General features: G+C 32.7%; 10 protein-coding genes, 3 long non-coding RNA genes and 1 pseudogene across 17 annotated transcripts; 6 read left to right on the forward strand and 8 right to left on the reverse strand.

Moving 5' to 3' along the window:
* Positions 1–6214: 6214 nt before the first annotated feature.
* LOC107960739 (glycine-rich protein 5) lies at positions 6215–6634 on the forward strand. The gene has a single exon (XM_016897026.1). The coding sequence runs from the start codon at positions 6215–6217 to the stop codon at positions 6632–6634; it is 420 nt and encodes a 139-aa protein (XP_016752515.1).
* Positions 6635–9400: 2766 nt separating this feature from the next.
* On the forward strand, positions 9401–12373 carry LOC107958281 (U3 small nucleolar RNA-associated protein 6 homolog). Its single transcript, XM_016893995.2, has 6 exons — positions 9401–9924; positions 10051–10707; positions 10796–11245; positions 11515–11687; positions 11887–12070; positions 12163–12373. Exons 1-6 carry the CDS (start codon positions 9514–9516, stop codon positions 12256–12258), a joined length of 1971 nt encoding a protein of 656 aa, XP_016749484.1. The 5' UTR covers positions 9401–9513; the 3' UTR covers positions 12259–12373.
* A 108-nt stretch (positions 12374–12481) lies between these two features.
* Positions 12482–15917, reverse strand: LOC107958283 (aminomethyltransferase, mitochondrial). Of its 4 annotated transcripts, none has more exons than XM_016893996.2 (4): positions 15189–15917; positions 13852–14442; positions 13306–13424; positions 12482–13182 (listed from the first exon to the last, which is right to left on the reverse strand). In XM_016893996.2, the coding sequence occupies exons 2-4, from the start codon at positions 14407–14409 to the stop codon at positions 12636–12638; spliced, it is 1224 nt and encodes a 407-aa protein (XP_016749485.1). In that variant the 5' UTR covers positions 14410–14442; positions 15189–15917; the 3' UTR covers positions 12482–12635. The 4 variants fall into 4 exon arrangements, with proteins under 4 accessions (XP_016749485.1, XP_016749488.1, XP_016749486.1 ...); XM_016893999.2 differs by having other exon boundaries at positions 13852–14427; positions 15196–15900; XM_016893997.2 differs by having other exon boundaries at positions 13852–14427; positions 15189–15900.
* A 357-nt stretch (positions 15918–16274) lies between these two features.
* LOC107958282 (probable F-box protein At4g22030) lies at positions 16275–18082 on the reverse strand (annotated as a pseudogene).
* A 1869-nt stretch (positions 18083–19951) lies between these two features.
* Positions 19952–21515, reverse strand: LOC121229415 (probable F-box protein At4g22030). The gene has a single exon (XM_041113662.1). The coding sequence runs from the start codon at positions 21424–21426 to the stop codon at positions 20149–20151; it is 1278 nt and encodes a 425-aa protein (XP_040969596.1). The 5' UTR covers positions 21427–21515; the 3' UTR covers positions 19952–20148.
* Positions 21516–24808: 3293 nt separating this feature from the next.
* Positions 24809–26741, forward strand: LOC107958285 (peroxisomal membrane protein PMP22). The gene is made up of 7 exons (XM_016894001.2): positions 24809–24967; positions 25051–25149; positions 25548–25649; positions 25811–25886; positions 26145–26215; positions 26337–26422; positions 26523–26741. Exons 1-7 carry the CDS (start codon positions 24896–24898, stop codon positions 26590–26592), a joined length of 576 nt encoding a protein of 191 aa, XP_016749490.1. The 5' UTR covers positions 24809–24895; the 3' UTR covers positions 26593–26741.
* Positions 26742–29413: 2672 nt separating this feature from the next.
* On the reverse strand, positions 29414–31266 carry LOC107958286 (mitogen-activated protein kinase kinase kinase 18). Its single transcript, XM_016894002.2, has one exon. The coding sequence runs from the start codon at positions 30807–30809 to the stop codon at positions 29454–29456; it is 1356 nt and encodes a 451-aa protein (XP_016749491.1). The 5' UTR covers positions 30810–31266; the 3' UTR covers positions 29414–29453.
* A 10518-nt stretch (positions 31267–41784) lies between these two features.
* On the forward strand, positions 41785–44243 carry LOC107958287 (probable WRKY transcription factor 31). Its single transcript, NM_001327672.2, has 6 exons — positions 41785–42267; positions 42380–42451; positions 42583–42747; positions 42868–43239; positions 43330–43443; positions 43545–44243. Exons 1-6 carry the CDS (start codon positions 41923–41925, stop codon positions 44160–44162), a joined length of 1686 nt encoding a protein of 561 aa, NP_001314601.2. The 5' UTR covers positions 41785–41922; the 3' UTR covers positions 44163–44243.
* Positions 44244–47752: 3509 nt separating this feature from the next.
* On the forward strand, positions 47753–51587 carry LOC107958288 (uncharacterized). 2 transcript variants are annotated; one of them, XR_005927156.1, is made up of 8 exons: positions 47753–47919; positions 48043–48239; positions 48893–49101; positions 49193–49265; positions 50072–50153; positions 50874–50971; positions 51074–51197; positions 51541–51587. It is a non-coding gene; the product is annotated as an uncharacterized lncRNA (long non-coding RNA). The 2 variants fall into 2 exon arrangements; XR_005927155.1 differs by having other exon boundaries at positions 47753–48239.
* Positions 51588–57776: 6189 nt separating this feature from the next.
* LOC107961308 (uncharacterized) lies at positions 57777–58561 on the reverse strand. Its single transcript, XR_001701252.2, has 2 exons — positions 58409–58561; positions 57777–58094 (listed from the first exon to the last, which is right to left on the reverse strand). It is a non-coding gene; the product is annotated as an uncharacterized lncRNA (long non-coding RNA).
* On the forward strand, positions 58101–62225 carry LOC121229416 (uncharacterized). Its single transcript, XR_005927157.1, has 2 exons — positions 58101–58284; positions 61523–62225. It is a non-coding gene; the product is annotated as an uncharacterized lncRNA (long non-coding RNA).
* A 1682-nt stretch (positions 62226–63907) lies between these two features.
* On the reverse strand, positions 63908–64306 carry LOC107961309 (stigma-specific STIG1-like protein 1). The gene has a single exon (XM_016897476.2). The coding sequence runs from the start codon at positions 64304–64306 to the stop codon at positions 63908–63910; it is 399 nt and encodes a 132-aa protein (XP_016752965.1).
* Positions 64307–65419: 1113 nt separating this feature from the next.
* Positions 65420–66751, reverse strand: LOC121229417 (stigma-specific STIG1-like protein 1). The gene is made up of 2 exons (XM_041113663.1): positions 66555–66751; positions 65420–66011 (listed from the first exon to the last, which is right to left on the reverse strand). Exons 1-2 carry the CDS (start codon positions 66700–66702, stop codon positions 65716–65718), a joined length of 444 nt encoding a protein of 147 aa, XP_040969597.1. The 5' UTR covers positions 66703–66751; the 3' UTR covers positions 65420–65715.
* A 2265-nt stretch (positions 66752–69016) lies between these two features.
* On the reverse strand, positions 69017–69757 carry LOC107961310 (stigma-specific STIG1-like protein 1). The gene has a single exon (XM_016897477.2). It carries the CDS (start codon positions 69715–69717, stop codon positions 69274–69276), a length of 444 nt encoding a protein of 147 aa, XP_016752966.1. The 5' UTR covers positions 69718–69757; the 3' UTR covers positions 69017–69273.
* Positions 69758–69934: the final 177 nt, after the last annotated feature.

Consider the following 69934-nt stretch of genomic DNA (forward strand, 5'->3'; position numbering starts at 1 on the left):
AACATATATGGAAATGATGGAGCATGAAATATTGATATAATGAAATGAATGATATATACTTATGAAGAAACGGTAAGAGCATGATATGTTTCATGACATGTACATAAATGATTATATTTGATATGTTGATACAAGGAAATTATGTAAGTTGAGACTATTATTAAACTCAAGTGCGATATGTCGAGAAAATAGATATATCAATGTTGAATTTATATGAGATATGTTCAAGCATACTAACAATGTTGCTGTTTGATGCTTATACAAGTGTCAAACTGTTGATTGAATGGTAATATATTTATTTATATGATGCATTGAATCGGTAAGTATTTAAAATTTTTTTAGTGATCTGTAAATAGTAGTAATGCTCCGAAACCTTGTTCTGGCAGCGGATACGGGTTAGGGGTGTTACAAAAACTGGGTTGTTAGAGAACTAGAAACTGATGTTTGGGTAGTGGGAAAGTTCTGCATTGGTTGAGGGACAAGCCTTACAAGTTCAGGAAAATTTAACTTGGCCCTGCTTCCCCTGAATTTCAAAGCAGCTTCATCATAGGCTCTTGCGGCAGCTTCCGCATTATCAAAGGTGCCTAGCCAAACTCTTGCTGCTTTGTGAGGATCACGTATTTTGGCTGCCCATTCCCCCATGGCCTTTGCATAAAGCCCCTATATCTTCTTATTTGCTCGCACGATTTCTTCATAGGCTGCTGCTACTGTTTCTACTACTGGTGCAAAATTAAGTCTTTTCTAGATTATGTTATCTTATGTAATCATATGCAAGGAAAGGAAAACAGTAGTGGAATCCCCTAGATTTTCACTGAAAGTGAAAAGAGAAAGAAAAGAAAGAGTTTAGGAAGAAGAAAAAAATGGAGGAAAAGAGGTATTTATTGATAGGAATATATATACATAACAGAAGTTGCAGCAGATGACGAATCGGCATGAGAGCCTCTAAAATCAGCAAAACTTCTTTGAACCCTTGGTGCAGCAGACTCAACCAATTGAGCACTAATCTCATCTCCTTCCATTTTCTCTTAGTTCTTCTTCTCCTCCTCTTCTTTTTCTTCTCTATTTCTTCTCTTATTCTTTTTTTTATCTTATTCTTCTATTGCCCAGGGGTGTTTAGGGTTAAAAATGACTGTTAAAATGACAACTAACCACCGTTAAATGCCATGTCATCTTTCCGTCACGTCTGTAACGAAAAATGGTTAAAATGACTGTTTTGTAACTTTTCAAAAGTTGAGTGACTGAAATGAAACATAGGTGTCTGTTTTGTCACCTATCCTAAAGTTGAGTGACTGTTGGTGTAATTTACCCCAAAAAAAAGGTGTGTTCCAACATCAATTTCATCCATTGGTCTCGAAATTCAATATTTATTATATTAAAAATTTTGTTTATATGAAATATTAAAAAGTATGTTTGAAAATTAGAGAGCAATTAAGTGAAATTTGTAATTATTGTTCTCTTTCTTGTAATTTCAGTGAATTATATTATTTAAAAATGTTAGATTAATAAAATATAATTATTTTATTAAATAATTATCTATATCATATTTAGTAATGTAGAATGTAATTACATAGCCACATAATTTAAAATTTTAAAAATAAAATAAAATTTAAATTTTTTAATAATATAGAGATTTAAGGTATATTTTATAAAAGAAAAGGACAAGTCCTATTACATTGGCTATCAAAAATATTTAACAAATATGATTGGAAGTCACAACAAAATATAAAATATAAAATTATTACTGCAAACAATGCATTAATTCTAAATTGACCGTCATCAATGCTTGGAGCAATATTCCTTCTACGAATTCAACGTTGACCCTTTGTATACATAAAAGAAAAAGAACCGTTGGTCCTATAATTTTAAAAATGAATTTAAAATTTTAATATTACTTCCAATAAGAAAAGGAAAAATGTATTTACATAAAACAGTAACATTCATATTTATTTGACTTAAATCAAATTTTTTATGCAAGTAAACGATTATATTATAATAAAATAAAGAATTACAAATATAAAGATGGAATCTTAATTTTCATGCATAATATGATTAGCAAATCGAAATTCTACCTTGGGGAAAGAAACTTGTGGAAGTCCCAACTTGGCTGAAAGTAATCTTTATTAAAAGTTGAATCACGTGTGGACCTGGCGGCTGGTGATGCATCGAAAGGACATTTAAATGCACTAGTTGTGGTTGGCGGTCCATAGGTTGTGAAGTTATATAGTATATATATACTTTTGTTTGTATGCCAGAATCATATTAAAGATAAGTTAATATTATACTTATCACCATTCCTTTTGATTAAGTAATGGTAAATGATGATTACTGTAATATTGTTCTATGATGCACCGATTTCTTTAATCTTTGAGGAATCTTATGTTGTCATGGCAACTAAAACCATATGACCTTTGGGGTTAGTAAAAGGATGCATGCATTTTTCACACATCACTATCAATTAATTAGAGCCATAGCATTAGCTTAACTATGTTTTTATTTGACGTGACCTAATTCAGTACAATAATTTCTTACTCGTTTTAATTTTAATTGTAGAGTCAGACTATTAGATAGATTTGATCATGAGTTAAATCACTTGTTAAATGTTTACTTGAGAAATTTGAAATTTTGAATAAAAATATAAAACTATTTTTATATAAAAATAATATAAACAAATTAATATGAGCGATTTAAGCGTAATATTTTTAATTCAGATTGAATTAAAATAAAATTTTAAATTCATTTTTTTAGACTAAATCAAACCCGAACTTAAAATTTTACATCAATCTAATTAATGATCAAATTTAATATTAAAATCGATGTTATTTTCCACATAATTAAATGTTCTCTTCTCACCCTACCCACATTTATTTATTAACACTGCATCGTCTTTCTATAAACAGGTGCAATTCCAACAAATTTTGAGCGTAATGCAAAAATAATAGCAAACAATAAATAACATAATATATTTAAACGTACAAAATCATAAATACTTTTAATAGACGTACTACATTTTATTTATAGAATTATCTTAAAAATACATGAGATACAATATACGGATGGGCAGGTCCATGGTACTCGATACTCGCCTTTTATTTGGTTTTTAATTTATTATATTATTGGTGAAAACATTTCTTTCTTATTCTCAATTTAGATATTAAATAAATTAGTCTCTTTAAATAAATTACAATAATTTAATATTATCAAATTAAAAAATAAATAATCAAGAACAAATAATCATGATATTAATATTTTCATCAATTATACATATTTTTTGTTGGTATAATAACAAATTTAATATTTAAAGTTTAGACATTTTATCAATTTATTTATTTAATAAATTTATCCTTAATATTTATACACACAATTAACATTTATATATAGCATATAAATATTAAGTGTTAAATTTGATATTACACCAATTAAAATGATGTAAATTAATAAAAAATATTAATATTATAATTAATTATCTACTTTTAAAATTAATAAAAATTAAATTATTTAAATTTTTGTAAGAGATGGAATTTGAAAATAATCGAAAAGTTATTTTGTGCTAAATCTGCTGTATTGATCATTTTGGATATGGAGGCCGGGAAAAAGTTACTCTTTTCAAAATTAACGGAAAAAAAACAGAATTATGCTATTATAGTGATGCACTTTTTAAATATTAGTCTTTCTAAACACTGAAAAACAGGACGCTGCAATAATGGAGTGGACAACATTGACTATACAGCATTGACGCACCATGGAACCCCTTTTTCATTTTTGCTTCTTTTAAAAACTTTTTTATTCATTTCGCAACCTACACCGATTATGATTATATTCTTTTTTATAGAATGTCTAATATAATAAGGTATAGCGAGTACGACGTTAGTATAAGACACTTAGTTTTACTATATTATTATTTATTTTGACATGCCACAATATACGTAGTCTTCTATTTGAAATTACTGTAATTGGAACAATATCAGCAGTAATTTTATGAAATAACAGATGTTGTTTGAGGTAAAAACTTGGATTTTGATTAATATAATTATAAACCTATGTATATATACAGGCTAGAAGTACTTTTTAAGATATAAAATTATGAAACTAAAATCTATTATCTCCTCTACCAGCTTAAAATTCTACAAGAATATTGTTTTATTTTGAATCATTTTGTTGACTTTTAACACTTTGATTTTGTGCTGATTTTCCCAAATTCTTTACATAGTTGAGTTGATTCAGATGCTGGGAATTGGTTCTTTCTTTTAGTTTGAGAGTGAATGTAACATGTATGAGGTGTTATCTTATTTATATATATTAATCCGTATGGTGGTTGAAACATGCACCCAACATTAATCCATTTATGCAAACTCATGTTTTGGTTGAAACAATTGAAAGTTCGTGAAGCATTTCCATATTGCTGTTTCTAATTTGTAAAATAATGTGTAGTGAAACAAATCAACCATCTCTCATTGCACATATCAAAGAGTCATGCTTGAAATTACTAGAACCCGGAATCAGCCCATTATGGTAAAGCAAGGCCCTAAATACTGAATAGAGAATCCAAAAAGGCCTGCCTATTTGTCCAAATTAAAAGTTGCAAAATTGTGACTTCTCCACTGCCGAAAGTGCCCACAAATTGACCCTTCGTCTGAAGATTTTTTTACTTTTTATTCTTTAACAATGCCCGTAAAGTCTGCGTCCAAATGACATCTTCAAGCCTTGAATTGTTGTTTTGATTATTATCTTTGAACCTATATGGTATATGCTTTCAGCTCTAAATAGGAGGGGCATTTTAAGTGGATGGTTTTAATTATCGATTTATTACACACAAGGATAGCAATGGTGCTGCAGGTTGGCTTAGCTGATCCATCAGGAAGCGGCAGACGCAATATATCTGATTTTTCAATGCGTCTATCTCTGAATCAAAAGTTTCCCAGCCCGTGTTTACGCTGAGGAAAGCTAAGACCCCGTATATGAATTTTTCTTTTTTTGGGGTCTGATGCTCTGGTGTCCAATAGTTATATCAACTCCTGACATCGAGCCAAATCAGATCCCTAAAGGAGAGATAGTGTTGTTTTCTCTATCCACAAAACTAGAATCTGATAGCTTTACTTAAGAGGACATTAAATTCCATATTACTCGACTCAACAGGCATAAGTGAACTCTATTACACTTGCCTAAAGCTATGCAAATAAACGGACGTCGTAGCAAGTATATCAATTGTCTTTTTGGTTTCCTTTATTGGTTCCCGAAGTATATATACATGTTAACCATCCAACGAGACAGACAGTTAATCCTTAACAGTTAACACCTGCCGCTACCTCCAATTATGACGAACGGTGACCAAAAGCACCATTCCAAAGGCTGAAAACCAGGCTTGATTCACGTGTGCCAAAGGAACCTTTTTTCTATCCTCTTTTCTGGCCTGGATACCAGAGAAGGGGATCATCCGAACTTTTCTTTTTTCTGGTCTCATGATGCGAAGAGTCGGCAGCCAACATATAAGTGCTGATGATACACCAGATTTTGGGTACTTCTTCATTTCTGTTTCGTGAAGATGAATTTTAATTTTGAACCAACAAATTCATTTAATTCAGTGGAAAAATTTTAGTGTAACCACCGAAATGTTTGATACAAAAGAGAAAAGGGAGGGCAAGAAGGGATTGGAGTTTAATGTTAAGGGCCAGGTTGATTTTAATGGAACAGTACAATTTAACTGTTTTCTGGCCGTTTGTTTTTGGTCGGCGTTGTTAATTAGCTTAATCCAAAGAATGTAACCATATGGTTGGTTCTTTGTAATGCTTGGGACGTAGAAGATAATCGTCATGGTGACAACTGTTGGGACCTCAAAGTGAGGCCAATTAAATTTGATAAGATTGCCAATGAGAAAGTTAGATGATGGAAGGTCTTCAACGTTGAATTAAAATAAGAGCAATAGCCAGTTATTTCATTCAATTATTTCATTCAATGATCCAAAGACCAAAATCAACGCTTCGAGTGGTGGGTCTCTTTTTCCCTACGCGCAGCTGGCTATATTAACTTCCATGTCTCAGCACGGATTATTGATGATTGGAGGCATTTTACTATTTACCTTTTTAAGTACCCTAACCTTGCAGGCAATTTTTTTTATACTCAGTTTTACTTCTCGGACATCTATATAAATGTTCTATCATTCTGAGTACTTTTCTCATTGCACGTTGTGAAATATTTATAACAATTCTTAGTATAAACGATGGCTGTCTGCAGGGTTTCTGTCTTCGTGCTTGTTGGTGTTCTTTTTCTTTGCGGTTGCATTGATGGTAGGAAGCTAGTGAGTGAAAAGGAAGTGCATGCGGTTGGTGAGAGTAAATCGTTCTTCCCCTATATCCCTGGTTTTGGTGGTGGATTCGGTTGGCCTGGTGCTGGTGGCGGCTTAGGTGGTGGGGGAGGTGGTGGTGGCGGTGGCGGTGGCGGTGGAGGTGGGGGTGGCAAAGGCGGTGCTGGATATGGTTTTGGGGGTGGAGTTGGAGGTGGGTTTGGGTCTGGAAACGGAGGGCTTGGTGGCGGAGGAGGAGGTGGAGGCGGTGGTGGTGGGGGAGGTGCTGGTTCCAATGGCGGTGGGTTTGGCGGAGGATATGGAGGAGGATTTGGAGGCGGAAGCGGAATACCGTGAGTTTAATACCTGTGAAGCTAAGTACCGATACTGTTGCTTGGCATTGCAGTAGCTTTGTCCTATCCTGTTTTCTTGTTATTATAAATTTGTGCGTGCATTACTTGTACTACTTGGCTGCCATTATATGTGTAATTGTAACATGAAAAGCCTAAAAGTGAAAAACTTGGAACAATATTACAAATGTAATAAAGTTTACTAATTTATATCAGTGGCTTTTTAAATTAACTTGTATTTATTCATTTTCCGAACAACACTACATTTTAATAAAATAATTTTTTTTAAATCCTACCAACAAACAAAAAGAAATAATTAGTAGTTAATAACCTGTGTTAACATTTGAAGTTTCCCCTATCCTTTTCTTTTAAGACTTGCTATTATTGTCGCCTCTCTCGACGCAAATAGGGTGTCACGTTATTCTTTGAAGGATAATCTGATTATTTCAAAACCTCAATACAAGAAGAAAAGAATGAGTTAAATGGTAAGAAAGTATCATGTAAAAATGTTAACAAATTTATTTCACCCTTCTTCAAATTTATAAAAAATGTTATTTTAGTTATTCATTAATTTCTTTTTCCTTTTTTAATTTTTAAATTTATATTTTTTTGTCAAATTACCCAATTGAATGAAAATTGTATCATACATGTGAATTGCCATGTGTATAACAAGTTAATATTTAATTAATTTTTTTAAAATTTAAAAATATTTAAAAATTATATCTTTTATATTTTTAATAATTTTGATTATTTTAAATTTACAAAAATATTTTTTTCAAAATTTAAAAATTTAAAAAAATTAATTAAATCTTTATATTTCATCTAAGTGACGATCCACATATATGTCACGTAAATAAAATAAAAAAATTAATTTCCATCCATTTGAGAAGTATTTGATAAATTAAATAAAATTTAAATGTTAAAAAAATAAAGTTGAATGCGAAACCAATGTTAAAGGAATCAACATATTGTTCTGTTTTTTTCTAAATATATTTTTGTCATTAATTTTCTTTGGCATTTAAGTAATTGATCAACATGGACACAAATAATGTGGTTGGATTTTAAGAGAAAATATTGTATGAAATAGTAATATTATTTATTTTCAATAATTTAATATTATATTAATAATTTCATCCTGAATTTTAGGATTTTTATTTAGATTTAATTTTTTTAAGATGAAAATATTAATGTGACATTAAACTATTAAAAAAATAATAAAGACGACGTGCTGTCACTATTTCATACCAATAAATTTTAATGAGTTAATTTCGACAAAAAGAAAAGAAATTGGTTGACAATGATGAGATTGAACCTTTTTTCCACATTAAATTGATTGACAATGACGAGATTGAACTTTTTTCCACATTTAAAATTATTTTCACATTATAGATTACCCAGGTAAGAATGATATAATTTGAATACAAACTTTATTCTCCAGGTTTGATATTTTTGTGAAGAAAATACTATTATTAATATCAATTGTGAACAATATTATATAGATATGACAGATAATATACACAATAAATAATTTTTTTTATAAATTAAGGTGCAAATTTCATATTTATAGAATATTAAAAAAAAGAAGTAAAAATTAATTTGACAATAACTACAATATCGAAAAAATTCAGAAACAAATTAGAGATGCATCCACATAATCAAATTGCTAAAATTTGCATCATAGCATTGTCATCATCAAATCAACATGTTGATAAACACTGATGAACCAAGAAAAAATTGTAAAAAAATCCCCAGAGATCTACTATATCAGTAATGCACAAAAAAATCAAATCTTAGATAATTTATCATTCTCTTTATCATTTCGAATCTATCACCATCACTACAAATTAACATTATAAAACTCTTTAAAAGGGTATAATAACAATATTATATTAACAAGTATCACATATACATAAAATGATAATAAATAAGGATCCATTATTGCCGGTTGGTTGATAATTTCAGCTTTTAATTAGCAAGGCAGTTTTGCATTTTGGATTTTGGGTTTTTTACGAAAACCTGTGTCAAGTCAATGGACTAATGAAATTTTCAAATAATATTAGTGATTTGGATTAAAATGTAGTATTAATATATGATGATGACATTTATATATGCTCTTTATTTTTTTTAGTTAAAATTGACTCTCAACACATTAAAAAAGAGATAAATTTAATCAGCAATCTTCTAAGAAGAGTTAAATTAATGATTTAATGAAAATATTGATTAAATCATTAATTTGTTAAACATGATAGCTTACATAGTAATTTACGTGTACTTGATTTTTTTTAACTTTTATAAATTATTTATAATTTTCTTGAATATCAATTTTTTGCTGAATGTTTTATAATTTTTTATTTTTTGTTAACATGACATAAAAAACAAATAGTGTCATGCCAATATGAGTACATGTGAACTACCACATATGTTACCACATTAATATTGTTAAAATAAAAATGTTCTAGCATTTTCATTAGAAAAAAAATGATTCATTTGACTATGGTTAATGATTAAATTTAGCTAAAAAATTTAAGAGTTAAATGAAAAAAATGTAAAACTGATAACTAAAAAGTTCATTATTCCTACTAAAAATATAAGGATCAAATCCCTAAATTAAATATAGTATAAGAACCAAAATAATAATTTAATCTAAAAATATTTTACTAATGAAATTTGAAATTCACGGAGTGGGCATAAATTGAAAGCCCAAATTCATCTTGATATGATTCAAACATAAGCCCAGTCCACTTGCATAAAAGCTAACCATCATTTCGAATCCCAACAAAACAAAAACCCCGAACCAGACCCATTCCTTTCCTTCCCCCCTAGGACTATAATCTTTTCTTAAACCCTAAACACGCGCCCACTCTCTCAGCTCAGCACGAAGCAACAATGGCGGACGTAGTTCAATACCGTCTCGAGCGCATGGTGGACGAGCTCGATGACCTCGAAAGTCGAGGTATCTTCACTCGTCGCGAGATCGCCGAGATAGTTAAGCAACGTCGCAAGTTCGAATACCGACTCAAGCGGCCTTCTCCCCTCAAGCAAGATTTCATTGCCTATATCGACTACGAGACTCAGCTCGACGCTCTCCGCCGGCTCCGTAAAAAAGCTGCAACTCGTGAACTCCTGCGCCAAGGAAAGAAGAAGACCAAGACGAGAAAATCGGTTTCCGATTTCGCCCCCGTCTCGAGAATCATGGAGATATATAGACTTGCCGTTATGAGGTATAAAGGAGATGTTGAGCTTTGGTTTCGGTACCTTGAGTTTTGTAGGCAGAGAAAGAATGGGAGAATGAAAAAGGTACGTTTTTTTGTTTCTTATTTTCTGTTTGGATATGGAAAAGAAGATTTTTTTTGGTGGGGGTGAAATTTGGGTTTTAAAGGTGAATGATCGTTTAAATTTGTTGATTTTTAAAAACTATTGTAGGTTTTGGCCCAAGTGATTAGGTTCCATCCTAAGCTGCCAGGAGTTTGGATATATGCAGCAGCTTGGGAATTTGATCATAATTTGAATGTAGCAGCTGCTCGTGCTTTAATGCAAAGTGGTTTGAGAATGTGTCCTAATTCAGAAGACCTTTGGGTAGAGTATCTTAGGATGGAACTTACTTACCTTAACAAGCTAAAAGCTCGAAAGGTTGCTCTTGGGGAGGATAAAGGAACCTTAGTTCGTGATAAAAAGGATGCCGATGAAAAGCAATGGAAGGAGGAAAACAAAGATTTGTTTATGTCCCTTGATGATGAAGACAAAGAAAACAATGATCATGTGTCAGATGAAGAGTCTGAGAAGAAATTGGATTTGTTTTCAGAGCATGCATCGGGGCTTCTTAAAACGGTATATAGTGGGGCAATTCAAGCACTTCCTTCTAGTTTTAGCCTCAGGAAACAATTTCTTGAGATACTGGAATCAATAGAGGTGGCAGATTCAGAGGAGCTTCGTAGTGAGATACTGAGGGATATGAAGAGAGACTTTTCAGCTGATCCTGAATATTGGGATTGGTTAGCAAGACTTGAAATGTCTGATGCCTCAATTACGGGGGAGAAGAATGAAGATGCCATGCATTCTCGGTTGCAAATGGCAGTTCAGGTTTGAAGCTATTAACTATATATTACCTAGTAAAATTCTAGCGAGCATATTTATGAAATCATATACATTATTTCTCTGCCATGTACAGGTTTATGAAGAGGCAATAGAAGCAGTGCCTTCAGCCACGATGTTTAAATTGTACATAAATTTTTTGCTGGATGCCATTGCTTCTGAAAGAGGAGAAGTAGAGGCCTTTAGCTTATCCGATCATGCCTCCAGCTATATTTCAGATATCTTGAAGGTTTATGAGAAGGCTGAAACAACAGGGTGTCTTACTGAAGAACTTGCTTGCCAATGTATTTCATTTTACACACAACTGGGGAGATTGGAGGAAGCCAAGAAAGTAGCAGAGAATCTTTGCAGTGGAAAACTTTTAGATTCAGTACAACTATGGCTTTTAAGGGTTTCAGTAGAAATTAGATGTATCACAAAGGATTCTCTTTCTTCTAGCAAGGCTGATGCATTATCCATCTTTGAACTTTTTAGAACTGTTCTAACAAAAATGTCAATATCAGAAGCTGAGAGCTTGTGGATAATGGTATGTCTCAGCATTAATTTCCATCTTTGCTTTTCTGTTCTATTCAATGCTCTAGTTGTTTATTTATTGATCATTCCCTTGCTGAATGAACCTTGGATTCCCTGAAGTCATGATTTGCCTAAAATATTGGATTGCGCTTTATCATCTGTGCATTGTTTGTGTATGAAAAGTTAGTGTACTTTTATTTCTTCACCTACTACATCAGAAACAAGAAGGCAATAAAGTTGATGAGTATGAAAGTCCTGGTGTAATGCTATCTCATTCTGCAGGCTCTCAAATTCTTTGCAAATCAGAAAAAATCTTTTGAGAAGCTGATTGAACTTTCTCTCAAGGCAGTCGCTAAATATGGTGGCAGTGAGAATGGGTTCTCTCTTTCTTCAGCTGTAGTTAATTTCATCCTTCAAAAGGATGGACTTAAACATGCAAGAGAGGTTTATAAGCGGTATGTTCTCATCTCTTGAGTCAATGTTTCTTATTACTTCTATTTTGTCCTCGATTGTATCCCCAGAGGAATTTAAAGTTTTTGCTTGCTGCTGTGCTTTTGCATCTATATGTTAACTACCAGACAAGGATCGATTTGTCTAGAAAAGCTCTCCGTCAATGTTAGAAGTTTCTAACTTTTTGTCCTCTGCAAATTGTAGATTCCTGGCTCTACCTCATCCAGGTCTTGCATTATACAAAAATTGCATTGAATTAGAGTCAAATCTCGCTTCTCTTGGCAACGAGGATTCTCTAGTAAATACCCGAAAGTTGTACGAAGCTGCGCTTGCAACTTATGACCAAGACACTAGCTTATGGAAAGATTACCATTCCGTGGAAACTAAGGTGCGGATTATGTGATTTCTTTCAAACCATTGGCTCGGATTCTAACTTATATATCATGTCCTCACTCACCGTCTCCCAACCCATTTTTACAGTTGGGAACATCAGAAACTGCTGCTGCTATCTATTGGCGGGCTCGGAAATCCTTAAAGGACTCTGCTGTAGATTTTACTTCCCCTGATCAGTTATAATTCTGCATATTTTTGACAGTTTCTGCAATTTCGATGTCCATTATCTTTATTTATTTTAAATATTTGATGTTTTGAAGGGAAAACAGAGGAAATCCAGTAATCTTAAGTTCCAAAAGGGAATTTTGAGTAAATTTTAAACCATAACTGCAATAGACAAAGTAATGTTAGATATGATTATACTACATGAACACGAGGAAAATAATTAAATTTAACACACGACAAATTAACAAACTATAGCATGCCCTGTCAGTTAATAGAAAAACCAGACCCATTAGCATTACTTGCAGGGGCTTAAAAGTTTACAGGAAACAAGGAAACTCGATAACTGGAACCAACGAGAAATATGTTGGAGCTGAGCCTGAAATGTAAAATTGATCTTAGGATGGTTTGTAATATTTTGTAGGTACAAATGGCATTTTCGTGACAACCCCATCATAGGCCTTTCCTCTTACCAAAATCTTAGCTTTGGTGCCTGCCTTGTGTAACCCAGATTTCACGTATCCCATTGCTATATTCTTCTTAAGGCAAGGACTAAATCCTCCGCTGGTGATTTCACCAATGTTGTTCCCTTTCTCGTCCTGAATCTCACTGTGGGATCGAGGAGGTGGACCATTGGAGGTGAAGCCAACTCGCCTGATTGACGGCCCCTCTTCCAGTTGTTTAAGGATTACCTCAGCTCCTAGGAATCCACCTTCTGCTCTCCTCCTCTTCCCTATGGCCCAGGTCAGTCCAGCCTCCACTGGTGTTATATGTTGCTCCATGTCATTACCATATAAACACAGCCCAGCTTCAAGTCGGAGACTGTCTCGAGCTCCAAGTCCTGTCAACCTAACCTTCCCTTCAGATTTCTCCAAGATTGCTTTAGCAAGATCCACGGCATTTTCAGAGGGAACTGAGATTTCAAATCCATCTTCACCAGTGTACCTACGATAGATTAAAGAGACAACTCATCAGCTGTCCTCCCACAGCATCCCAACAAGGGATAACATCACCATGCCAATCAAATTACTCTTTGAATAGCAAGAAGAAATACAAATGGAAGCTTACCCCGTTCGAGTGAGAAAGCATAATGCACCATTGATATACATTATACGGAATTCCCCAAAATATAGCTTGCTCAGATCTTCCTTTGTAAGATGTTGAAGAACTGGTGCAGCGAGAGGACCCTGCAAGACAAAAGACGGGGATGTTTCAACTTTCTAAGATGACATCCATTTATCTTCAAATTCAATTAAATTGCATATTCTAAAAACCGTCTCCACCATCATTGACAACACGAGACTAATTTTTTCTACATATAGTGAGATGACAAAGCTACAAACAGAGTAATAACAGCTAAACCCGAACAGGTTCAATTGCCACAGGCAATTCATTCTCTCAAAACCTGCAAACTGTAAGCGCATCAAACCATTCAAGAGCAAAAGGAAAACATTTGAAAGGAGAAACATTTGCATGGAATGAACCCAAGAAAAAAGCAGAAGTATGCATTTCTTATTCAAAACAATCACCAGCAAGTTGCAAGGAAGCAAAATAATGAATCTATAAAGAGAATCAGAGCTGGAGACATGCAACTAGAAGAGTATAGAGATTAACCTGGAGAGCTAGGAGAGATCTCTCATCATGGATGTGCCATGAGACATCCCCACCTTTGGACTTGAATGCCTTCATATGCTCTTCGATGTGAGCCAGATCTTTATCCCTACAGCCTGCATTCACAACTAGGTAAATGTGATCATCCTTCACTTTGGTGATCACGGAATCATCAATTGCCCCTCCCTTCTCGTTTGTAAAAACAGTTAGTGTTCCCGTTCCAGGGGCGAGTCCAGCAACATCGGCAATGACGAGCTTTTCAAGGAATGGAACACAGTCCTTTCCCTTAAGGCTTAACCCACACATATGAGAAACGTCAAAGAGTGAACCATTCTGCCTGCAATTCACCGTAGAGTCCATAATTGAGTCCTTGTACTGGATCGGCATGCTCCATCCGGCGAATGGGACCATCTTCCCACCATGAGCAATGTGGAAGTTATAAAGAACAGTCTTTTTCAGATCAGCTTCTGAAGCAAAGAATCGACGTGCTGCAGCCTTCTTGTCAGCCTGAGCTACACGGCGTGTAATTGATTGTCCAAGATGCCAAAGACTTCCCCTCATCTTCTAAAGTTGAAAAATCTGATGAACAGTAATCTTCCAGAAATAAGTAGTAAGACAATCTTGTAACACTAAGAATAGCATTCACATCTCACTTCAAAAGTTGGGTAGTTGAAGATAGACCAAGTAATGCTCAGTTATGTGTTAAGGAAACACAAGTTCTAAGAAAAGTTGCACAAAAACAAACGACTAGCAACAGGCAAAATCAGTAGTAAAGGCAATCATTCAAATTGAAAGGGGAAAGTGATTTTGACATCATTGTGCTATATTCAAGTCAAATGGTTCTGGGAAATACCATAGGTCAAAAACAAGATTAGCAAACAGAATGGAAATATGCGGTACATTTAATGCCTAAAGTTGAAGAGTAATTCAATGCAAATGCTTACTGGCTTCAAAATCACACAAGCAGTCCAATGAACCGGTTCAATTTCAATGTTACAGTCCAAAACCATATTACTAATCAAACATCAAATGAACTTCACAGATGAAACAACCCAAAACGATCTAGAAATCAGCATTGAACTATCCACGACAGACATTCACACACACAAAATAAAAATAAAAAATCAGACCATCTCCAATGAAAAACACCTCAGTATGCCCAAGTTTTAGAGATGTAAACGATAGGAACAGAAAAGGGTAATTAACGAAAGAAACCAATGCTGTCGCGTTATCAATCAAATTCACCACAACATCATAAAGAAACAAATAATGATACCAAGTTGTTAAAGACAAAAAAACAAACAATGAAATAAGAGAAAACAAGAGTGGAAAGGGCTTACAAAGAACCTTTCTCTGCGTTATTCTTCTTCAAAACTCAAAAGATAGCAATTCAGATAGCACAATAGAACATTGCTCTGCTAAGAGATAAAAAAAAGGATAGCCTTTTTTATATGGGTGGAAGACATCCATTGGCAGTATTAAAAAAATTTTAAAAAACGAATAAGATCAATTGATAGTAAATTAGTGGGTGAAGGAGGGCTTGTCGCAAAATCGAGAAAAACAAATAGCCAACAAAGCCACATCGTCAGCGAGTGGTGCTTAGAGGATTTTGGAACTATATATTTCACCACTTCCTAATCCTATGTCTTGACCACCTCACCCACATGTATCTACTCGCTTAATCTAACGGCTGTCATGACGAGGATCTAAATGTCTGTTGCTGATTTTATGCGAGGCTAAATGTAGTGGGTCTGTGATTGAACTGAGTTTAGAAACGAGTACAGGGGATTAGAGCGACCCTTGTAGTTGAGAGATCACTCTGAAGATAAAATATATATATTTGTTCATTTGAGAAAATATTGTTGTTACTACTTTAAAAATAAAAAGCAAGAAATGAAGAGTTGATGAGATGAGACTTTTGCCAGGTCGGCCACCCAAGGAAGGTGACGCTGGAATTAGCCAAAAGTTTTGTGGCAATAGTATTGATTTCCTTAATAGCAGAAGAAAATTGAAGAAAATGGGTCCCCGGAAATCTCAAAATTTGAGCATTCCAATTCATTCTACAGCTATACCAGCAAGCTTATATGGTTCCCCCCATAGAATCAAACAGCAGCCTCCATGGATCCTGGAAATAGCTACTTGGGCTTAGATTTTAGACCCAAATGACTCAGTGACCCAGTCCCAAGAATACAACGTTGAACACTTCTTAATCCTTCAAAAATAGTTGGAAGACTCAACAATGTCAACATCCAATCCATTGACCCTTAAGTTCCTTGTGTTAACATATTATCTGAGAAACAAAAGCCAATAATATTAATTTCTTGTACTTTGAAATTTGATATTTCTTGTTTTATATCTACACAATTCTTTCCCCCTTTTCAAGAAAAGTAAAATACGGAGAACAACCAAATAAAATAATCAACCTTAAAGAAAAGATGCATGAGCCATTAAGTACATTAATTTTCCTTAGTTCAACCTTATCTCGTATAGTCTTTACAAAATTGTACAAATCATTTTTACAAAATTGTACAAAGAAAATATTATCAGTGGTTAATTGAGTGAATCAAAGAACCAATGAACAATCCTTGTATATATGCACATGTTGTGACGATGAATCTCCATACGTTAAAACAGCTTGCTTGCGAATTCATCAATGGGGCTTCCTTCTAGACGAGAATAATTGGATTTTTTCGCTAGATCTCTCAGCTGTGACACGCTTCTTCCGAATTGGAATGCCACCTTCATTTCAAACAGCTCCCCGTTTTCTCTTTTCTCCAAATCGCTTTCACTCAGAGTCCATTCAATTGATTCTTGCACGAGTTTGAAGAAACCGGCGTTGTTCCTATACATCTCGAACACCATACCAACTTGGACACCGTGCTCGAATGTGTTGACAGCCGAAGCTAAAGCACCTGCAACAGTTGCCATTATTGCTGCCCAAGGACCATTGGACGGACCCATAAAGGCAGATCCTAGAGCTGCAATCCCAGTTAGTAATGGCCCTGATGCAGCTAAAACTTTGTTCATCTTCAGTGCCTTGTTTCCTAGCCTCTCGTAATCTTCACTGTCTTTTCTCTTAATCACCTCTACGACTTGTCTCATTTCCAGTTCCAGCTCCTCCGTCCATCCATTGCTCTCTACCTTTCCGTTAGAGTGCTTTTGTTTGTTTGTTTTCTGAGACTGGGTTTTTGGCCACCAAACAGCAGGCTCTAAACTTTCCGGGAATTTTTCAAGCATTACGCCTAACAAGGGAAGAGGTGTAAGCTTTGTCTAGAGCCAACACTTTCTTCATAGCATCTTTGGGCTCTTCTTTGCTTGGAGTGCCAATGGCAAGTAGGGTTTCTATTTGTCCCTGAAGCTGCTTAAACAATCTCGTCGCATTACGCTGCTCTTCCACAAGCTGTGAAGGTTGGATTTTGTTCATCATCACCAACATTCCCGTGGCTGCAGAGAACAAGAGAGTCGAAGCCAGCTTCAAACCCAAAACAGAAACCCCAGCGCCGACAGTTGCCGTAACACCAGCCATGGTTGCGGCGGTGAGGGTGATCATGTTGATGGAGTTAAGAAGAAGGGCGTTCCAGTTTTCCCGTTGTTGGCCGACGTTGTTGTGGATCTCCACTCTATCAACAACGGACTCTAAGATAGCATAAAGTTGTACGGTAGCCATTGCAACAGATGAGCTTTCTTGAACCGGCCGTGTCTCACTCCCAATGACATTCTTTTCAAATGGGATTGTATTTACGAACCCAGCCCTAGTTTTCAATTCCACAGATAAGCTTTTGGTTGGTACTTTTGGAACCGAAAACCGTATTGATGGAAGCTTTGGGACAGACATAGCGGCATGGATTTGCTTTGAAGGAGAAGAAGAAGAGGCTAGAAAGTCAGAAGCTTGCAAAGAAGCCATATGAGGGCGTTTCTTGTTTAAGATCTCTTCTGTTGGTGAACTTGTATTAGAAACAAAGTTCAAAAAACCTGCGGCTTTGAGCAATTAGAAAAGGGAGATGTTTTCTTGCAGATGTTAAGGATGAAAGGTGAGGGGGGCTTTGGAGGCTACATTTATAACAACCAAACCAACGAAGGCGAGGATTAAACTGAGTTGAGGAAGTCAAGTCATGTTACCAAAAAAAAAAAAATTTGTTGACCGACTGGTTGAATTGACTAGGCTCTTTGGCTGACCTATTCGCGTCCATAATTTTGAAGCTCAAGATTTGATTTCCTCTTTTGGTAAGAAAACTGACACTGTTGGCGTATAAAGGCAAGAACTGGATCGTTTCAATTAATACGAGCGTCATTAAAGAAAAGAGATTGGCAAAGGCAATGCAGGGCATGGCATCCTGCAGTCATCAATGTTTATATTCATCTTCTGCTAAGGCTTTCACATATTTGCCTTTGCTTTTGGTGGGGAAGTGGTTTTTCGATAAAAATTAATTGAAATTATAAAAAATTTGTAAAAATTAAAATAAAATTATATATTTTTTAAGGTCTGGAATTAGATTTTAATGGGGACTAAAGTGCGAAAATAATTTGAGTTGGATGGGGAATCGAGTAAAGATTCTAATAAATAATGTATTTAATGTTTGGTGGTTTAAAGTAAATGATGAGTAATGATTTTGGTTGAGAAGAGATGATCGATCTAAGTGGTAAAGATAGTTTACAGAATGGTACAGGGCAATAAGTATGAAAAAACAAAAAATCAATAGTAATTTTTATTAAAAAATTTAAAAATTATTTGAAATTAGAAAAATATTATAAGTTCTTGAAAAAATTATAAAATGCATGTCATTAAAAATTATTAAATGTTGTAAAAATTTAAAATTAATTCTCTTTTTTATAAGTTTTTATTATTTTTATAATTTTTGATAAAATTTATATAATCTTTAAAAATCAATTAAGTCCTCCTAAAATATTTTAAAAATCAATTAAACCCTCAATGTCAACATTTTTTCACGCTAGCCGATATATTGTTAAAATTTTCATGTCAACCGCTACATCAGCACTTAACAATCCGTCAAGAGCCTTAATGTAAATAACAATTCAAAATAATTGTTATTTTTAGATTAAAAATCCAATTAATTGTACTTTTCAACTAAAAACCCAATTAAATTTTGAATACCTTCGAGGGGGCTTTTAGTACTTTAGCCAAAAACTAATTAAAAAACATATGATAACTTTTAATACTGGATTGTAGAGTTTTAAATTTTATTACTAGTGATGATTCATGATTAGATAGATGAATAATGAAGTTTGTTAACCCAAATTGATGCCACATTTTAAAAAACAAAACTAAATATAATGATTTGTTAGCCCCATTTGTATAATTCTCCACTATCAATATATATTTAACATAGAATTAAAATTTTGCTGCTGACTTTCCATATTATGGGCTTACGTACGGCTGTGTTTACAGTGAAGACACTTCACACTGTCGCCTGCATTCAACCTTTTTCCTTCCTTAGTCAAACAAATGATCAAATATTCCTATTTAGTGTTGGCTTGACACAGATTTGATCTCCAAGTTGTGAATTATTTTTACATCATCCAATATTTTATTATTGTTTAATTTGTAATAAAAATAAATTTGAATGTGTGCATTTTTATTGACCTTTAGAAAGAAAACATTTCAAAAGTAAATTAGTGTAAAAGAATATGTCTTATATATGATGGCTTAAGGAGAAAACTAATTAAACGTCAAAGCAAAACCTGAAAACCATCTTATAAGAAAAACCTACTTATCAGTTCTTCTTTGTCATATAGTTTGAGTGTTTTAATGACATTAATTCATCTCACAATTTAGTTCTTTGTATATATTGGGTTGTGTTTTTAATTACAATTTAATTATATGATAATTAGAACCGGAATTAAAATTAGAATTACAATTACATTGAATGGAATAAATTAATTCTAATCAATTAAACTAAATAGCTTACATGAAAAAAAAAAAAAACCTTGATTAATATAACTAAGATTTCATTTACCATAATACATATAAAAGTACGAGTTTAACTTTAATAGATTAATTTTAAAAATGATATTTATAATTCAATTTAAAACTATTAGTTTAAAAATTGTAATAATTATAATAATTTTAATATAGAGTTATTACTTAAATAAAATTATAATTTAATTTATAATTATTAATTAAAAATTTTCCATGCGGCATGACGTACATGTTACAACTTTATCTCCTATCATCTTTACAAAATTGTACAAAAAATATTATCAGTGGTTAATTGAATGAATCAAAGAATAATCCTTGTATATATGCACATGCTGTGATGTTGAATCTCTACCGGTTAAAACTTAAAACAGCTTGCTTGCGAATTCATCAATTGGGCTTCCTTCTATACAAGAATAACTGGGTTTTTTGGCTAGATCTCTCAGCTGTGATAAGCTTCTTCCCAATTGCAATGCCACCTTCATTTCAAACAACTCCCCGTTTTCTCTTTTCTCCAAATCGCTTTCACTCAGAGTCCATTCTATTGATTCTTGCACGAGTTTGAAGAAACCGGCGTTGTTCCTATACATCTCGAACACCATACCAACTTGGCCACCGTGCTCGAATGTGTTGACAGCCGAAGCTAAAGCACCTGCAACAGCTGCTATTATTGCTGCCCAAGGACCATTGGACGGACCCATAAAGGCAGATCCTAGAGCTGCAATCCCAGTTAGCAATGGCCCTGATGCAGCTAAAACTTTATTCATCTTCAGTGCCTTGTTTCCTAGCCTCTCGTAATCTTCACTGTCTTTTCTCTTAATCACCTCTACGACTTGTCTCATTTCCAGTTCCAGCTCCTCTGTCCATCCATTGCTCTCTACCTTTCCGTGAGAGTGCTTTTTTTTGTTTGTTTTCTGAGACTGGGTCTTTGGCCACCAAACAGCAGGCTCTAAACTTTCCGGGAATTTTTCAAGCATTACGCCTAACAAGGGAAGAGGGTAAGCTTTGTCTAGAGCCAACACTTTCTCCATAGCATCTTTGACCTCTTCTTTGCTTGGAGAGCCAATGGCAAGTAGGGTTTCTATTTGTCCCTGGAGCTGCTTAAACAATCTCGTCGCATTACGCTGCTCTTCCACAAGCTGTGAAGGTTGGATTTTGTTCATCATCACCAACATTCCCGTGGCTGCAGAGAACAAGAGAGTCGAAGCCAGCTTCAAACCCAAAACAGAAACCCCAGCGCCGCCAGTTGCAGTAACACCAGCCATGGTTGCGGCGGTGAGGGTGATCATGTTGATGGAATTAAGAAGAAGGGTGTTCCAGTTTTCCCGTTGTTGGCCGACGTTGTTGTGCATCTCCACTCTATCAATAACGGACTCTAAGATAGCATAAAGTTGTACCGTAGCCATTGAAGCAGATAAGCTTTCTTGAACCGGCCGTGTCTCACTCCCAATGACATTCTTTTGAAATGGAGTTGTATTTATGAACCCATCCCTAGTATTCAATTCCACAGGCAAGCTTTTGGTTGGTGCTTTTGGAACTGAAAACCGTATTGATGGAAGCTTTGGGACCGATATAGCGGCATGGATTTGCTTCGAAGGAGAAGAAGAAGATGCTAGAAAGTTAGAAGCTTGCAAAGAAGCCATGTGAGGGCGTTTCTTGTTTAAGATCTCTTCTGCTGGTGAATTTGTATTAGAATTAGCGCCTTTGAGCAAAATAGAAAAGAAAGATTTGTGTTTGCAGATGTTAGGGATGAAAAGATAGGGAGACTCTGAAGGCATAATTTATAGCAAAGAACGAAGGGGAAGATTAAACTGAGTTGAGGAAGTCAGGTCGTGTTAGGAAATGTTGACTGACTGCTTGAATTGACCAGCCTCTTTAGCTGACCTATTCGCTTAGCTCAAGATTTTATTTTCTCAGTGTAGGATCGGGTCTTTGCATGGGAAGTGGTAAAAAAACTCGTTGCTTTTGGCGCCTGAAGGCAAACAATTCGTTCCATTCAATCAAATATTGGCGTCATTAAAGGAAAGATATTGAAGGCAAGGCAGGGCATGGCAGCCTTCGGTCAATTTACGTTTATACTCATCTTCTGCTTAGGCTATATTTGCTTTTGGTCTATAAACTCCACGGTTTAAGATACAAAATATATACTACGAGAAGGAAATAATTAGTTTAATCTCAGATGAAAATACTTATATAAAAATACGTTATTTATTATATCCTAAAGTGTACGTGTCATTTATATAAAAATGTGTTTCTTATAATATTCTAAAGAGGTGTGTGCCACCATGTGTTTTCTTATTATATCTTAAAGGGGCATATGTCATTTATATATGCAAGGAGTTGAATTTATGTCTGGAAAATAGAATTTAAGTTTTGCAGCTGAGCTGACCTTGCATATATATATATATTATGGCCGTGTTTACTTGGAAGACACTTCACATTGACATCTGCATTCAAACTTTTTCAATTTTTTTGCATTCTTTTTAATTTAACTGCAAATTAACAATTCCTACATAGTGTTGACTTAATTATCAAATATGTATAGTGTTGGGTTGATCCATATTTGATCTCCACGTTGTGAATTCCTTTTAGGGTATTTTTAAATTATGTTCATATCACATCCACTATTACCATCTTTTGAACGTGCATTCTTATTGATCTTTACAATGATTATTTCAAAAAACTAATTTCTAAATGGTTTAAATCAATGTAAAAGAATATGACTTTAAGATTGCTTAACGAGAATTTTAAACATCAACCAAAACCTCAAAACAAAAGATATATGTTAAAATATTTCTTAAGTTTTTTAATATTTATAAATTTAGAATTTAATTTATACACTTTTATTTTTAAAATTTTAGTTGTTTTATTTTTTATATTTTAAAATTTAGTTTTAATTATTAACACTGTTAAATTTTTATGTAAATTATACTTGTGGTCACTCAAAAAGTACATATATTCTATTTTCATTAATCTATTAACAAATTGTTGGCATGGCTATTAACCTATTGAGTAACTCATACGTGTCATTTTTTTTGACTTTTGACTAAAGCTAGAGATTTCTCTATAATTAGCTTAAAACACTTTGCTTTTATTTTGTTTCCTCTTTTATTTTTTTATTTTTGGTTTTTTGAGATGGGGAGCCTTTTTTTGAAGTCTGAGACAACCGTGACATGTTGGTCCATTAAAATTAAAATTAAAATTAAAACAGAACATCCCAAGATGAGTTTTTTTATATGAGTAATACTAAAAAAATTATGAAAATGGGACATGTTATAAATTATTTACGTAAATGGTACGTTTTCTATAGTAAATTTAGGTGGCGCCAATGTGTTAGGCGACACCAACCCCAAAAGCATCCCATCATCACCCAATCATTCCGGGTGAAAAAAATTATTTTTTAAGTAGTGCCGCCACATTGTCAAACAACACAAAAAAAATACAGGTCTCTTTTAAACACATAATAAAAACTGTAAGAATACAATTTTTTTTAAGTGATGTCTCCTGACACATTAACAGCACTGATTCAAAGTTTTTAATTGAGTTAGTGTTACGGGTTATTTAATTAATTATCAAATTAATTAGTAAAAAAAAGAAAATAATCTGATTTTATAAAGTAAATTATATTATTTGAAGGTTTAATATTTGGTACACTAACAATGTATTTTTTTTATTCTACAAGCAATCTTAAAATATTACCACATGTTTCTTTCATTTCTTTTTTCATATTTATTCTTTAATATTTTACTATACTTTATAGTATACTTGTTAAACCCTGATTCTGCTTGTATAGTCTAAAAACTCATTAGCAGTGTACCAAATATTTTTCATTATTTTAAAAATATTTTTATCATTTTATATCTTTTATAAGAAATAAAAAATATACACACATAATAAAATTTAAACTCATACCATTTATTTTTTTACATTTATACTTTACCATTTTATCAAAATATCATTTATTATTTATATTATTATGCATAAATATATTTATTACATAATTTTATTTTTCACTGTAGATGTGTTATAATTTAATATTAATTAAAATATATCTTATTTATAAAATTAAAAAACTTCACTCAAATAATTATAGTTAAAATTTTAACCTGACGGGGCTTTATGATGGATTGATATAATTAAAAAAAAATCTTTTAAAGAAAAATAAGGTTAAATTTTACTATTAGTTCATGTATATTATAAAAGTTGTGGATTTGGTCTTTATATTTTAATTTGATCAATTTTAGTTATTGTACTTTTTGAATTGGCCTGTTTTAGTGATTGTGTTTTTCAAATTTTGAAATTTTAATCTGATCCAAATAGTAAAAGCTTAATTTTTTTTAATTAAATTCAATTACTAGTCCTTTACTACTCATAAAATTGTAGATTCAGTCCAAATTCTTTAATTGGATCATTCCAAGTTCTAATACTTTTTGAATTTTGAAATTTCAATCTTGATGTTACAGACCGTCGTTAATCCATAAACTGTATTTTTAATGAGTAATATGTGGAAATAACAAGCTGACATGACATTACAGATATGGTAATATGTTTGCCTGATCAGATTTTGAAAATAACAAAACTTAACTGAATGAATTTAACAATTATCGTTTGGTGAGGATTGAAATTTTAAAATTAAAAAATACAAGGACTAAAAATAACCAAATTAAAATATGAAAAACTAAATCTATAACTTTTGTAAAATACAGGAACTAATAGCAGAATTTAACCAAAAAATAATGTTGATTATTTGGTATGGTGGTTGGGCTCTACTAAAAGTTAGGGTATTGAGGTCTAAATTTATAGTGGGAGTGGGCTATAGTAGTACAAACAAATAAATATAGAGAAAAGTTAACTTTAAGTGTCATTAAACATTCTTAAATCATTGTGCTTTTTGATATTCCAAAAATGCCCGTGGCCGTACCTAAAGAATATCGAACCAAAACAGCCCCAACGCTGAAGGACAAAATGGAGAAACTGAATATGCGAAGTAAAATTCCGAACCGTTAATATTAATTAATCGTAGATTTTATAGTAACAAACACGTTGGCTCGTACGTTATCATTCGTTTACTTTTGTTGGAAAATATCAGCTGAAAACACTGAACTGAAGAAAATGGGTTCGATAGCAAAGAAGGGATTGCAGAAATACTTGTTACAGCTTCAACATCACCCTTTGAGAACCAAGGTTTGCTTTTGTTTTGGCTTTTTATCTTTCTTTTTTGATTTGTGGATTAAGAAATTGAACAAAATTGAGGAAAATCGGTGCAGGCAATTACGGCTGCGGTTTTGTCAGGGATTAGTGACACTGTTTCTCAGAAGCTTTCTGGAATACCCAAACTTCAGCTGAGACGGATTCTTCTCAAAATGGTGAAAGATCCTCTCTTTGTTTTGTTTCTCGTTGACTTCATTTTATAGCTTACTTGTATTCAACTTGGTTGATTGCTTGCTATTGTTTCTGCTTCCTCTTTTGTGGCTATGATTTAACACGATTGAAAGGATGGGTAGAAGCCAAGTTCACCTTACAGCTGGAGATGTTTATAGAAATGGGTAAATTGTGTAATGCAACCACAGTTATCTTGAGTCTTATTAAGAGATGCTTTTAGGAAATTTCGGTAAATTTAGAAAGTAACTGGGATTTGGGGATTTTTCTATGTAGCACTAGGGAGTTGCTAATGAGAGGAAGGAGAGATTTTGTGATGTTATGAGTTCATCAGAAGGTAAAATATGTATTCATCGTCATCTAACACTGTGTTTACCATATGCAGCTCTTTGGATTTGCTTATCTTGGACCATTTGGTCATTACATGTATATGCTACTGGATAAAATCTTCAAGGGGAAGAGAGACTCCAAAACTGTTGCCAAGAAGGTATTTTACACACTCAGTTTATGTCACCAGTTGTCCAATAGAATTCACTTTTAAATTCCATTGATTCAAATTTGGGGGTCATATTGAATTCAATATATCAACTTGGTTCTTCTTGCCAAGATCCATAGGGAAGGGTCTAATGCTGAATAAAATCATATCAGGTGGTGCTGGAACAGTTGACAAGTTCTCCTTGCAACAACTTGCTTTTCATGATTTACTATGGGGTGGTTGTTGAGGGTAAGTGGTGTTAGCTTACGAACGTATTCTTCGGGGGGCAATGAGACCAAACCTAAATTACTTCTCTTGGAAATAACTTATTTTGATGATAGTTTAATATTTGTAGTGAACTCTTTCTAAAAAGGAAAGCTATATGTCAAAGTACTAGTTAATATTTAAAGAAGGGCAATTGAACATGATTTAGTTTCCTTGCTTCCTCTTTGTATACAATAAGAATAGCTTCTTTATCTTTCCTTTTTCTTTCTAGTTTAAATGCAGGAAGACCCTGGATGCATGTGAAAACTAGGATCAAGCAGGAGTATCCGAAAGTACAGATGACTGCATGGACGGTATCACTTTGTTTCCCACTTTGAGTTCTAATAAAGTAATAGTTTATCTGTATCTATGTGACAAAGAGGAGACCTCTGCCCTTACATATATACCTTAGAACCTACCTGAATGAAATTGCAGTTCTGGCCTGTTGTGGGATGGATAAATCACCAGTACGTGCCATTGCAGTTCCGTGTCATTTTTAGTAGCCTCGTTGCATTTTGCTGGTAAATACTTTGTTTCTTTCCCACTTTACTTCCTCCAATGAAAATATATACATAGTTACTCATAGGGTGATTTTTTATTCCTTCAAAATTCATTTTTCAGGGGAATATTTCTGAACCTACGGGCAAGAGCTATGACATTGCCCAAGACTGCATTGCCAAAGAGTAACTGAATAATTGAAATCCTTCGATTCATTTAGATCTATTTAATAATAGCATATCAAAATTCCATATCATAGACTCATTTTAAGTAGTTTGAAGCTTGTTTTGTGCAACCATGAATTAATTATTAATGTTTTATCTTACCTGGAGTGTTTCATTATTAGCTCGATATTGAGTTCTGTCTTACCTAAGCAGTAAAATTTCATAATCTGCCTTTTTCTCCTCAATTTTTCATGCTACTACAGAATAATTAATTGAAATGGCATGGTGATGATATTGTCGCCTAATATCATTACATTTGCTAGGAAACCAGTTAGTATCCATTGCATTCCAGAGGTGGTAATCTGTAATTTATCTTGAGGCATCCCTGTGTACGACGTTGGGACATTCATGCTTTAAAACATGATAGCTAGCCACAAGAGGACGTGAATATCGGCAAGTCTTGGTTTTATGTTGGAACTGCACCGGCTTTAGCATTTGATTGGAATCCCAGCTTCAGGTTCAACGTTATGTAGTGACTCACTTTTGACCTAGCAAACAACTGGCTCTTTCATATGCATGTATTCATGGCATACCGTAGATGACAGATGCTGCCTGTTCCAGAGTGAAGAAAATAATTCTTTATATTGGAAGATGCAATTGGTCATCTTTCAACAAATTTTTGCAACCTCGTGATAATTGGGACATGTCAAGTAAAATGTAAGTTTTGGTCCGAAATGGAAAGTGTTGAGAAAAGAATATGAAAGGAACTTGAGAGACAAATGAGGTCTCTGGATAAAAAAAAATATATATGAAGGGAATGCAAGAGTATTTTGGTAACTTTGGTCAGCATGAAAAATAAGGGTAATTCAAGCAAGGAGAGATTTTGTCAAGATTCGACAGCACTAACTAAAACAATGATCTGATTGTGAAGTATATACTGAACTTTCCCATGGAAACGATTAGCATACAATTAAATAAGATTTGGCGTGAATTCAGCGCATATCAATTTAAAGATTATATTTGGATTTTTCAGAATTCTAATATCCCAGAACACTTGTTGAATCCACATAGAGGGAATTAATTTATGGTGCACAGCATGAAAATTGTGACTAAATTACCATTAAAAGTGTACTACTACATAGGTTAGACGTGATTTTGGTAGTTCCGGAGTGTAGACATGTTAAGGGTTATTGCCGTTGAAACTTGAAAGTCAGCAGTAGGAACCCCAGGTGCAAAGATCCAGCAGTTTGGTTTCAGATGACCAGCGGCCTAATTTAAGCCTGGAACTCCTCTTGTTCAAACCTTGCAGTTTCAAATATTAGACTTTTTCTACTCTTTGTTGTACCAATGAAATGCGACCTGTTATGAAATATAAATACAATTCATTCCTCTCAAAGCCAATTCAGCCCAATACAGCAGCCATGGCATATATTGAACTCTCATGCAGCGTAGCAGGTGCATTGGCAGATTTTTTGGCTAAAAACCGTAATTTTTGCACCACCAGCATTAAGGAATCACTACAGCACCAAAATTACAAAGAAACATCAGCTGACATAGTTAAAAGGCAGTGTAAAGGCAGTGTATTTACAAACTACCACCTGCCTCCCCTGTTTACAGCCCAGATAATAATAAACACTGACAACATCGGGACCAAAAAAGAGAACAGATCACAAACACTGGCTAAGAATACAACTGTTACAGACCAACACGAAGTCCATAGACAAAGCATATTACCCACCAGGAATTGAAAAACGTAGAAAAATCAATACCGGATTTAGCGAGATTGTCAGCCATTCGATTAGCTTCACGAGAGATCTTTAACCATGATGAAGAAAGATGGCCCATAGCTTAGTGACATTAGGATTGTTGCTATTAAAAGGGCACCAGAACAACCCCACCACCCTATTATCATTGCCTGCGTAGTATCCCCACAACAAGCGTTACCAGTGCCATTCGCCACCCCATCCGTATTAAACTTTAGCCAACCCCTAAGGGGAGGATCCCAATAAACGGTGCTCAGTAACTTAGAAGCCATACCGCTAGTGATGGTACCCAGATAAATCCACCACCCTTCACTATCAGTCTATCACGGACCTCCTTGTTCTCAATAGCCTTAACCCATTCAAGGGCTCTTAGCTTAACCAGAAACAGCAACTCACCACTAGAGGCATCTTTATTCTCAAACACCCTTCGATCGAAGCTCAACCAAATAGTCCATAGTGAACTCCATCACGGGCCAAATTTGGAAATTTAGAATAGTACTGTTTGAGATGTATTGTAGCAACGCTGGCTTCTTTAAGATTATTGAAGAAAGCATAATGTCAAACGCCAATGAAAAAAGGTGTTGAGAGAGGAGACAATGGAGAAATTCTTGAAATGAAGGGAGCTTTGCAGCTAGGAAGGAGCCTATCAGAGCTCAAGCATCTCGCAGACACAAAACAAAGAAGCAACTGAGGAATTTGCTAGCTAGCTAGTTTGATAGTCTAATAAAAGTTTTCTTCTTGTACAAAATATTTTCTAACATGATGAATTAAATATTTGTCTACATAAACAAATTATCAGTCTAGGAAATTTGTGGTTAGACAATTAAGCCATGCAGATTATACTACAACGATTCGCCTGCTTGTCCATACTTCGAATGTATGATCAGATGGAGAATATGAAGTTCTCGTTTCACATGGCGAAGGCAAAAATAAAAATGAAATTGATAAATATTCGAGTTTCATTTCACCCGTGAGCTAACATGGTGGAAAAAACAATTATAGATGATGGAGAGACGTACGGTAGTTGATGAGCATGTATAACTGTAGGGTAAAATCAAATGATCTGACCAAACACGAATGTCTATGAAAATTTATAAGTTCTCAAAATCTTGGATTTATTGTCTATTTCAGTTACTTTCTTCGAACATACTTATAAAACTCAAATTCATTAAAAGAGACCGAAAAGCAGTAAAAATCGGATTAATAAAATAATTATTATTAGAGTAATTTAAATTTATACATAAGATGTAAATCATATATCTACTAGCTGCAAAAGAACCCGTTTTACTCCTGCTCTCAACACTATCACTGTTAGTGATCCTAGTATTTTGCCTCCTAATCTTTGTGAGAAAGCAATCAACGAGTATCTCAAAATCCTCGCTCGTCCTACTCGTGTATCCTCCACAACTGCTTGTGGGTTCATCGGCACGTAAAAGGTTACTGTCCTGTCTGCTAGTGCTAGGCAGTTTTTCTACTTCCAAATTGCTATTGCTTCTCACTGTCAGCCAATTTTCATCGCATTCCCAGTTGGGTATTTTTGAAGACAAAACAAGATTGTCTTCACCCAATTGTCGTAGCCTTTCCATGATAGGCTTGTTGGAAGGAATATGAACTGTCTCTAACTCTTCCATGGAATCCCATATGTTTGGATGCAATACGTTGTTGGGTGTCTCCGATTTAGAACCGTCAGTTTCCTTCACCGGGAACTTCGATTCCGCTACAAAATCGTGTGAAAGAAGTTGTGTTGCCGACCATCTGTCGGCGGGGTCTCTCCTCAAACACTTGCTTAAGAAATCCTGTGCCTGATTCGAAATGTTGGTTGGTATTTCCGGCACATCACTCGAGAATCCGATCCTGTACAATGCAGAAACAGGATCACTGACGTCAGGCCATGGTGATCGTCCGGCGGCCATCTCGATGACCGTACACCCAAGTGCCCACACGTCAGCCGAGCACCCTTGTTGCTCGCCGCGTGCCACCTCTGGCGCCATGTAAACAGGGGTACCAGCAATGGACCAAGAGGCACTCGACGCCTCATCAGCTCGCCTAGCGCAACCCAAGTCAGCGATTTTCACCCCGTCATCTGTAACCAAAACATTCTGGCCCTTGATGTCACAATGCACTATCCCTCGACAGTGCAGGAATTCAAGGCCAAGTAAAATCCCACGAGTGTACGATCGAACCGTGGCCTCCTCAAGGTAACCACCGTGCTTTTGGATTGCATCCATGACGGTGCCTCTAGGGGCATATTCCAGGAAAAGATTGTATAGAAGTTTACCATTCTCGGATGAAATGTCACACCCTTTATATCCTACGACATGAGGGCAGCTTAACGTAGACAGAATCCTCTGTTCCTTTCTGAGAGATTCTGACAGCGAAAGCTCAGAGGACTTAACAGCAAATACACGGGATTGGTCAACAGTGGCGACACAAACGGTGGCAGTGGAGCCGCGGCCAATGGTTCTACCGCGGGTCCAATCCATTTGAGAGGTGGAAAAGCTTGGAAAGGAATGTGAAAATTGAGTTTCAGTTTGGAGAGTCGAATAGTTCGGCGAGTTGGGTACCAAGCATTTATATACAAAATTTGAGGCTTTACTCTTTAGTTTGGTAAAGGTTTGGCTTTAATGCAAAAAGGAAAAAGAATGCTTCTTAACAGCACCATGTTGGAGGTTTGTGACCAATGGGGCGGCCGCCGTTTCTTTCTATCTTGAGACCAGAGCATTCCACGTGGCAAAAGAAGATTGGATTAAATGCTTTTGCGGGTTGCTTACTTGGTTAGCTAGCTTAGCCACGAATCATACTGTTGTGTTCTCACATGAGCCGCATGCTTAGGGTGCGGTGCTAGTTCGTTGGGACAATGAGAGGTCCCTTGTAAATGGTATATTCCTAGCTTTAATTAGTTGTGTTCTAAGTTTTTAACACTAATTAATTACTTCAATTTAATCCATAGTACTTCATAGACCAGCTGTTTAATTAAGGAAACTCTTACTTGTGCTATTATATCTCAACGGTTCATGAACTAGTTAAGTTATATACTTATTTAGGGTTCTATTCACCCTTTGCGCAAAGTAGATAGTTTGAAAAAGTTGCATGCAATGGCTACTTGTCAAAAAAAAGAACATGATCTAAGCGCCTAACAGAACACTCAACAATCAGACGATGGATAACTGATTCTTGCATCCACCATAAAAGGAACATTGTTACCTAAACTAGTAGATATGGTTAGTTCCAGTTCTTGGATTTATTATGGGTGCAAGACAAGGCAAAAGGATTGGTGCAGTTGGAATTTAGTTGAGAGAAGGGAAGACAGAAACCTAATAAACCCAACCGATCTGCCCAACTCATATTTTTTCACAAACCCAACCTTCCTTGTCATAACTTGGTTGGTTGGTTGGTTGGTCAGCTGGTTATGAACCTTTTTCATTGTAATTGCTTTTGTTAGACCCCTTTTTGACGCATTGCGTGGCTGATTTTTGTGGCATCTTCAAAATGACGTCCTTTTCAAGTAAAACCCAATCAGAGTGTTTGCTTTTTTCTTTCTTCATGTGGCAGCCACCATTTAAATTCCTTTCTGCTTATTGGTTAATTCAGCTTTCGGTAAAAAATAAAGGTTGGGAAGCCACTCTGGTTTTGTCACTTTTCTTGTCATTGCCTACATATATTGTTTTGCATGCCTTATCGCCAATGCTTAATTGATTGTTGCAATCATACGAGTTACTTTTGTTTTTTTCCTTGGCACATACTTGTTCGTTAAGTGTTCACAATCGAAGTTTCTAAGGAATGTAAAGCTTCCCATTGTCATTTGCCATATGCCAAGTAAATGCTACTTTTCTACCATATTAAACCAGGGTTGGTGAAACGGAGCAAGGACTCAAATTTTTACAGCACGACAGGATTTTAGGTTGAGACCAGTGGCTACATACTTCCACCATCTTTATGAAGTTGTAATAACACCATATTGGGTGATGGACAACATTAAGAACTCAGGTCCCACATGGTAGATCTTTTAATAGTAATGGCAGCTCACCGTGGAGTTGGAGAAGGAAACAAGACTGCACGCATACTTTATTGCAAGTGTTTGGCATCTTAATTTTTCATATCTGGGTTGTTGAAAGTTGAGTTAAAAACCAAACACAAATTAAGTAAATGATATTTATTACAGGATGTAAGATTATGTTTCGTGATAGTATGTCACATTGCTTTCTTTGGTTCATATGGGTGATATATTTGGTGTATTACATTGCCTTACTTGGTTTATTTGAATGAACATAATATCAGGTGTTTGGCGGTAAAAGTACCATGAAAGTTCTTTTATTAAGAGTCAAATTGTATTTTATCGTTCTATTAAAAATGGGTAAATTAGTTCTTATATGTTAAATCAATTAGTACTTTGTTCCATTTAGACTATTAAAATCTAGTCACTACATGTCAGAATAATGTGCACTTGATACGCCAGATGTAATTGGTTGGTTATTCTGTCAACCATTCCAATTTTTAACAATAGAAATGTATGAAATTTTTAACACAATGGATCAATTTGCTCTTTGATCTAAGATATAAGGACTAATTTGCCTATTTTTTTAGTAAAAGGAGCAAAATGCAATTTGACTCTTAAAAGAGGGCTTCCATAATACTTTCACCAGTTTTTGGTTGAAGGAATATAAGACTAAATAAGAGTATATTTTACTAAATTATTATTGTAATAAAATATCTTTTAAAAAAGTTTTTTTCTTTTAATATTTTTTAATTTCATTTTTCATAAAATTATTATCAATTATTATAATTCTTATTTTTTATTACAAATTATATATTAAAAAAATAAAAATATGATGTTGAATTAAATTTATAAATCACAAACATGCTAATTCCTAAAAAGTGATTGTATCATCAATAATAATTGCAATGATAATTAATATGCTAATAAATAAAACATTAGAGTAAATAATTATAATTTCAAAGTATGGGACTTTCTAGTTCACTATTAAGAAAATATTTTTGTTTTTAATTTTAATTAAATTTTATTTTGATTTTTTTGTCTAAACTGATTAAAATAATCAAAACAAAGGATAAATTAGTTTAAATTTTAAAATTTAAAATTAAAATAAGTTACAATAAGATTACACATTGTATTGTGACATATTGACATTATTTAAGAATTTAAAATTAAGAGATGGTTGAAACTTTGAAAATCTAAATGTTCGTTTGTTTGTCAGTAAAATATTTTTCGTAAAATATTTTCATTATTTTATGGTGCTTATTTAGCGGAAAATAAATTTTCAAAAGAAAACATTCTCTAAAACACAAGTTAAACCAATACTTTCTTAAGGAAAATGTCTTCTTGATGTTTATCCCATAAGACATGTTCCCTTCTCCTCTTCACTCTCATCAATTAGTTGAATAACAGTCGTTCTCCCTTCCTTGTCATCTCTCTTTGTCGGTCTCCGCCTCTCCTCTTCATCTTTATTCGCTGGCCTCACTTCCTCATCTCTGTTGGTCTACCGTTGTCTTACCAAGTCTTCGTTTCTTATCTGCATTTCGAAAGCTTAAAACTAACATTCGATAAGCTTATTATAAAATGTAACATCATGGATCATAATATAAAATTGGATAGGATTAAAAGTATCATTTGCATACAACATATGCAACACTAAGAGCTCAAATGCCCAATAACAGTTTATTTTATTATTATCGTCTTTGTTAAGGTAAGCCTATATGTCCATGTGAACCTGAACTTCTCTATGGTCCATCAAGTATCAACAAAGGCCCTTTTGCATCACTTGGGCTCATATTTATATTTGTTTTGCCCCCACCTCTAAATTATATATATATATGGGTAGCTGGTTGATACTTGAAAATGAATGAACACTCTTTTTACGTTTCCCATTCAATAAATATTTGTGAAATTAGGTCATGGCTGATTTAATTAGAGACTAGGTTCAATGAAGAAGGGTATGGAAGAAATTAGAAACCTTGAAATTTGACGAATAACCAGAACTGTCATCGAAAAAGACAGATCATGTTTTAAAATAAAATCCTGTGAAATTTATTCCCTATTTGTCAAACATATACACCTTTTTTTTAATATATTTCTTGGCCCCAATTTAAATCGTCAAATGTAAAAGCTATCTAGGGAGAAGTTACATTGACAAGATGGGATGAGTTGAAAAGGCTGTGAAACCAGCATTAGCTGTGACGAATCATTATACTCTCTGTGTAAATTTTATTCACTTCTCCCATACAAATTTAAGGCCAATAATCAAAATGTGACATTCAATTTCGAAGAAAAAGTTTACCGGAGAAATCTTTGGATAATAATAAATTAATTATTTTTTTTAAAATATTTACTGTTAAAAATTAACATAATTGACAGAATAATTAAACGTATAATTTTTATAGATAAATAGGTAAATTCTTAATTAAAAAATTAATTTAATTTTTTTTAATTTAACGTGCAATAACTAATTTATTAATTTATTAATATAAATATAGTACAAGTCCTCTTTGAAACATTTACCAGAAATGGAATGGTTAAAAAGTAGCGTATGTGTGAAAGGTCTCTTGAGGTATATCCATATAAGTAGTAATGTGGAATGTCCTTTTTAAATTCTTTTCTTTTAAGAGTCCACCCTTCACTATGAAAAAAGTCTAATGGCCCATATTTTGGTTTGACTGGAATCCCCGCCACCCACCACTGACCACCTTCACTTCCAAATTTCAACTTCACCGGTATTAGCCCTCGATCTTTGTTTCTCATACATATATAGCTGGAATCAATTGATTTTCCTCGATTAAGGGGTTGGGATTGACGGAGAAGGATAATTAAAATACGATTAGCTGCCAAATTTAAGGGAAACATGTTATTGTCAAATGGCATCATACTAATCCAAATTTTGAGTCAAGACAATGTGGGTGATTGATCTTTTAATTAATGCATCTCATCAACTATTTTTGGTCTTTACTTGTTGTTTGTCTTCTCTATTTTCTGCTTATATTAATGCCACTCCTTATCTCCTGTATAATCCTAAGCATGAGTCTTGATTTGATATGTTTATCAGTATTTAATCATACATCCTCATTTGATTAATTGATAACTCAACGCCAAAAGGAAAAACTAATCTCATAATCAACATCCAATTTCTTTCTTCCTATTAATTAATAAATAGGGATACCTACTCATTGGAGAATTCCTGCTTAAAACAAGAATGAAAACATCAAGAACAGGTGGGTTTTCAAATCCATCGTCTCTTTCTTATGCACAATACAACCACAAGAGGACTAATCAAGTTAATTTGCTGGTTATTTTGACAAATTAACGATGACCCCATTAAATAATACTAAATCGATCCCAAAGGGTTTGAAATTAAGAGAGACACGGTTTAACCACGCATAAATAATGGCTGAATGAATTCCCCCCGGCCCCCCCACCCCCCGGCTTTCAATTCATCAATTATTTTCAATCCTTAAATTTAAAAATAAAAATAAAAATAAAAATAAAATAGATTTTTAATGTGTGTATATGTAATAGAAAACTGCAGCAGGCAAACTTGTATTCATGGAATGGCTGGCTGTTTGAATTACGGGACGTTAACAGTTTTTATTTTATTTTTGCCGTGTTTCATGTATGCTTTTTTTTTTTAAATATGAAATAAAATATTAGTAGTTTAGACTTATTTGGGCCTTTAATATTGAGCCACGCAGTTAGCTCCAGATAGTCAACGAAAAATCTACAGTCAAATTTGTTTTTATTCTCCAATGTTGATTTTGTTTTAATTTTGGGTTTTTGGAAATTTGGATAGTTTAGTGTGAAGGGGCATTGACATTTGACATGCTTTCTTGCTACCTTAACCTGTAACCAAACCCTAGACCAAGCAACATATATATATATTAACATTATTAGTAAATTCAACTGTAATAATATTAATATTAATACTATTACTATAGATTCAACTATTGTCCTGAAATGTTTAGCGTCGACGGGCATATGGTTCTAGAACAGGTAAATCAAAAGTCATAAATTATTATTTTTCATTAATTAATTATCTTAAGCTTCCTTGTATCCATTATTCATTGGTTCACTTTTATCATAATATATGTATCTTTAAAAGCTGCAAAAGAGGACCAAGAAAGTTTTTGGTGGGAGGACTGAAGAGGAACGTGGGGGGTGTCGTCGTTGATGTTTGAACAGAGGGAAAGGTTAATTTTTATTACCTACATCCGTTGACTGCTACTAAATATTTTTTGACTTGAAAAGCTCCTAATATTGGGAAAACGTCTCAACTGGTTTTAACTTCAAAATTCATCAACTTTAGATCTAATTCTTGAGAAAATTCAATCCCGATTTCTCTTTATATATTTTATTTTGTCATGTATCAGAAAATTAGAAATTTAAGGAAATGATCATAGCAATCACATGCATCTAGAATAATATTAAAAGGTTAAAATATGATATTAACCTTGTACTTCTCTAGAATTTTATATTTAGTCTTTGTACTTTAAAAGTTAAACTTCCAACCCTCCTACTACTTTTTTAATTTAAAAACTCTAATCCAATCTTTACATTTGTTGGTAATTTCCATCAAAACTTGTCAACTTAACGTGTTTATTTTTTGACAATTGTATACAACATCATATGAGAATAGTTTAATCAACATACCAAATTGATTAGATTTTGATAGAAAATACTAAAAGTGTTAACGGTAGGATTGAGTTTTTTAAATTAGAAAAAGTAAGAGGAGTTAATTTTTAACTTTTTAAGTACACGAATTAAAATTCAGATCTTTCCAAATTACAGGGACTAACAGCATATTTTGACCTTATTAAAAACCTAAATTAGCAGTTACATTAAACAACTGAAATTTGACTTCAACTTAGGTTTGCCATAACCGAGAAAAAAATTGGTGAGTTATCAGTATGTTTTTCCTCCCTCACGTCTGCATCCAGTGCCTGTTCTTTTGCGATATATCAAAAATAGCTGTCATTAATTAATTCGTCAAAATAAATTACTAATTAAACATTTTAATATTCACATTCATCTATCTAAATTATACTATTATCTTTTAATTTTTTTATGTAAAATCAATAAAAAATTAAACTTAGTTTTTTTGAATAATTTTATTATAGGTTTTGATCATATCTACTCTTTTTGATACGATAATTAAAATTACCCACCTATTAATAGGAGGATAATACACATGCCCATCGAGTTAAGACTCATTAGAAACATTATAATTTTTAAAACATGAATTTTAACAGTAAATCACTGATGGAGCGAAAAAGAAAATTGATATCAAGTCTTCTATAGGGTTAAACATGTGATAAACCCCTATCTCCTATCTTATGTTCAAAAAAGAAATATATAAATATGTGGTGCATGGTAAAAAAAAGCAACCTTTCTAAATAGGACAACGTCAATGCATGTGAACTAGTTTGGCAGTGTTACATGAATTCCAAGTCCAAACACATGGTTTTGGCTAAAGAAGAAAATTCAGAAGAAAACGTAGTACATGTCGACGTCCTTTCTTGTTTATGTTTTCATTGTTGGATGCTAAAGTTGTTGAAAGCATCGCAGCGTAAAGAAAGGAAACTAGTTTTTTCTATGTATAAGTTGGGATACAATTCGATTTAGTCATTAACTTTTGGCCCTTCATTCAACATGTTCCATCCATTTTCAAAGGTAATCATAAAGTAACTAAAAGAGAAAAATGCAAAACAAGGTCGTCACTGGAGGTTGCAAAAAACCCTTCTGCCGTCTGCCGTATTCAAAATACGAGACATCAATAGGTGTGATTATATATGGAAAAATTAAATATAGGCTAGTATAGTAAAATAAGCTTTTAATTTTTGTCATTTTGTTTGATAAGTCCTTATACTTTTATTTTACACTCAGACAAGTAATAAATCCTTAATCTTTAACTTGGATATCCTTAAACAAAACTCTTAATATAAGGGCCGATTTAAATATAAATCAAACTATAGGGGCTTGTTCAAAAAAAAAAATTAGCTCAATGTGTCTTTTAGTATTTTTGGTCTTTTAATGTATCAGTACTAAGTGATCAATAAATCAAACCATGCACCTAATTCATGTAATATTTGAATCTGCAGCCACTACTTTGTTCTTTTCTGAGTCGTCTTTTACCTAAATCTTAATTTTATGTTAAATTTTAATCTAATGTATAATATAATATATGATTTTTGATTTAATATTATTATATTGATTAAATTTTAATTGGTTCAATAGTTGACATGACATTTTTACAACAATGGTTAAAATTTTATATTTACACCTCAAAGTCCATGGTTTGAATTTTAGCTATTACATCCCATTCCCAATTCGTAAGCTTGTAACAGTATAAAATTTTGTAGACTTATTTATTTATTCAATTATATAAATTTTAATTTGTATATATTCATTTACTTTCTTTTTTTGGATGAATGAAATTGTTTGTGTATGAAGTGTAAAATGATAATATAGGGATAAAATATTACTGATTGGTAAAATTTAAATTTAATCAAAATTTAATTTATACAATTACAAAAGATCATTTATATATATATATATATCGTATTACATGTTTAACCAAAGTTAATGTTATCGTAAAATTTATAATATATTTTTTTATAAATTCATGTGAGGGACAAATATTAAACCAAAATTTTATATGCCAAGTACTCATAAGTTTCGGAATTACCAAAGTTATTATTATTATTATTAGTAATCTGGGTTCAAGTTGTACTATTCGTATTGATTGTTCAGACTTTGCCTATTATTGTAATTCAAAAAAAAAAACTAAATTAAATGATAAACAGCTAACCAAAATTGAAAATTGATTTAGAATTTATTTAATTTAGCAGTCAAGACATGCTTTAAAATATAATGATCCGTTTGGGTTTTTATAAACATGCTTTTTAATATATTTTTTATTTATCATTTATATACATGGTTTTAATAAATACATATATATAAAAAAGATAATAATAATTAATAAAATTTTGATTCACATCATATTATAAATTCGAGTTCTAAACAACCCTATTCCTACCTTATTATATAATCCTGTTTTGCAATGTAAAAAAAAGAAAACTTTAAATGCCATAGAATATTCCAAATCTTGGGCAAATTTGTTCGTCCGAAATATTATCATCAAAGCAATTATTGATGTTAATAAAATAAAATAAAATTTCAATATTTTATCATAAGTTTACCAATGGAACCTCGAATATTATTAAAATGTAGAAAAGAAGAAAATTCATTCAATTTCTTAAAATAACAAATTAGACTAAGCTTTGAAGGGCAAGTCACAACATCCAAATTAAAAAAAAAAAAGTGTTGTACTTTATTTGAACATTTTAATTGTAGACTTTTTCGCTTTTGAGTGATTTTTGTTTAAAATATTAAATTTTGGAAGCTAATTAAAAATGATAATGGTCCTGCTACTGTTTACACCAGGCGAAACTGCAAGTAATAAAATAAATAAATGACTCTTTCCCACGGGTATACAGTCAACATACTGAAACGTGAGAGTCTGACGCTACATGATAGGGCCAACGACAGAGCAAGCCACGGCCCCACCGGGTCGCCATCCGTCAAATTCGTTGACTTGGCTTGGAGCTCCATTCATTTCTCCGTGGCTGTAAATTAAATTGATTGAAGTTCTGTATGGGTAGTTTTAAATTTGGTTCTTAGTTGAAGTTAAATATAAAAATTGTAAGTCCGTTCAAAATAAAATCGTGAATTTGAAGTTTGGTTGCTTGAATATGGAATAAGGTGGATGACATATGGTGTCATTTCCGTGGCGTAACATTTGCTTGTAAAATTAATCACGTGGAAGGCGCCGCGCCCTTCGGGCGGTGTATTTAATAATATACGGATTTCTTCCCTTATTTGTTTTGTTTTACTTTAAATTTACAAAGGAAGGGAGTCAAAACTCTTTCTTGACGCAATAACTCCGTATTTTCGGTCCTAAGCTCTCTCGTCCACACCCGCCTACCGTCTCTCTATTTTTTACTTTTCAATTATTATTATTATTATTCTAACAACTACAAAACTACTAATAATTAATTACGTTTGACAACAAATTTATTTTTTTCAATTCTAATAAAAAAACTTCTTATCCAAACATTTATTCATGGACTACTTTATGATTTTTTACTCTCGATAATTTCAATCATTTAATATTAGGATAAATATTAAAATTATACACTAAATTTTTTTATACGGTTCTATATATAAAATTTTAATTTGATTCATTTTTTACAAATCACTAATAATATTATCAAATTAATATAATTTTATGTTGAGATATTACATACATAAACAATTAAATTAATCTGATATAAAAATAAATTTATTCATTCAATTCTTTAAATATGTACAATTAAATCAAAGTCAAAGTTTCATGTATATATAAAAAACATGATTCGAGTTTCATATATATAATTGCACTAAATCAAAGTTCATATATCAAATTGCATATTAAATTAAAGTTTATGTATGAATAGGATGCTCTGCTCAAATTTGAGTTATATAAAATGCTGTCCAATGTTGATATATGAGTAGAGTCGTAAAATAATAGATTATTCGATGAATAGTTTGGTTTTTATTTATTTACGCAGTTAAATAAGCAAACATGGATAATAATTTGATATTTATTTATTAAATGAAGCGGACATAAACAAAATTTATTTATTTCATTTATGTTTATGAGCAATCTTGTTTATATGTGTCTAAAGTTTATTTAATAAATCATTTAAGTCTCATTATTGTTGCATTAGTATATATTTGATTATTTTCTATCTAAAAAATAAAATATATACGTCTATAATTCTATTTATTGTTTGCTTGTATTATTTATGAAAATTATTTGGGAACATGTTCAATTGGAACATGTTCATTGTTTGTTTAACTTAAATGAATGAATACGAATAAAAGTTTTGAAATTATTAAAGATTAAAAATAAACAAACAAACATAAATAAAGATGTATTCATTCAAATTCAATTCCTTTACAACTCTATAAATAGATTAATTTTTGAACTTTAATTACTTTCTGGAATAATTTTAATTTAAATTATTTTTAAGTTAAAAACTATCAAGTTGCTAATTAAATGTCATCAAAATTTGAAATTGAAATAAAAAAAAATGAACAGAAATCCGAATTAGCTTTTGGTCAATTGTCCGAGAAGCCGAAAGGGTAATGGGCTAAAGAAAGTGGTGTATCCGTTTCTTAGTTATTTCACTCGTCGTTGCCTTGGCCTTTCTATATTTAGTGTCTCAGGGTGAAAATGAAAGGTGGGATTCAACTTGCCAGATGGCAAGCTGACGCACCATCTGACGTAAAAATTATTGAAAATAAAATCCGTCAAATTATGAAAAATCCAAAATTGTAATATGTATACTCCAGCTATCTGGTCTACGTTCCAAACCCCTTTTTATTGGCGACCCCTTTGCACCGGAAAGAAGACTTGAAAGACTTTGTAACACATATTAAACACCTTCCCAATTCTCATCTCTCCATTTTCTTTTTCTTCTTTCAACTCCCCATCTTTAATTTGGTCTCTCTGATCTGGTTCAAGTCTTGTTACAGTTGTTAGGTTATTTATGGAGAAGGGATGGGGCCTTACCCTTGGTAATTCTGATCCTGTGTCTAGTTTCTTCCACAACAAAACTAATTCCACCGCTGGACCAGTCTTCCGGTTAAAACAGCACCCAGACATGTTACAGTTCCCTGTTAGCCTTGCTGGCTCCAGGGAGGACCGCCCTGGAACCTCCTCTTCCTCCTCACCTGCCTCCGATGACAACCGGGTGGCGGTTGATGAGGTCGACTTTTTCTCCGATAAGAAACACGGGGTTGTTGATGAAAAGAAAACCGGTACTGTCACCGTCAAGACGGAGACTACTTCTCATGGTAGAGACGGTCCAAGCTCTGATCATTTGGATGTAAATGTAAGTGTTTTATTTTTTATTCTTCTTTTAAAAAAATCCTAAAAAGCAATTAATTTACAGTTGGACTAGATTATTGACGATGAAGCTTTTTTTGTTTTGTTTCTAACTATAGACTGGGTTGCATCTTCTTACGGTTGATGGTGGTAAATCATCGGAAACGGAGGATAAGCGAGAAAAGAATGCGGTACGAGGATGTCTCTAAACGTGAAACATTTTTTTTTCTTGCTTTTGGTTCTATATGAATCGTCAAGCTAGCTACATATATGCCCAAGGAATCTTCGCCCACTGAATGACAATTTTTTCACTTGATTTCAGCTGGCGGAATTACAAGCTGAGTTCAAACGTGTGAATGCAGAAAATCAGAAGTTAAGAAACATGATTAGTCATGTCAGCAACAACTACACTGCTCTCCAGATGCACCTTGTCACCTTAATGCAACAACACAGGAACCGTGAAGCCAAAAGCACCCAAGAACATGAGGTGATTTTATAATTCTTCTCTCACGTTTGTATTCTTTTTAGGATCATAGGAACTGAGCAAAACATAATAGTATCAGTTGTTATTCAAATTGGTGACATAAAATATCTTGGATGGATTCAGATTCAAGAAGTGAAATCCGAAGTTAAAAAAGATGAGGTGGTAGTGCCTAGACAATTTATGGAACTAGTCCCACATTCAGGCACAGCTGAGACAGATGAGATGACTCATCCTTCATCAGAAGAAAGAACGCGTTCAGGGTCTCCTCCGAACAACGTAGAAGTTGCATCCAAGGATTCTATCAAAGGCAAAAATGAAATTTCTCAGTTTAATCAGGAGGAGCGGGCTGGCAAGAGAGAAGAAAGCCCAGAATCTGATGGCTGGGGTCCTAACAAAGCCCAAAAGCTGAATCCCGCAAAGCCAATTGAACAATCTACAGAGGCCACCATGAGGAAAGCTCGTGTTTCTGTTCGAGCTCGATCGGAAGCTCCCATGGTATGTTATTGTGAAGATTCCAATCGATGGATATGAAGTTATTGTTAAATTGTTTGGAAACTAATCTATTGATTTGTTAATCTGATACAGATCAGTGATGGGTGTCAATGGAGAAAATATGGACAAAAGATGGCGAAAGGAAACCCCTGTCCTCGAGCTTATTACCGATGCACCATGGCAGTTGGTTGTCCTGTCCGAAAACAAGTACGTTTCAATCTTTTTCAATGATCTCTTGTTTTGAACTTTGCCTAGATTTATTTGTTTCAAGGCCAGAAACTGATTGGTATATTCACGGTGATGATCAGGTTCAACGCTGCGCTGAAGATAGAACAATATTGATAACAACATACGAGGGCAACCACAATCACCCACTTCCTCCAGCTGCCATGGCAATGGCATCAACAACATCAGCAGCAGCTAGCATGTTGCTTTCAGGGTCAATGCCCAGTGCAGACGGGATCATGAACCCAAATTTGCTTGCCAGGACCATCCTTCCATCCTCCAGCATGGCAACCATTTCAGCTTCCGCTCCATTCCCAACTGTAACATTGGACCTTACTCAATCACCCAATCCTCTTAAATTCCAAAGACCGCCTCCCCAATTCGATGGCCCTTTTTCCGGCCTACCCCAAAACTTAGCCTCACTTTCTGCCCCTCAATTGCCTCAAGCTTTTGGTCAACCACCGTTTAATCAGTCAAAATTCTCAGGCCTGCAGTTGTCTAAAGACATGGGGTCTTCACAGTTGGGCCACCCACAATTGCAGCAGCCTCAGCTTCCCACGCTGGCTGACAAAGTAAGCGCTGCCACTGCTGCTATCACCACTGATCCCAGTTTCACCGCCGCCCTCGCTGCTGCCATCACCTCCATTATTGGTGGTGCTCACCCAAATAGTAGCAGCAACACTTCCAACAACGACAAGTAATGCCAACACCACAAGCAGCAGTCAATAGATCAGTAGGTTTTTTTCCCCGTAAATTATTTAGAGACGACTTCTTTATTGAACCCAATTTCCTTGTTATTATTATTTTTTTCTCAATGTTCTTTAATTGGGGGATTAGGTGGAGATTACATGTTTATATCTTTTTGTACTTTGTTATGGGAGAGGGTTAGTAAACGTACACAAACTTCATTATTTTTTCTTATTGCTGTTTCATTTCAATAATCCAATTCAGAATTTCCAAGTAAAAATACACAGAAAAACATGACCATAATTTCCTTTTCCAATGCGTAATGCATCTAATTTCTTAAATCCATTTTTTAACTTATTTGTCAAGAACAATAAACAATAATATCTTCACAACAAGGTAAAATGATTGAATGCTACATTTACAAGAAAACAAAAGATTAATCTTAAAGAATAATAATAAAAGAAAAAGAATATTACAACTAACGTAAAAATAAGATTCCTAGAAAAAAAAACAAAATGAATAATTTCTCAATTGGAATATTATTACGTTCTGTCATAAACAGTCAAGAAAATACGGCTACCACCGTTTGACACGTAATTCATTTGCACCGAGAAGAACCAGATGAGAACCAAGGCAGTGGACTTTAGAACGAGACTTCCAGGCAACAACGTGATTGCATTGAAACGAAAATAAAAGAAAATTGAAGGGGATAATAATTACCATTAATTATCTTTGGGGTTGGTTAGAGGTCAAACATGTTCAATGAAGAAGATGTCGGGTAGTAGTATCGTGGATTGTGGTGTGGAACAATTTATTTTATTGGACAAGTGAGATACGATTGTTGACTTTTGGATCCCATCCCACTTGATTGACATATGATCCAGACCTGCCATGTTCCACGGAGGGGGAAGTGGGGGGAAAACCCTAATGTCGAACTTCGTGGGCATGGTGTAGGTCGCACCGTACAATTTCTAATAAGTATTTCATAAAGTTTATCAACTTAGAGCCTTCAGCGTGGGACTCATCACGCCCCCACGTGCTTCCATGTGAACGTACCAGCCCTCTCTCGATCCCTTTAATTCTTTCTTCTAGTTCTAGGGACTTTTATTATAAATTTAGAGATGGATAAATTAAGATGGTGAAATCTGTTGCACCATGCATGAGTTTCAAGCCGCCTAGCTAGAATGGTGTTAGTACAAAGTGGGTGTCATGGCATTGATTACATCAATCCTATCATTGCCACCTAAAGTAATAATGTTCGAAAATCGTTTGCATGAATTCCGCACTACACCAAAACGGGCTTTTAGCAGCGTTTTTAGTGGCGTTTGAATAAAAAACGCCGCTAAAGATCGAGCATTAGTGACGCTTCCTGGAAAACGCCGCTAACAATAAGCAATAGCGGCGTTTTTTAAAAAGCGCCGCAAAAAACCTAATCCAAAACAATGCAGTTTTGTGAGCTTTGTGGATTTAGCGGCGTTTTTAAGGAAGCGCCGCTAATGCTCAGGGCTTTAGCGGCGTTTTTGAGAAAGCGCCGCAAAAAACATAATCCAAAACGACGCAGTTTTGTGAGCTTTGTGGATTTAGCGGCATTTTTAAGGAAGCGCCGCTAATGCTCAGGGCTTTAGCGGCGTTTTTGAGAAAGCGCCGCAAAAAAACCTAATCCAAAACGATGCAGTTTTGTGAGCTTTGTGGATTTAGCGGCATTTTTAAGGAAGCGCCGCTAATGCTCACGGCTTTAGCGGCGTTTTTGAGATAGCGCTGCAAAAAACCTAATGTAAAACGACGCAGTTTTTGTGAGCTTTCGGGGATTTAGCGGCGTTTTTAAGAAAGCGCCGCTAATGCTCAGGGCTTTAGCGGCGTTTTTGGGAAAGCGCCGCAAAAAACCTAATCCAAAACGACGCCGTTTTGTGAGCTTTCGGAGATTTAGCGGCGTTTTTTAGAAAGCGCCGCAAAAAACCTAAGCCAAAACTACACCTTTTTTTGCGCTTTCGGGGATTTAGCGGTGTTTAATTGATTTATTATTTATATTAATTATTTAAAATTGAACTTATTTCTAATTAAATATTTAAAATCTTCAGAAAAAAATAACACGTGGAAATAATTTGAAATAAAACACATGGAAAAATTAAAAGACTATTAGTTAAAATAATTTTAAAATTTTTTGGGTACATGGTTACTAATTATTTTTTAATTTATATAATAAAAAATTTCTTATATAATCGTAAAAGAGATATTATTAATTTTAAAATATTGAATTAATTATCACTATAGTTTAGGGTTTTCAATTTAGGGTATATAATTTTATTTAAGATTTAAGGTCGGTTTAAGAGATCATATTTTAAGGTTTTAGTTAGGGAGTATTTATGGATTTAGGGATTATGGATTAATAGGGATTATGGTTTAATTAAGGGTTGGGATTTAAGGCTCAGGGGTTAGGGGTTTAGGAGTTAGATGTTAGCTAGGGGTTAAGAGTTAGGGATTTAGGGGCTTAAGGTTTCAGGGGTCAGGTTAGGGTTTTGGGTTTAGATTATTATTATATTTAAAATATGTTATTATGTAGTTGTAAAAGATAATAATAAAATTGTTTAGGGTTTTTAATTAGTTTAGAGTATATGATAAATTTAATATTTAAGGCCGGTTTAGGGGTTCATATTTAAAGGTTTAGGGACTACTATATATATGGATTTAGGGATTATGGATTAGGTATTATGGTTTAATTAAGGGACGTTGGTCGAGATTTAAGGTTTAGGGGTTAAGAGTTTAGGGGTTAGACGTTAGTGGCTAAGAGTTAGGGATTTAGGGTTTAGAGTTTTAAGGGTCGGGTTAGGGTTTTGGGTTTAGATTTTTATTTATATTTTAAATATGTTATTATGTAATTGTAAAAGATGTATAATTTAGGGTTTAAATTATGCCTTGAAAGAGATGTATATAATAGATAGACTTAAATATTTATATCATTTCAATGGTTCATTTAGGGTTTAATAAGTTAAAGTTTACTTGAGATTTGGAATTTTATACAATTAATTAATGTTTTTATATTTAAAAAAATTGAATCTAAACCATTTGATATATTTAAATATTACCATAAATCGAATTAATAAATAAGTTTAAAAAAGTAATAGATTGCTACGGATAATGTAAGTATAATTATTAAATTTGGAGAGGGCCAATTTATAAGAAATAAAATTAAAATACAAAAATAATAATGAAATAAAAACACTAAACTTTTAATTTTATCTAATTTTTATAAATATTACTTAAAAAACTAAAATTTTTAAATTTATCTAATTTTTATAAATATAACTTAAAAAAACCTATGTATTAAAATTTTCCAAAACGGCGCCGTTTCAATAAAGAATTTCATTTATTAGTGGCGTTTTTGTCCAAAATGCCGCAAAAAAATTCTTAATAATATAGACAAAACTGTGTAGTTTTTGGCTACGAATTTAATGGATTTCGCGTCGCTAGAAGAAAAACGCCACTAAAGGTCATCATTAGCGGCGCTACGCTAAAAGCGCCGCAAAATTTCATTGTTTTTTTTTTGTTTAAACAAAACGGTGTTGTTTTTTATGAGCATTAGTGGCGCTATGATATAAACGCCGCAAAGTTCGAAAAACTATGTATTAAAAACTATGATTTTTTGTGGCGTTTTTTGTAAAACGCCACAAATACTTTTAAAAGAATCGCGCCATATTATTCCCAAATTTTCGAAATCCCTAATTTCCCCCTGAAACCCCTAACTTTACAAAATGCAGACTTCTACTGTTCCAGGTTAGCTATTCTATTCTACTGTCCTCTGGTTTCAGTTTTTAGTTCTAGGTTTCCTCTTAAAATTCCCTCCCACACACTCTTTTTTGTTCTTTTGTTTTTCATTTTCATGGTTCACACACTTAGAGAGACCCAAACCGACGCTTCGCCAGACACAAATCGTGGGAAGACAAAGTTGTAAAACGAATATAAAGAAAAGGGGGAAGGGGTTGAAAGGTGGCTCCTTCTTGCTTAGTTGTGTTCCAAAATAGATGGGGGCTTTGGCGCCAGCCCTTTCCACTTGGATACCTGAAGATGACCTTCTTTTGAAGAACGCTATTGAGGTACTTGCCTTTTCTTTTCTCCTTCATTGGTTTTTAAGAAAAGGAATAAAATAAAGATTGGGTCTTTTTCATACTTGTTTCAGGAATTGGTTTTACTTGTGGTCTCAATTCGACTTTTTTTCTGTTCGTATTTGCTGTCAACTTGAAGTCTTCTTTGTTTTTCTAGTAGCTAGAAAATAATGCATTTTTTTCTTTTAAATTTCTCGCCCGTTCTATTTCCTTGTTTTATTTATTAGAGTTGCTGAGCTTATTTACGTGTCCTTTTTAGTCTTTTGGATGTATGGCACTGCCACTGTTCTAGTCTTCAAATTCTGGGTTTATTGTGTTAAAACGTGGATTCATTGCAATATAAGTTGGTTGTGTTAAAAAAAATTATACGATTCTTGCATTATGTTTATAAAGTTAGGATATTCATAAGATTATCCTCATGTTGTTGTTGTTTCAGAGGAATTCTATTGCATAATGCCAAAATTTGTCAATAGATAGATTGCTTGTGAGAATGCGATGTAGAAATATTACTAATAAACATGGTTTGCGCTGTGCCAAAGTGTTTCTATTCATGGATGCAAGTAGCTTTTCTAGAACATGAAATGACATTACTCTGGTTGGTCTGGTAGTGCCCTTATTTGCAAAGAGTGCATGAATATCAACAGGAAAATGGGATCCAAATTGTGCATTTAGCATGAATATCAAGAGGAGCAGCATCCTTAAAGATCCTTTACCTGTAAATGGCTTCAAATAAAGTGTCTGAATATTTGGAAGAATGAATCTTGAAGTTCGTATGAAGATATTGGAAGATAAAGTTGACAACGAAACCATCAACTGGATGATGGAGAACTTTAAACTCTCAGTCAAACAACAGGTAAATTCAATCTTACTTTTAAAAGAACTTGATTACATAGGTAGTAATCTCCAATCACACTCTTAAATAAAGGTTTCATTCACTTCTATAGATTGAGGCTGTTTTAACCAAGGACGAACTTCAACACCTTGCTTTCTTATGCAAATCCGAAGTTGATTCAATTGGTAGGTTAACTGCTGGAATCTTGTGGTTGCTCAAGCTTGAAAAATGTGCTGCTCTCATCACTGAATCATCTAATTCTGAGTCTTCCCTGGTGAACCTTACTAACATTAAAGAACTTAAACAGAAACTGGATAACATGCATAGTTTACTGCTGCAATTGCGGGTTCAAATTTGAATTTCTTTATCAAAAAATATTTGCTTTTGATCATATATTTTTACTCATTCTTTATGTATATAGTAAACATACTATAATTACATGTCCGAGTATATGAGGTTTATTAAGCATTGATGAAAGAAATTTAGTTGGTGTAATCCGAAATTTTGTTCATGTTTTTTTTACTTAGTTATAAATAAGGTAACAGCTAGTTCAATCAGTTCAATCATCGGATTTTAATTATTTTTGAGAATTTTTTTAAAAAAATTGAGGTTTTTTCATTATATTTTAGTTCATTTTCATCCTTTGTTTTTTGAAAAAAATTATGATATTTTTTTATGCATTGCTTGAAGTAATTTTAAAATTTTGGGGGGTTAAAAGTAAAATTTTAACAAAATTTAACGAAATTGAGAGATTAAAATTGATATTATTCCATTTAACGAAAGGTGTAAGGCCATTGTTTGCCCCTAAGCATATATTCTGAATATATTCATAGACATTCATATATCCAAATGAAAATATTAATCTTTATAATAAAAAATTGAAAAAATAATTAATCAACTTTATCTTCCAAAGTGTTTCTATTCGTCCTATGAATTGTGTTTCTACTTTATTGAACCCTGTTTCAGTCTATTTCTTTGTACCCTTTTGCAGGCTGGTGCTTCTTTGGAATCTCTTGCTAAGGGTACTAAGAACTCAATGGGCTTGTCAACAATTGCACTGAATTGCACAGAAGGTGGTCATATTTATTTTCTTTATGAAAATTTTCTTCGCTTCATTTTCTTTGATATTTTATTTTGTTTTTTAGTATTTTTTCCTCTTTATTTTGATTTTAATTTTTTTTCATATTTGAAGAATCTTCTATTGTTTTCTATATACTCATTTCTTGATCGGAGTTTGGTTTTAATTTATGTCAGTTTGAATGTCCCAGCAGTAGTGACAGTGGCTTGTGGTTTTTCATAATTTTATTGTTAAACTCTTCTAATTTCTTTAAAAAATAAAAGAAATGTATAGTATATTTTAGTCGCTGATATTTTGTTTGAAAATTTATCTAATCTCCTTTGTACTTAATTTTTTCTATTGTTGGTCGGGATCCACTTATTGAGGTGTTTGTCGACAACCCTCCGGATTATTTTCTTTTACATAAAGCAACTAACCTTTTCCCACTAACCTTTTCCCACACCTAATCTGTTTTAAGTTCTTCATGATTGAACTTGAATGTTTCATGGTATGTAAGCTGATCAAGGTATAATAACGCATAGACTGAGAGTCCAGTCATGTTGGCTTCATATTTGGTGGCAAATTCCGTAAATAGTATTATGTTTTCTAAACAGGGATTCATTAGTACTTTGTAGTTTGTATAAGTGACATTCTAATTTTGTCCATGATTTCTTTGTTTACTGTAAATGTTTTAATATGCTTTTCTCTTGCCGTCTATCATTTTCCCCTTTTGCAGGTAGCTATTAGTTTGGAGAAGGCCGCATTATCTGACGAATATTTTATTAAGAGGAAGCTTTATCCAAATGTTGATTTCTATTTTGGGTTAATATATCGGTAAGATAAGATTAATTTCACTGCTCACTTTGAGAAACTAGACGAATGTATAAGATATATTTTAGATGTTAGACCAGTGACAATTGAGGTTTTATTCAATAGGGCCATGGGATTTCCACCAGAGTTCTTCACTGTGTTATTTGCAATCCCTCGAATGGCTGGGTACTTGGCACACTGGCACGAGTCTCTAGATGATCCCGATACAAAGATAATAAGACCCCAACAGGTCAGTCAATACTTCAGGACTCAAAACCTATTTTATTATAATTATACTTATGATCATGATTGTGGAACCGAAATAAGCAACGAGGCATGTTATTTTCTTCTAGTGTAGTGTGATTCCATATTCTTGGTTGGGAAAATCCCTACCAACTTTGACTTGCTATGCTGCTATGTTTTATCTGGTACTCAATAAAAACCCTAAATAGTTGGCTATGAATTTTTCTGCTTTTTTTCTCAGCATCCAAAAGTATAGTTCTTTTTTTTTTCATTTATTTTAGGTGAACGATTGTAGTAGAAGATCTCATGGGAATTTAGTTTAATTGATGAATGCTACTGTGGTATAACAGCAAAAATTGTGAGAGTGAAGGAGGGGGAAAGAAGATGAAAGCAAAAAGGAAACTTGGTGATAGTGTAGACGTAAAACGGGACTTAAAACGGCAGAGGGTTGTGGATTCACCATCTTCACCTCCTGAAGAGTCACTGTGCCTTATAATGACGATGAAGATGATGAAAGGAGAGCATTGAATCACATAGGCAGCAGAGAAGAAGATGGTCACAGAGTTGAAAGTGAAGAAGAAGATGATGAAGATGAAGATGAAGATGATCCATTTCAGTTTAATTTCAAAGGGTTTTTGAATTTCCATTTTAGTCTATAAATTTTACATTTTGAACTTGTGCATTTTTTTTTGCAATCAATTAGTTGCACTATTTGAACTTGTAATTTTGCTATTTAAATATTAACATAATTTTTCAATATTTTGACTAAAAAATTAATTTATTATATGATTAAATACTATCTTTTTAACTAAAAGTATATATTTAATACTAATTAATTTTTTATATTAATAATGTTTTATTTTAATATTTAATATTTCTAAATGTTTTTTAAAAGTTAGTGGCGTTTTTTCATAAACGCTGCCAAAGAATGGTGTTTTTAGCGGCGTTTGTAATCAAAGCGTCGCTAAAGGTCTTTGATATATAGTGGCGTTTGTGGTAAAAGCGTCGCTAAAGGTCTTGAGCTATAGTGGCGTTTGTTAGAAAAGCGCCGCTAAAGATCCCAAGTTATAGCGGCGTTTATTTCTAAAAGCGCCGCTAAAGTTTGCGGCGATGACAACAGTGGCATTTTTTGCAGCGCTTTCAAAAATGCCGCAAATACTTTTAGCGGCGCTAAACAGCGCCGCTAAAGGTATTAAAAAACGCCGCTAAAAATCTGTTTTGGTGTAGTGCCGTGTTGTGCGAGCGTCGGAGATTTTAGGTTTCAAAGGGTATTTAATATTAAACTTGAAAGATAAAAGGCAGCCATCACATGGTATAATTTCAAGTCCCAATGTTGAATGTAAAGACTTAAAGACTTCATAAAACAAACAAGATTTGTATATGACATTGTCATTATACTTATCTCTAATTTCATTTCCTTTGATTTTTCTCAAGTGGAACAATTTCCACCGCCTTTGTTTTAATCTACGAATGGGGATAAGATTGCTCCTTTTACTTTTTATTATAACTGAGAAAAAGAAACATACATCTGTCCCTTTTAAAAGTACAGGTTCCTGTACACTTGCCTCAAAACAACTAAATATTTGATCTAGTGAAGCGTACAGGAGGTTCAGATTTGTGGTACATTTAAAATGGTAAATTTTTAGTTTAAATTTTTTATAATTTATAAAATTTTAAATTAATAAAGGTAAAATTATATTTTGACCTTTCAAAATCAATAAGAATTTAATTTAACCCTTTGAAAGTTATAAAAATATAAACTATTAAAACAATAAAATTATATTTTTACTATCATAAAAATATATAATTTATAATTCCAATCTCCAAAAAAATTTCAGGCCCGGCCACTTTTTAGCAACATCGTATGTTGATCTAAAAAGTTTGAATCCCCGGATTGAATTATAGGAATAAACTCTATGAATTGCGAGTAATTTGTTTTTACTAAATATGCATGAATTAACTGTACATGTATAAAAAAGGAAAAAAAATACAATAATTTCTTAAACAAAATAGAGGCAAATTCCATTTTATATTCAGCCCTCCATATATATTGTCTTAGTTTATATGTATTTATGTTATTATGTTTTTAATTTGTGTTGTTATTACTATTATTTTTAATGTGATATTGCCACTGTATTTTTTTCACACATAAAAAAATAAAAATTACAAATTTCAATAAATTCATTTCAGTTAATTATTTTTGAAAAGGTTTCGGTACAATTGAGTCAAAGTTGTGGTCTATTAGCTTGGTGTTCATTTTCTTTATAAATAAATCGGGTTCAATTCACAATTGTACCAAAAAAACTTTGATTAATTGTAACATCTTTAACACCCTAATAATATAAATATGAGAATTATATATTGATAGAAATAAATCTGAGCTATTGACTAAATTGTAAATGAGTGAAAATTAATTGAGCTAAAATGGAATTAAGTAAAAGTAATGGATTAAAATATAAATTTTAAAAAATGAAGGACCAAAAGTAAAAATATTCTAAAAGTAGAAAGGACCAAAGTATAAAATAAATTAGTAAGTAGGGACTAAATAATAATTTAAGTGTAGTGATAAATGGAAGTAAAGTGAACTTTAAAGTGAGAATATAGTGACTAATAAAAAGGGTTGAAATTGCAAAATATGCAAAAATAGAGAAAGTAAGGTAAATCACTGTTTTGATGTTGGAACGAAACATTATGAGAAAGTGAGAAAGTGTGTTATGTTTCATGTATGAGGGAAATATTATTATAGTGTTTATTGAATTTTTATAATAAGGATTAAATTAAAAAAAATTAAAATATGTAAGTTATGTTCTGAAATGTAAATTTGAAGCTAATTTTGTTATATTTGTCTATGTAGACAAGATATAAACTAGTAGGATATAGATGGCATGCCGTTAGAAAATATCCAGTGCACTCTCTATTCTATTAATGCATTTCAGTGCCACTCTGTTCTATTTATGCACTTTGGTGCATCTCTACATTAATTTTCGTATATCCCGCATGTTCTGTTAAGTCTACATTAGACATATGTTAAATATTAAAGGACACAATAAAACAATAATGAATCTGACAAGGTTATACGTAATGACCTGATAGTCACGGGTAATCGAAAAGTGTATTTCGAGTCTCTGTTTTCGTAAAACGGATTCGTAAATATTTAATAAAAATATTTACGAAACTAGTTGTATAGTTAATTAGGTTTTGATTAGGTGAATTTGCATGAATTGAGAGTAAATAGGTATAAAGACTAAATTGCATAAAGGGTAAAAGTTGAATTATAGATTAAAGAAAAATTAAAGGGACCAAAGGAGCAATTATGCCAATGGTCATAATTGAGGCGGCATAACATTAAAACAAGTGAAAAAAATTGATAGATATTATAATAAAATATATTTACTTAATAATTAAGTATATATATTATAATAATATATAATAATATATAATAAAAGCAAAAAAAATGAAAGAAATGGGAGAAAAGTTAGGGATTTCAAAGTTTAAAGTTTAATTGGTAAGTTAAATTAGTCCATTTTCTTATAATTTTTATGTTTTTAGAATCTTAGAACTAAATACTACTCAACTCTTGTCAAAATTTTATAAATTATTGAGTTTTTAAATGTTGTCTATGTTGAATAATTAGAGTATTATGGACTAAATTGATAGGTTTTTAAGTTAGAAATGAAAAAGGATTAAATTGTGGAATAAATTGTAAATTTTGTGTGTTAGGGATTAAATTGTAAAAAAAATGAAATTTAGGGATTTGAGTGAAATAAGAGAGTTGAATTTAGTTTAGAGTGGAAATTAAATGAAAATATAGAATTAATTGTGAAGAAATAAAGTTAGTCTTGGTTTAGGGACTAAATTGAAATTTAGGTAAATGTGGAATAAAAATTTAAAATATTCAATGTGAAATTGAATTGTATTGTATTGATGAATTTTAATTGTTTCAATTCCGTAGTTAATGTTGTGCCGGAAACCTAGGCTAAAAAAGGAAAAGATAAAGTCGACAAGGAGTAGCTCGGAAATTTTGATTTGTATTTCTATAATCCGAATCTAAATATTATTTGTTGTATTTTTTACTTAATGATTATGGTAAGTGAATGTGGTGAGTAATTAGCATTTTGATATTGAATTGAATGTATGTGAATTTGTGATTAATGTGCTATTTGAATATTGAATGATTATGGCATTTGAAAAATGAATTGAAACTCTATTAACTGTATCGGGCTGAGTCGAATATAGATGACATGCCATTAGATTGGAAGAGTTCAGGGATTTCTTCGACTTCGAGTTGATGAGACACTGGGTGTCAATTTACTACTTCGGATTAATTCGATGAGGCACTGGGTGCCAATTTACTTCGGTTTAGCCGATGAGACACTGGGTGTCAATTTATTACTTCGAATTATCCAATGAGGCACTAGGTGCCAAAATGGTGTGTTTTGGTTGGATCCGTGTATCCGTTCGAGTCCGAGTCGTGTTAATAGGGGTAAATGAATAATAAAATTTTATAATTGATCTTGAAATGACATGATATATATGTGGAATGAAAATGAGATATTGAATTGAAATATGGATTGAGACACATGAATTGTGTATTCATGAATTGCATATGGAATGAACAATATTGCTGCTTTAATGATATGTGTATCATATTGAGAAAAGCTACTATATAGCAAATGATGAGAATTGAGTATGGTATGAATGATGTATTTATGAAGTGAAAAATTGAATGACTAATGCCATTGTATAAATTAATGTTGTTTTTAATATTCAATTGTATTTATAATTAAAATGTACATATTATATTATCTTTTGTCTATAAATATTCGGATTATAGAAATACCACTGAGTTTTTACTCAGCTTACGGTTTGTTTTCCATGCGCAGGTTAGGTACTTAAGTTGATCGTTGATTCAGCATCCATCAACAATCCTGAACTCAAAACGTGGTGAAATATATTTCTTTTTTTGTCGGCATGTACCTAAGGTGTCTAAACATTAAGTATTATAATAATAGTTATTTTGTGGTTTGATTGTAAATGAGGTTATAAGTTTAATTTTGGTTGGTTTTACATATATAAAATATACATTTGTTTTTTAAGCCATATTATGGCATGGTAAATTGAACCAAATCTAAATATATGCATGTGAATTTAAGTTAGTGTTGAAGTGCTTATGAACTAGGTAAAATGGATTGGATTTGGTATGTTTATAATTTGGATTAAAATGATGCTTTGATGACTTGTTTTGATGATATGAAATGTTTGTATTTGATCTGTTATGTCCGGTAATACTTACTCCATAACTCTGTTCCGACGACGAATAAGGGTTAGGGGTGTTATATTATATGTAATTGAAAGAAAATAATAGTGAATTAAATTATATTGAATAGGATATAACAAGCAGTTCTAATGTTATCAAGTTCCAAACTTACGTAATATAATATTAATATACATTGTTTATATTTATTTAATGTAAAGGTAAGATTAATTCTTGTTATATTTACTAAGCTTTCATAAGCGTAACGCGTTATTTTCTAATGTGTAAGTAAAAGATTGATTTGAAGTGTTATAATAAGGATTCGATTTTGAGACTTCTCAAGATTTAGAAGTAAGAATATATATTATGGTATGAGCTATGGTGTAATGAATTTAGTTGGGATATGTCTTGAACATATGATGAATAATATGATAATTATAAGGTATTAAATGATTTATGAATCTTGGTTAATGTTGGAATTGATTGTGGACAATTCAATATGATGAAATGTTTAAAAGCATATTGTTTAGGTCCCTATCTCAGGCCTCGAGACATAAAAACTTCGAAGCTAAAAATCTACAGTAATAGGGTCATGTCTCAAGACATACTGAATTTTGTCGCGAGACAAAAGCTCAATTATCTTGACACCTATATTCATTTGTCTTGAGATAGGGCAATTTTGAAGCTAAATATCTACAATGCCTCGAGATAGTCAAATCTTGGTCTCGAGACATATAAGCCTGCAATTGAAAATTTTTAATCGAGTTAAAAGAGACTCGAAATGAATTTGATATGGAATTATATTTTAACATTAGTCTAATTATGTCCTTAAAAATGTAATGTGGCTTTGGTAAAAGTCCAAATTATAAGTCTTTGATATTGTAAACAATGTTCAATACTAAATGTAATATTTATTACTTGAGCTTTCTCAAATAAAGAATATTAATTAATTCAACTAATGATAATTCGATTTAATTAATAACAGACCTGATTAGTTGAACACCCAAAGCAGGTGATCCATATTATCCATGGGTTTAAATAAAAAGAGGAGAGAAAAAATTAATAGAAGTTTAAATGGGTGCACTTCACTACTATAATTATATTAAGGTTTTCTAATCCCTAGCATGTAGGTTAGGTCTGGGCTATGGATACCAGCTTTTGCATAATATGCAATAAGTTTCCAAGCGGTGACCGTCAATAAAGGTAGACTTAACCTTGGAAATTAAATTGATGGCTTCCCATTGTGATCTGGTTCTGTCGCATGCATTATTAAGTTGTTGGAAATTCTTTCCAACTTACCCGAAGCTTTCAAGGGTCTTAATTTCCATCATGTTGAACCTGAAATCTAACTTATTTGTTCCTTTCGTAATCTTAATTAGCAGTACTGCATGTTATCAAGATGAGATGACATGATGACTGTACAGCCCAAATTCTTGCCCGGGCCCAATATAACATCCCAGCCCAAATACCAAAACTCAGCTAAAACCCAAAAATATTCCAAGCCCAAAAATTAACAGCCCAAATACAACCCAAAATCAAAAAAAAAAGAAGAAAAAAAGAAAAAACCCTAATCTCTTCACCTATCAGCCGCACTTGTCCCATCCACCACCGACGTCTGCCATCACCTACTCAGCACTGCCCCAACTACTCCTGCAAAAGGAACACGCAAACAATATGAAATAATATAAAAATACATGTAAAGGCTTTATAAAAGCCGAAGAGATCAGATTGTAAAGATGTTGGGATTTTTCTTTTTCAAAATACAAAAGAAAGAACATCATCAAAAAGACTCAAACACTAACTCAAAAATCAGAGCAAGATATATCAAAGACAATCAAAGGTCTATTTACTTTTCTATTTTATTTTTATTTTTTTCACTCTTCGAATTTGCTTGTACATATAATCTTTATTCTATTAAAAACAATATATATATATTAGATATAAATATATAAAAAAATAATTACCTCTAGGCGATTTCCGGCCACCGTGTACTGTAGCCGGCACGGCGGAGCCACGGTGGGGGGTGGCCGGATCCCTTGGCCGGTTCTGGATTTTCCCCAGAGAGAAAATCCCCTTTTCCCTATTTTTTTTCTTCTCAAACTCAGAAAAAATGAAATTTTCAAAAAAAATTCAACTTTTATAATCCTCCGGCATGACGTCGTTTTAGGGCAAACACTTAACACACAAAACGGCGTCGTTTAGTTACCCAGACCCGAGACCCGACATCAACCCGCCTAGGATCCGCGTGTTTTTGGACTGAGGGTCTGTTTGCGCCCTTAGTCCCTCCTCTTTTGAGGCCGGTTTCAATGTGGTCCCATTCCCCTTTCTTTCCTTTTTAATTCCACCCTTGAAGTTTCGTCATTGTTTCATTTTAGTCCCGTGTGAAGCGCAGCGTTTTGAGGGAAAGGGAAAATTTCTTTTTTTAGTCCCCTATGTCATTTGCGCCCTTCAAATGGGTCCCTCCTCTTTTATTTTTGATTTGGCCCTAAAACTTCATTTTTGTTTCGAATTTAGTCCTTTTTTAGATTTAATTTAATTTATACATTACTTTTACCATTTTTTAATTATTTTTAATATTATTTATTATTACATTTACCATTACCGTTATTATTATTATTATTAGTATATTTTTACTATTATTAGAATTATTTTTTTAGTTTCAATTGATACTTATATATTTATATATTTTATGTATATATTTATAGTTATTTTTCAATATTATTATTATTCCTAGTAAATATATGTATACATATTGAAATACTATATTATACATATATTTTAATACCACGTTATATACATATTATTATTATATCTATTTTTTATCCTTATTATATTTGTTATTAATATTAGTATATGTTTTATTACATGTGTATATATCTTTAAATATATATATATGTATATATTTATGTAATATTATTAATAATTTTTTTTAACATTATTATCATTTCTAAGATATATGTGTATCGTATATGCTTTTATATATATATTATGTATATATCGTTAGTATTATTAGTTATATGTTTTTTATCCTATTTCATGTACATATTTTTATATTATCCTTATTATCATTATTAATATTAGCATATGTTTTATTATATGTATATATCTTTAATGAATATATATATTTGTGTAATATTATTGATAGTTGTTTTTTTAAACATTATTATTATTTCTAATATGTATATACTATGTAAATATTTTAATAATATATTATGTATACATTTTTTTATATATTACGTATATATATCTTTTAATATTGTATTTTTATTATTATGTATATATTTTTTTTATTTCTATTATTACGTATATATTTTAATACATATATGTATATATTTATATATCGTTATTATTGGTTATTTTTTTTATATATTATTACTGTTTTCAATAAATATTGTATATATTTTTAATCTAGTATTATATGTTTTACATATATATGTTCCCTACTATTTCATATTTACATTATCACTATTATTATCATGTTTAATATCATATGTATTGTTAACGTTTTATACTATTATTATTTATATTATTATTATTATTATTATCGTTTTCGCTATCATTTTTATTTTCATTTTCATTTTGCCATGTTTTATTTATTTTTATTTATTTATTTACTTATGTATTCGATCATTTTATTTTCCTCATGCATTTGTTTATATTTACATATTACTAGCCTTGTTATTATTTCATTTTTTATAATTGCTCATATTATTTTTTTTGACACTGTCGCACTTATTATTATGTTATTATATATATTAATACCATAATTTGCTTTTATGTTTTACTATAAATCACGTTATATTTTTTTACTCAATACATTAAAATAATTCTTTCATAAAAGTAATATTCCGTATTTGATAATTCGAGACAATTGTGTCCTAACTTACTGGGTTTCGATTTTTCTCATTTAACCTAAATAACGGAATATTCTTTTAAATCAATACGAGTTTTGAAATAAATGCTTACTCTCGAAGGTGCGAGGTGTTGTGTCCTAACTTACTGAATACGACATCTTGTTACCTCGAGATAAGAGCTTTTGTAAATAAAGGCAATATTCGGTATTAAGAAATTCGAGAAAACGTGCCCTAACTTACTGGGTTTCGACTTTTCTCGTTTACCCTAAATAACAAAACATCCTTTTAAAAAAATTAGAATACATTAATTTTAAATAAAAGCAAGCTCATTCTCAAAGTTCGAGATGTCGTGTCCTAACTTACTGGACGTGACATTTTATTACTTCGAGATGAAAGAGTCCTTAACATCTGTTTTAATTTATTCGATCATTTTTAAATTAGCATTAGTACAAAGAGGGATCGTAGTTTAAATTCTTTCAAGTTTTCAAATCTTCGACACTAAGACACTAATTAATCAACTAGGTACCAATTTTGGGCGTATGGAGGGTGCTAATCCTTCCTCGTGCGTAACCGACTCCCGAACCTGTTTTCTTGATTTGCACGAACCAAAATCGTTGTTTAAATAAGTCAAACCATTTATTAAAAACAATCACTTTTACGAGGTGACCCGATCACACCTCGTCAAAAAGATTGGTGGCGACTCCTCTATTCGTTTTAGTTTTCAAAATTCAAGTCGGTTTTCCTTTTTTTTCAAAAAAATGGTTACGACAATGACGATGATGAAAAACAGAAAGTAATGAAGAGTAACGGAGGGGTTCTTGCTCCTCCATTTTAAAGTGATGTTATAAACTAAGCCTTAATTTGATTCATATCCATGACTTTCTCAGGGGCAATGCTAGGATCGCAGTATGCTATCTCAATGTAGTACTATTTTTAACATTACATTTTACATACTAGAGGAAATAAAACCAAATAATAAATTTAAACATCTGCGAGTACATCAATGATGCTTCGCCTTTTATTTTTTACTTATTACTGATACACAAATATTCCGAAGCTATAATAAAACCGAAACTCGATCAATTTCATCTCCTGCCGGCAACACACTTGGCTTGTCATATCCAAACGAGCTTAAAATGTGCAGCAGCCAATTTTTATGCATAACTGCACATACCATATAGACATGAGCTTCCTTTACCACAATTATTGTTGCATCCTCCACAGTGCTTCTCGTTGGATAACGGGCTCACGCACTTCCCTTCACAGCAAATCTTGGAGTAGTTACATGTCCTGCCACACCTCCCACAGTTGTATTGGTCTGTCTTGAGGTCTACGCATCTTCTGTTGCAGCAAAACTGGCCCTTGGTGCTGCAAATTTCAGGGCGTTTGTCGCATGTGAAGAAAGGACGAAACCCACCTGCTCCTCCAAATGAGGTCGGCATTTGGCTATCTGCCAGACGACGATAATCAGAATTTTCGCTAATGCTGGTGGAGAGAGTAATGGCCTCCAAGGCCATTACCATAGCCAACATAAAGAAAAGTTTGACGAATTTCATGCTTTTCCGAATATGAACTTAAGCTTATAAAAACAGCGGAAATATAGATATGAATGGTTTGGATATGGTGAAGAACGTAAGCATCCATGGCGGTATTTATATAGAAGAAACGAAGCTAGAGGTAATCAGAATTTACTGCAGTGCATGGTATTGGGATCCATGGGAAGCTGCTTTTGGTTAATTTGTGGGTAGTCTAATCCAATGAGTACAGGAAATTGAAGTAACCGAAATTAGGCCTCATGCATTAATGAAGAAAACATAGTTGAAATTTTGGATGTAGGTAGGCAAATCACCTCTTTGTTATCAGTTTAATGGTAATTTACACTTTCACGAACCTTGAATTTGATATTTCACGGACCTTTTGATGGTCACCTTTTGAGCTCAAAATATTTACTTTACATTTTGAGTTTGAGTATATGATAGAAATTAATTATGCAATAAAATTAATTTTTTATAGAACACAAATCAATAAATCAAAGGTTAACATATATTTTAAGTTTTTGTATTTTTCATAAATTTAAAATTTATCACTATACTTTTATTTTTAGGAATACAATTACTCTTTTTTTCAAATTTTAAAATTTAAGTTTAGCTGTTAATACTATTAAAATTATTTTGTTAAATTCAGGTTTATTAGTCCTTTATTTAGTTATATGACTACCAAGTGAGTATTTGCTTTTATTTCAAAATGTGACATCAACAAATTTAACAAAAAAAATTTAACAATTTTAATAATTAGACTTAAATTTTAAAACCTGAAAAGTAAAGAGAGTTAATTTCTAAAAATAAAAATAAAAATATAGAGACTAAATTACAAATCTATAAAGAGTATAAGCACTTATAACATATTTTCACCACACCAGATAACATATTTCATCAACTTTCCACTCACAAACAAACATAAGCTTTCGATCTAGTTTGTTTGCCAAAAAGAAACTAAACTAGATTATTATTATAAATGATAAAACTTGCAAAAAATTTAATTTAACAAAATAATTTTAACAAGTTTAACAGCTTAACCTAAATTTTTAAATCTAAAAAGTAGCACCTAAATTTCTAAAATTAAAAATAAAGAAATTAAATTTTAAATTTACAAAGAATAAATAAAATTACCACATATTTTAACCTAAAAATAGAGTTAATGAGTATATGTCCATATCATTCAAAATTCTTTCTACATAACCTACTCATTCAAAATTCTTTCTACATAACCTACTCAAAGCTTTTCGGTTCTTATTCGATCAAACCGAAATTTGATTCATGTTTATGAAAATACTATTGTTGAGTGTTTTTCTTGTGTGTCTTCGTGTTAAGGAGAATTGTGTATTTATAAAACACGAATAATGTTCATCGAAGTGACGTCCTAGGTAAGTTCCATGCATCCTAACACGTATGCTATCCTAAACTTAACATGTATGCTGATCTAGACTTAACACATGCTCGTTGGTTCACTCGTTTGACTTCGCACCCTCTACCTGCGAACACCTAGGGACATGCGAGCTAGGCTTACGAGCCCTCCTCGCGAGCCCCTAATATACGAGTCGTGAGTTGGTAGTTCGGATCATATTCGGATTTCGAATCGGTAATGAGAAATTTCATAACAATTACTGATTAAGATAATTATTTGTTCTTTTCGAGATCTTAATTTGTAAAGTAGGTTATCAAGAAGAAATCATGACACATCAAATTATGAAAAGAGATAGTACGAAGAATTATGCTGGAATTCTTGTTTTTCCAAATTAAAGTGATGCTGGGAAGCCTTTATTGAATTGACTTTCATTACTCTCAGCTCAGGGTTAATGCTGGGGACGTAGTATGCAATTGCTACCACGACACACTCCATATTTTTAGTTAGGTTATATGTATATATGGAGATGGAGAAAAACAAAGCTTCTTTAAATATCTGCGGGCACATCACTGGTGCATCGCCCTTTATTTATTACTTATTACTGATACACACAATATTCCAGATCTATAATAAAAGGAAACTCGATCTCTTTCAGCTTTTGAAGCACACTTAAGCTCGTCATGTCCAAACGAGCTGCAACCAATTTTATGCGTAACTGCACATCCCATATAGACACGAGCTGCCTTTACCACAGTTATTGTTGCACCCTCCACAGTGCTTCTCGTTAGATAACGGGCTCACGCACTTCCCTTCACAGCAAATCTTGGAATAGCTACATGTCTTGCCACACCTCCCACAGTTGAATTGGTCTGTCTTGAGGTCTACGCATCTTCTGTTGCAGCAAAACTGGCCTTTTGTGCCGCAAATTTCAGGGCGTTTGTCGCATGTGAAGAAAGGACGAAACCCACCTGCTCCTCCAAACGAGGTTGCCATTTGGCTACCTGCCAGACGATGATCAGAATTTTCGCTAGTGCTAGCGGAGAGAGTAATGGCCGCCAAGGCCATTACCATAGCCAACATAAAGAAAAGATTGAGTAACTTCATGTCTTTCCGAATATGCAATTAAGCTTATCAAAAAGTTGGTAATGTCGATATGAATGGTTTGGATATGGAGAAGAAGGTAAGGATCATGGTAGTCTATATATAGAAGAAATCAAAATTGACAGCATTGCTTGGTATTTGGATCCATGGGAAGCTGCTTTTGGTTAATTACTGGATAGTCTAATCCAACGAGCACAGAAAACTGAAGAAGTTAGGCCTCTTGAATTAATGAAGAAGGCATAATTAGATAATTGAAATTTTGGCCGTAGGTTGGCCGATGAGACTCTTTGTTATCATTTTGATAATAACTTATACTTTCCAGTTGCACGCACCTAGATTCTCAGCTTTTATGTTACGCTTTGAGTTCTAAATATATTATTGTCTAACAAAAACAATTGCATACAGTTTTACTTTCTTTTTTTTGCTAGCCCATACAACAAAAGGAACTGCCTTAATAGAAATCAGATTCCAATATAGGCATCCTAAAGTTAAATCCCCTGCCAACGAACCACACGCCTCATGCTATTCACCTCCCTCCACCCCATAAGACTTACAATCAAAGCTATCCTTCCTTACGCCATATATTCCATTGCCTCCATGGACAACTTCTATGATTAATCATCAATAACAAAGCCGACAGAGCTGACAAAAATAAGTTTTCATCAACTTTCCAGTTTTGTTTGCCAAAATGAAACTAAAGGCTAATATTTGTTCAATGAGTAATTCTCTCGTAATTTTAATTTTATCCATTTCCCCTTTCATTTTTGTTCTGTATATATGTATATATATACTCACAAGTCACAAGTAATGTGTTTGTTTATATTGGATGGAAGGGAAAGTGATGGAATTAGCCCTTTACACGGTCTTCTTCTTCAACACATGTACATCCTCTCTTTTCTTCCAACTAAAGATGCTGTATACGAATCAATGTTTTGTAGGTGGAAAGATTTATGGATTCCAGTCACAGACCTTCGTTTCCTTTGACGACAACTAATTAACTGATGATGATGGTCATACGGTTAGACGTGATCGAGTCCATTCGTGTTTTATTGATCGCGGACATGGAGAATTAAATAGTACTCGGTCAATCACAACAACAAGAACAATGTTCATTACTTACGTGAACAATCAAATGTTGCGGATATCTTTAATTTCATATTTATGAATACATTAGTCAACAACAATGTAAAAACAAATGTTGTGGATATCTTTTCAAATAGTAACATGAAATCATTGAAACAATAATTAAATTTAAATTAAAAAATAACTACATCTAGCGAAACCCAACACCAAGCTGTGAAGGCTCGCCCTTATTTATTAATGGTAATTTCAATGACTATATACGACATAAACATATGGTAGCTGCTAGTCATTTAATCAAATATCTCACAGAGGGAAATCTGCCAGAGTTTCTACGCATAGCTGCACATCCCATACAGACATTTACTTCCTTTCGTGCATCTATTGTAGCAATCCCCACAATGCAGTCTGTTGGACATTGGATTCACACACTTCCCTTTGCAGCAAATCTCCGAGTACTTACACTTCTTACCACACTTCCCGCAGTTGAACCTGTCCCACATCACATTCACACATTTTCTCTTGCAGCAATCAGGCCCAGGGCTGCCTGCCGCGCGACACACTCTCGGGTATTTGTTACACGTCATCATGGCCTGAGGTTTTTGAGCAAGAAACCGGCTCATAATCCCAACTGTTGCGCGGAAGCGTGTGAAAGAGTAAAATTATTGTACTGAAAAATCACACTAATTTCAATTCCCAGGAAAGAGAGGTGGATCACGAGGATCGCTTACATACCAGATCTTTCCTAGCCAGAATATCCCTCTATCGTAATTTAATAGCACAATAAATCACTACAATGACACTTGCAAAATATGCAGAACAAAAAATAAAGAACACTAGAATTTTAACGAGGTTCAGCAAATTTTGCCTACGTCCTCGAGCACTACCAAATATATTTCACTCCAAAAATACAAGTGAAAGTTTACAAATAGGGAGAGAGAACAATTGCCTTAAGTAGAGAATGGCAAGTGTGGGATGAAGAAAGTAAGAAATGGTTAGACCTATTTATAGTTGAGGTTCAAGGATCAACTTGCAATGTCCCTATACAATTAGGGACCAAAATTGCAATTATCCTATGCCAACTTTTAACCCAACTTGCCAACCAATTTTACTTTCTACTTTCGGTGCCCACCCTTTTTTGACTTTTCAAACAATGGGTGGGTTCCAATACCAACAGAAGTGGGTTCGGCTTGGCTACGATCTCCGTCACCATCATTGTCGACAAACAACGGTTCATTGCCAGATGGTGTGGCGGAGAGATTGGTGATGGCCAAGGCCATTAACAAGACAAACAAAATGAAGATGTGGAGAGCTTTCATGTTTGAGAGGTGATGGAAAAATAATACGATATGCTTTGGATAATTGGGTGTGATATTATGTACAGGAATTTATAGACAAGATTGGAGGGTGACATTGCATATTATAAGGCAAACGGAGTTCGTTTTTAAGTAGAAAACAATTTTTTGCATGGTTTGGTTCTGGGCCGAGATTGCTGTTAGTGGGGTGGTCCAATTCGACGTGTGTTTTCAAAATATATAAGTAAACTATGAGTTAGGCGTCCCAAGAAAAATTATACCTAAAAATTAGGTGAATTTCATCCGCTTGTATTTCTATGAACAACTATCATTTTCTTAGCCACTTCATGGTTTCATAGGTTGAGTTTTTAGATTAATTTTTATTTTTGTTTCTGTGTGGTCAACATTCAACTTTTTTTTTTCTCAACGTTCATGTATAAATGCCAGAATATATCTAAAAGAATTTCTTTTTTATAGTTCTGAAATATTGATATTCCCATACAAGTAAAAAAAAAATACACAGAAAAATTCCTATAAATATTTAAGGTTTGGCTGTAATTGTTTTATATATTTTACCGTGAAATAAAAAAAAATCTACAAACGGATTTAAGATACTATTATATATTATTATAAAAATAAAAAATTATTAAAATAAACATATTTGCGTCTAAACTTTATTTATTTCATTCACAATATATGGAATAATGCTTTAATAGTAAAATGGCCCTAAATTATATCCTGATTCCCATACTAAGTGTTAAGAAGTAATCCCCAAAATGTGTTTCCATAAGACAAATTAACTCTTTTATTAATGACGATAAAAAAAAGAATATGTAGCACTTTCAGTCGATAGTAACTTGGCCAATGGGCAGAGGACGTTTGGAGGAAGAAGAAACAAAATATCAATTTTAATTAATATTTTAGTTATTATTGACGACCTGTTTGTAATTTTAAGAACTTTTTTCAATTAAAAACTGTTGTAAGAGTCAATTACACTCTCTACACATCTTGATTAGCACTTAGTTCCAAAATTGATAATTCCATGTAGAAATTGAGCAGCGTCCGAAGCAGTGCCAATTACTTCAAGTGAGGAAGAATAAAGTAAAATAATAATCAACACTCAATAATTTTTTTTTATGTCTGCAGAATTTTATCTAAAAAATAATCTACTATCTTAACACATCATACAACAAGTGATATTACTAACACTCATCAGGTTAGTAATCTCGCCTTTACACGTAAGATCTAAATCACTCTTTTAAATTTTATCTTTAAAAGGACAAAAATTAAGTAAATTATCCTTAAAAAGGACAAAAATCAAATAACTCACATGATTATTTACAAAAATATAATTTAAAAATAAGTTAATAACAAAATAAGTACTAAAATTCTCTATACACCTACATAATTCTTTCAATATATATATGAGAGATTTAATATTTGTTAAGATAAAAGACCACTTTTATTTTAAATTCATTTATAATGTGACATTTTTTTATGATTTTAATCCACTTTTTATGACTTTAATATTTTTTACTTAAACCACAATGAAATAATAACAAAAATCAATGAATTAAATTCTCTAATTTTTTTAATGCATCCTTCCATTAATATTTCAATTAAATATTTTTATTATAAATTGAGAATAATTAATATTTTTTTTATTATATTAAAATTTTCCTATTACATTATTTACTCGAAAATATTACTTTTACAGTAATTTTATCATTTTTTTAGGTTTAATGATAAATTTGGTCACTAACATTTGCATGCTTTATTAAAATGATCCTAATTATATGTTTGAGCCTTTTTTTGGCCATCAACCTTTATTTTTTTCAATCCGCTTTTTCTAACAGATTTAATAAATAAATTCAAGGTTTCAATTTTTTCTTTTAACAAGTTTCAATCTTTCATAGATTTGTTTACTGAGAAGTTTTTCTATTAAGTTAATTTTTTTTAGATAATTACGCTTATTTTCTTTAAATTAAGAGTTATTTTTTTAATTTAATGTATTATTTATTTTATTATTTTCCACATGTAATTATCTTATTGGGTTGTCTAAGTAATGAATTATATTTTATTAAAAATATTCCACATATAAAATTCCACACCATCCCCGTTAACTTTTTTAACGGTATTTTCATTAAATCTGTTATAAAAAGCAGATTGAAAAAAAGAATATAGGTTGATGGCCAAAAAAGGCTAAAAAATACAATTAGGGTCATTTTGATAAAATATGCAAAAATAAGTAGCCAAATTTATCATTAATCTTTTTTTTATTCAAAATATTTTTAATTAAAAAACATATTTTTTATTACTTTGATTAAAAGATTTATGTAATAGTATTAAACAAATAAGTTGTATGTATCAATATACATATGTTCTTTACTTCCAAATGGTTACATGAAAGCATTGAAACAATAATTAATTTTAAATTCAAAAGGTAACTACAGTTAGCGAAGCCCACACCAAGCTGTGGTGGCTCGCCTTTATTTGTTCTTAGTAATTTGAATGACTATATATGGCGTCTACATATTCTAGCTGCTAATCATTGGATCAAATATCTCACAAAAAAGAAAGGCCCCGCCAGAGTTTCTATGCATAGCTGCACATCCCATACTGACATTTACTTCCTTTGTTGCAGCTGTTGTTGCAGTCCCCACAGTGCAGTCTGTTGGACATCGGATTCACACACTTCCCTTTGCAGCAAATCTCCGAGTACCTACACTTCTTACCACACATCCCGCAGTTGAACCAGTCTGTCTTCACATTCACACATCTTTTCTTGCAGCAATCAGGCCCCGCACTGCCCGCCGCACGACACACCCTGGGGTATCTGTCACAAGTCATCGGCCCCCGAGGTTTTTGAGAAAGAAACCTGCTCGTGAACCCGACGGAAGTTGGTTCATCTTGGCTACGATCTTCGTCACCGTCATTGTGGACAAATAACGGTTCATCATCAGATGGGGTAGCGGATAGATTGGTGATGGTCAGGGCCATTAACAAGGCAAGCATTATGACGATGTTGAGCGCTTTCATGTTGGAAAGTTGGTGGAAAATAATACGATATGCTATGGACAATTGGGTGTGATTTATAGGTAAGATTGGAGGTTGACATTACATGATAAAAAGTAAACGAGTTCATTTTAAAGAAGATTTTTGCATGGTTTGGTTATGGGCCGAGACCGCTGTTAGTGGGGTGGTCCAATTCAACGTGTGTTTTTGAAATATTTAAGTAAACTTAGTTAGGCGCCCC

The sequence above is a fragment of the Gossypium hirsutum genome, chromosome A05, assembly GCF_007990345.1.
Source record: "Gossypium hirsutum isolate 1008001.06 chromosome A05, Gossypium_hirsutum_v2.1, whole genome shotgun sequence".
NCBI lineage: Eukaryota > Viridiplantae > Streptophyta > Magnoliopsida > Malvales > Malvaceae > Gossypium > Gossypium hirsutum.

Excerpts from the sequence above, each read along its gene's own strand:
- LOC107958285 (XM_016894001.2), top strand. The coding sequence starts at position 24,896 with ATGGGTTCGATAGCAAAGAAGGGATTGCAGAAATACTTGTTACAGCTT. Across the intron at positions 24,968-25,050 it reads ATCACCCTTTGAGAACCAAG|GCAATTACGGCTGCGGTTTT; the intron begins GTTTGCTTTTGT and ends AAATCGGTGCAG. Across the intron at positions 25,887-26,144 it reads CTATGGGGTGGTTGTTGAGG|GAAGACCCTGGATGCATGTG; the intron begins GTAAGTGGTGTT and ends GTTTAAATGCAG.
- LOC107961310 (XM_016897477.2), bottom strand. The coding sequence starts at position 69,717 with ATGAAAGCGCTCAACATCGTCATAATGCTTGCCTTGTTAATGGCCCTG.
- LOC107958287 (NM_001327672.2), top strand. The coding sequence starts at position 41,923 with ATGGAGAAGGGATGGGGCCTTACCCTTGGTAATTCTGATCCTGTGTCT. Across the intron at positions 42,268-42,379 it reads CTGATCATTTGGATGTAAAT|ACTGGGTTGCATCTTCTTAC; the intron begins GTAAGTGTTTTA and ends TTCTAACTATAG. Across the intron at positions 43,444-43,544 it reads GTTGTCCTGTCCGAAAACAA|GTTCAACGCTGCGCTGAAGA; the intron begins GTACGTTTCAAT and ends GGTGATGATCAG.
- LOC107958286 (XM_016894002.2), bottom strand. The coding sequence starts at position 30,809 with ATGGATTGGACCCGCGGTAGAACCATTGGCCGCGGCTCCACTGCCACC.
- LOC121229417 (XM_041113663.1), bottom strand. The coding sequence starts at position 66,702 with ATGAAAGCTCTCCACATCTTCATTTTGTTTGTCTTGTTAATGGCCTTG. Across the intron at positions 66,012-66,554 it reads AGCCGAACCCACTTCTGTTG|GGATTATGAGCCGGTTTCTT; the intron begins GTATTGGAACCC and ends GCGCAACAGTTG.
- LOC107961309 (XM_016897476.2), bottom strand. The coding sequence starts at position 64,306 with ATGAAGTTACTCAATCTTTTCTTTATGTTGGCTATGGTAATGGCCTTG.
- LOC107958283 (XM_016893996.2), bottom strand. The coding sequence starts at position 14,409 with ATGAGGGGAAGTCTTTGGCATCTTGGACAATCAATTACACGCCGTGTA. Across the intron at positions 13,425-13,851 it reads GATCTCTCCTAGCTCTCCAG|GGTCCTCTCGCTGCACCAGT; the intron begins GTTAATCTCTAT and ends TTTGTCTTGCAG. Across the intron at positions 13,183-13,305 it reads TGCTTTCTCACTCGAACGGG|GTACACTGGTGAAGATGGAT; the intron begins GTAAGCTTCCAT and ends AATCTATCGTAG.
- LOC107958281 (XM_016893995.2), top strand. The coding sequence starts at position 9,514 with ATGGCGGACGTAGTTCAATACCGTCTCGAGCGCATGGTGGACGAGCTC. Across the intron at positions 10,708-10,795 it reads GGTTGCAAATGGCAGTTCAG|GTTTATGAAGAGGCAATAGA; the intron begins GTTTGAAGCTAT and ends TGCCATGTACAG. Across the intron at positions 11,246-11,514 it reads CTGAGAGCTTGTGGATAATG|GCTCTCAAATTCTTTGCAAA; the intron begins GTATGTCTCAGC and ends CTCATTCTGCAG.
- LOC121229415 (XM_041113662.1), bottom strand. The coding sequence starts at position 21,426 with ATGGCTTCTTTGCAAGCTTCTAACTTTCTAGCATCTTCTTCTTCTCCT.
- LOC107960739 (XM_016897026.1), top strand. The coding sequence starts at position 6,215 with ATGGCTGTCTGCAGGGTTTCTGTCTTCGTGCTTGTTGGTGTTCTTTTT.